General features: G+C 37.0%; 4 protein-coding genes, 1 non-coding gene and 1 pseudogene across 5 annotated transcripts in view; 3 read left to right on the top strand and 3 right to left on the bottom strand.

The window, feature by feature from the left end:
* Positions 1-9,431: 9,431 nt before the first annotated feature.
* LOC113915135 (olfactory receptor 4P4-like) lies at positions 9,432-10,379 on the top strand. Its single transcript, XM_027580931.1, has one exon. The coding sequence runs from the start codon at positions 9,432-9,434 to the stop codon at positions 10,377-10,379; it is 948 nt and encodes a 315-aa protein (XP_027436732.1).
* An 11,537-nt stretch (positions 10,380-21,916) lies between these two features.
* LOC113915621 lies at positions 21,917-22,046 on the top strand. Its single transcript, XR_003517766.1, has one exon. It is a non-coding gene; the product is annotated as a small nucleolar RNA SNORA18 (small nucleolar RNA).
* A 13,702-nt stretch (positions 22,047-35,748) lies between these two features.
* Positions 35,749-36,696, top strand: LOC113915146 (olfactory receptor 4P4-like). Its single transcript, XM_027580943.1, has one exon. It carries the CDS (start codon positions 35,749-35,751, stop codon positions 36,694-36,696), a length of 948 nt encoding a protein of 315 aa, XP_027436744.1.
* Positions 36,697-45,059: 8,363 nt separating this feature from the next.
* Positions 45,060-45,931, bottom strand: LOC113914746 (olfactory receptor 4C11-like). Its single transcript, XM_035722952.1, is given in 2 exon segments — positions 45,060-45,292; positions 45,295-45,931. Coding segments are annotated over 2 exon segments (870 nt in total).
* A 9,804-nt stretch (positions 45,932-55,735) lies between these two features.
* LOC113913583 lies at positions 55,736-59,044 on the bottom strand (annotated as a pseudogene).
* Positions 59,045-71,418: 12,374 nt separating this feature from the next.
* Positions 71,419-72,089, bottom strand: part of LOC113914674 (olfactory receptor 4C11-like) — a 933-nt gene continuing 262 nt past the window's right edge. Inside the window, exon 1 of the mRNA XM_027580101.1 lies at positions 71,419-72,089. This exon is cut by the window's right edge and continues 262 nt beyond it. Within this exon, the coding sequence (XP_027435902.1) occupies positions 71,419-72,089 (671 nt within the window).

Consider the following 72,089-nt stretch of genomic DNA (forward strand, 5'->3'; position numbering starts at 1 on the left):
AAGACAAGGATATCCCTTTCAATATTAATTGGAATTGGCTGATACTAAAAATGTGAGTTCTTATTTTTTTCTTTTCCATCTTTTCTTTATTCTCACCTTTTCTATTTTTGCATGCCTGAACCTATATCATCTCTTTGAGGAGCTATAGAATCATCTATCCTTACTCACTTGTTTTCTAAGGTAATTTTTTTTGCATGAATAATATTCTAGAAATATATCTTCTTGGTAATGATTTCTCTTATAACCTTTTAGGCTTCTAATTCTTGTAACAATTTGACATTTTAATAGTTTACAGAACATCTTTAAAAGGTCTGTTGTAATAAAAAAGGAAAAGTGGGAATAATATTTTGAAATCCTGGTTTCAAACATGGGACTCTTAAATTGCCGGGTCAGGGTGCTAAGAGAAATTGTGGAATGTTGTGTTCTCTACTTTGGATAGAAAAGCAATGATAAAAAACAATAAAAAATTCAACAAAAACAAATATTTGCATAAGTAATAAAGAGAATAAAGATAGTAAGAAAATGATGGAAAATTAATTGATAATTTTGATAAACTGGTAAATGAGTTGGTAAATCATTTGATTAAAAAAATAGTTCTTTGCAGCTGGAAGGATCCATGATCCTTCAATTCCTTATTTTCTTAAGAGGAAATGGATACCCAAAGAAATTGAGGACATTTTTCCTGAATCCCATAATCAAGGAGTGGCAGATTAGGACAAGAATCTCCATTTCTTGCCTCACTGTGGCATAGGTCTGTAATACTGAGCAATAATCCTTGATATTTGAAATGAATAGGGCTAGTATGGAAGAAAATTTCAGTGACCACAGTTAGAGAAGTTTAAATTATATAATTGATAACTATTTTTTTAACAAAGATAGATCAGATATATATTAAAAATTTTAAAAACCTGTAGAAAACTAGAAAATGACCTAAGTGAGATAGAAGAATAAAATTATTTTCTTGAATTGTTTGATTCACTTATTCTAAATAGTAAGAGAGAGACTATCTTTTGTAGGGTATTGAAGGTCTTCATCAATAAATTTTTACTTTGATTTCAGTTCTTCCATCTGTGAAATGGGAAATCCTATGACCTACTGCAAGTCTTGGTCATTAGTTTGGGTTTTTCAGTAGTGGTTAGTTGTCAAAATACTTTTATAACTTCTGTGGAAATCTATATTCAGTAGCATGTTAAATTCATTGAAGAAAATTTATTCCCAGAGTTCCCTTCGTCCTATGAACTGTGAAGCATTTATAGAGTATTAATCATTTTTAAATTAATAATACGAGCTCATGGTTAATTCTTACGATGTATTTTATGCACATATCTGTAGCTAAATGTTTTATATGAATATTTTAATTTGATTCCCACAAGAATCCTTTGTGGCAAGTACTACTACCACTGTTTTACAGATGAAAAAACAAGGCTCAGAGGGTTTACAACTTGCCTAAGATTATTCAGGTTTAGTGGACCATATATTGGAATGCGTTCAGCTAAATTTAAGCGCTCTCTCCCACCATGATAACCTGTATCTCTTGCAAATACAATCGCCAATTTCACTTCAGGAATTGAAGATTAGCCAGTCAGTCTTGTGTCCTAAGAAATATTTTCTGTGAGATTAAGGACACCAAGATGATCCTGAAAATCAGGGGTTATTTGTTTTCCTCCTTTTTAATGCCTTTTTAGAAGTTGTGGTAAGGCAGAGTGAACACCAGTGTCCTGTCAGCCCCTTTTAGGACGCTGTCTGGTGTAGATTTTCTTAGTGACCTTGTTGCAGCAGAGATGAAGATTGCAGGTAATCAGAAGTTTTAAATATGGCGGCATTTCTACTGAGTCCATATATATCGGAGGTTGTTAACCTTTTGCATAGCATATCCTGATATTCAGCAATCTCTGTTGCAAATTTGTTGTTTCCTTCTGTTAAAATAAAAATAAGAGCTACTGTTGGTTCAGCAAAACAAGGAGCCATGAAAGAGAACAAATTATGACCTTGAGTTCTCAGTAATAACAGCTAGAGATTTAACAAATCACTTTGAAATTTCTTTAAATCTTATGAGGATTATACAACTAGATGTGCTAGTGCCGATATAAAGTCCAAATCGAGGCAGAGGTTTTTTTTTTTAATTCCCATTTTATTTTATTTTTTTAAAATTTATTTATTAACATATAACTTATTATTTGTTTCAGGGGTACAGGTCTGTGATTCATCAGTCTTAACACAAATCACAGTGCTCACCATAGTATTTACCCTCTCCAATGTCCATCACCCAGTCACCCCATCCCTCCCACCCCGCTCCACTCCAGATAAGGTTTAAAAGAGGTACAGCTATAGATGCCGTTTTCTTATATCAAATATGTCCTCATGAAGGAGTGTTGGGAGTTGGGTACATATGTACCTGTTTAGTTATATTTACATTTTTATGACAACTGATGATGTATGATGCTTGAGGAAGAGCATCTATGTCTAAACTTACTAAAGTCATTGAAGAAACAATGTAGTAATTAGTGATAAACAACTTATTTAAGTTTACTGAATTCCAGTAAAGGTTTCCTTTTTTCTAGGAAAATATCATATTTTTATTAACTTCCTGTCATACATGTGTCACAATTGTGTCCTGCATTATTTGCCTACATGCCCTTTGATTACAATTTTGTAATGCCATTTGTATAGAGAGATTAGAAAAGTAATTCAGTTTTCCTTCTGACTGATTTCATTTTAATTATTATTAATTTTTTATTATGTTCAGTTAACCACTGTATAGTATGTAATTAGTTTTTGATGTAGTGTTCAACGATTCATTAGTTAAATATAACACCCAGCGCTCATCACAGCATGTGCCTTCCTCAATACCCATCACCCTGTTACCTCCTTCCCTCCCCTTCTCCCCTCTGAAACCCCAGATTGTTTCTTGGGGTCCATAGTCTCTCATGATTCATCTCCTTCTCTGATCCCCCCCTTTGGTTTCCCTCCCTTCCCCTGTGGTCCCCTGTGCTATTGCTTATGTTCCACATATGAGTGAAACCATATGATAATTGTCTTTCTCTGCTTGACTTACTTCACTTACCATAATCACTTCCAGTTCCATCCATGTCGATGCAAATGGTGAGTATTCATCATTTCTGATGGCTGAATAATATTCCATTGTGGATATGTATGACATCGTCTTTATCCATTCACTTATTGAAGGGCATCTTCCACAGTTTGGCTATTGTGAACATTGGTACTATGAACATTGGGGTGCACGGGCCCCTTCTTTTCACTACATCTGTATCTTTGGGGTAAATACCTAGTAGTGCAATTGCTGGGTCGTAGGGTAGCTCTATTCTTAACATCTTGAGGAACTTCCATATTGTTTTCCAGAGTGGCTGTACCAAGTTGCATTCCCATCAACAGTGTAAGGGGGTTCTGCTTTCTCCACATCCTTGCCAACATTTATTGTTTCCTGTTTTGTTAATTTTTGCCATTCTAACTGGTGTAAGGTGGTAGCTCATTGTGGTTTTGATTTATATTTCCCTGATGGTTAGTGATGTTGAGCATTTTTTCATGTGTCTGTTAGCCATTTGTATGCCTTCTTTGGAGAAGTGTTTGTTCATGTCTTCTGCCCATTTTTTGACTTATTTGTTTTTTGGGTGTTGAGTTTGAGAAGTTCTTTATAGATCTTGGATACCAGCCTTTTATCTGTAATGTGATTTGCAAATATCTTCTCCCATTTCGTGGGCTCTTAGTTTTGTTGACTGTTTCCTCTGCTATGCAGAAGCTTTTTATCTTGATGAAGTCCCAAAAGTTCATTTTTGCTTTTGTTTCACTAGCCTTTGGAGATGTATCTTGAAAGAAGTTACTGTGGCCAGTATCGAAGAGGTTACTGCTTAAGTTCTCCTCTAGGATTCTGATGGATTCCTGTCTCACATTGAGGTCTTTCATCCATTTTGAGTTTATCTTTGTGTATGGTGTAAGGGAATGGTCCAGTTTCATTCTTCTGTATGTAGTTGTCCAATTTTCCCAGCACCATTTATTGAAGAGACTGTCTTTTTTCCTTTGGATATTTTTTCCTGCTTTGTCAAAGATTAGTTGACCATAGAGTTGAGGTCCCGTTTCTGGAGTTTCTATTCTGTTTCGTTGGTCTATGTGTCTGTTTTTGTGCCAATACTATGCTGTCTTGGTGATCCCAGCTTTGTAATATAGCTTGAAATCAGGCAACGTGATGTTCCCAGCTGTGTTTTTCTTTTTCAACATTCCTTTGGCAATTAGGGGTCTTTTCTGGTTCCATACAAATTTTAGGATTCTCTTTTTATTCTGCTTCATTTCATTTCTTAGGTATTGTGTTCTTCTTAAACCATATTATAAAATTATGAGTTTAAAAATTAACTTTAATTACAGAAGTAATAATGAAATATAATCTCTTTAATACAGAAATTAAAACATTGAATAACATTACAATCCCCTTTGGCCATCACCTCCTTTATTTTTGAGAAGTAAATCTTTCCTTCCACACTTTTTTTCTATTGATTTATAAGCACAGAGGTTCTCACAGAAACTACATGGTATTCTGTGGCTGTTATTATTATTATTTTTTAATATGCATGTTATCATACTGATTATTTTTGTGCACTTTATTATGTTTTCCACACTAAAGTATTTCTTATTGATTTGTATCATGGTAGATGTCTCCTAGGGATTGAACATTTACATTTATTTAGTTTTCCATGATAAGAACATACCACCCCTTATTTCCATTCTATTGTCAGGTTTTAGATCACTTCTATTTTCCAAATTTGAATGAGTCTGTGAAGAATATCCTTTTGTATGCTTCCCAGGGTAATTTTGCTGGGTCACTCATCAAAATTTTAATGGACAGCCTTTTTATTTTTATTTTTTATTAATATTTTAAATTAATTTTAAAGATATTATTTATTTGAGAGAGAGAGAATGAGCAAGTGAGAGAAAACAGAAGCCAGGGGGACAGGCAGAGGGAAAAGCAGACTTCCCACTGAGCAGGGAGCTGCACATGGGGCTCTATCCCAGGACCCTGGGATCATGACCTGACCTGAAGGTAGACACTTAACTGACTGAGCCACCCAGGCGCCCAAAGGACAGCCTTTTAAATTTTAGTTTTATAAAGTTGATGAGTGGGAATATAGTATCTCATTCTTTTTGAATCTGCATTTCCCTGATTCTAATGAGGTTGAATAGTTTTATATATGCTTTTGAACAGTTGTGATTTCCTTTCTGTGTATTGCCTTGTCAAATACTTTACTTTTTTAGAAAATTGGGCTATTTATCTTTATGTGATCGATTCAAGGGATTTATAAATATTTACTCCCATTTACCACTTTTAAAAATATTTGGTTTATATGAAGTTGTGTCATATAGAAGGTTTTAAAATAGATTTTATTTTTTTAAGATTTATTTATTTTCTTTTTTCTTTTTTTAAATTTTATTTTATTATGTTATGTTAGTGACCATACAATACCATGATTCATTGTTTTCATATAACACCCATTGCTCCATGCAGTACGTGCCCTCCTTAATACCCATCACTGGGCTATCCTATCCCCCCCAAACCCTCAAATTGTTTCTCAAAGTCCATAGACTCTCATGGTTCATCTCTCCCTCTGATTTACACCCCTTCATTTTTCCCTTCCTTCTCCTAATGTCCTCCATGCTATTCCTTATGTTTCACAAATATGACAATTGACCATATGATAATTGACTTTCTGTGCTTGACTTATTTCACTTAGCATAGTCTCCTCCAGTCCCATCCATGTTGATGTAGAAGTTGGGTATTCCTCCTTTTTGATGGCTATTATCCCATTGTATATATGGACCACATCTTCTTTTTAAAATTTTTTATTGTTATGTTAATCACCATATATTACATCATTAGTTTTTGATGTAGTGTTCCATGATTCATTGTTTGTGCATAACACCCAGTGCTCCATGCAGAATGTGCCCTCTTTAATACCCATCACCAGGCTAACCCATCCCCCTACCCTCCTCCCCTATAGAACCCTCAGTTTGTTTTTCAGAGTCCATCATCTCTCTTGGTTCGTCTCCCCCTCTGACTTACTCCCCTTCATTCTTCCCCTCCTGCTATCTTCTTCTTTTTCTTTTTTCTCAACATATGTTGCATTATTCGTTTCAGAAGCACAGATCTGTGATTCAACAGTCTTGCACAATTCACAGCGCTCACCATAGCACATACCCTCCCCAATGTCTATCACCCAGCCACCCCATCCCTCCCACCCCCCACCACTCCAGCAACACTCAGTTTGTTTCCTGATATTAAGAATTCCTCATATCAATGATGGACCACATCTTCTTTATCCATTCATCTGTTGAAGGGCATTTCAGCTCTTTCCACAGTTTGGCTATTGCAGACATTGCTGCTATGAACATTGGGGTGCATATGGCCCTTTTTTTCACTCCATCAGTGTCCTTGGGGTAAATACCCAGTAGTCAATTGCTGGGTCATAGGGTAGTTCTATTTTTAAATTTTTGAGGCACCTCCACACTGTTTTCCAAAGTGGCTGTACCAACTTGCATTCCCACCAACAGTGTAACAGGGTTCCCCTTTCTCCACAACCTTTCCAACATTTGTTGTTTCTTGCCCTGTCCATTTTTGCCATTCTAATTGGTGTAAGGTTGTATCTCAATGTGGTTTTGATTTGAATTTCCCTGATGGCTAATGATAATGAACATTTTTTCATGTATCTGTTAGCCATTTGTATGTCTTCTTTGGAGAGGTGTCTGTTCATATCTTCTGCCCATTTTTTGACTTGATTATTTGTTTTTTGGATGTTGAGTTTGAGAAGTTCTTTATAGATCTTGGATATAAGCCCTTTGTCTGTAGTGTCATTTGCAAATATCTTCTCCCATTCTGTGGGTTGCCTCTTTGTTTTGTTGACTGTTTCCTTTGCTGTGTAGAAGCTTTTTATCTTGATGAAGTCCCAAAAGTTCATTTTTGCTTTTGTTTCACTAGTCTTTGGATATGTATCTTGAAAGAAGTATATTCTATATATATTTCTTGAATTTACTTTTTGTCCTTTGCTTAAAAAAAGTGTTTCTAGTTCTGAATCCCAACTCTGCTATTCCTGGATGTGTGGTCTGGGGCAAGTTTCCCCACCTCCCTCTGAGGTCAATTTTTGCATCTGTAAAATGAGAAAAACAACAGCCACTCCATTGGGGTTGATGGAAGCATGAACTGAGTTATTACCTATATCTATAAAATTTTATATTAACTCAGATGAAATTCCAATAAAGATGAGCTGTTAATATTAAAAATAATGTTCTTATATAAGATATAAATCTTTTGTAATTATTTCTCTTTTTTTTACTTTTGTTGGATACATTTGTATCTTCTGCCCATCTGAATTATAATTTTTTGTGCCTTTTGAGATATATTGTTTTCAGAGAAAGATTCAAATTTTTAACATCAGTTACTAAAATTCACATCAATTTGAATTCCCTGGAGTTCATATCAATATAAAATTTCAACTTAAATATGAAATAAATTCCAATATATATGTGTTTATTGACTGTCTTCAAATCCAGCAATCTGTTTTTACCTACAACTATGCTTTTAATATTTATTTATTTTTGAGAGAGAGAGAGAGTAAGAGTAAGGGGGGCAGAGGGAGAGGGAGAAAGAATCTCAAGCAGACTCTGTGCCGAGCATGAAGCCAAACGTGGGCTCCATCTCACAACCCTGAAATCATGAGATGAGGCGAAACCAAGAGTCAGATGCTTAACCTACTGAGCCAACCAGGCACCCCTACCTACAACCTTTTAATTGCCATAGCTTGATAATATACTTCAATTCTGGAAGATACGTCTATTATCTTTGTTCCTCCTTTGAAAAAGTTAGCTTAACTACTCTGCATTTTAATTCTTTCAGAATTTTGGAATCAGCTTTTCACGAAAAAGTTTGTCAGAATTTTTAATTATTGAATGTATTATTTAATTTGCGTAGAATTGCATCTTTCTTATATATTGATCTTCTCTAACTATAAACATGGTATAATCTTTCAACTTGTTACAATCTTTTTATATCTTTTAATACAATTCTATATTCAATGAGGGAATTTTATTTTTAATGACAGAATAGATAACTCACAGATAAAATAATCTTGAATTGTTTATTTTAAACAAATCACATCATAGCCCAAAATCATTACTACTGGTTTTGCTTATGTGAAACTGATATTTTCAGAGATTTTTGAAAGAAATTAGGCCACAGTTTGTTAACTTGGGGTTCATGGAATGAATTCAACCCAAAAGTCCACAAACTCCCTAAAATCCTATTAAAAACCTCATTGTATGCCTAATGCACATTTTTCTAAAATGGTCTCATAGGAACTCACATTATAAAATAAAAGTAAAAATAAAAAACATTGTTCAGTTGCTGTTAGAACCCTTCAAAATAGGCTGACACATTTTATCAGTGTGTAGAGTTTATGTTTTGTCCAACTGGGCACTGAGTTTAGCAGTTTTGTGATACATTTTTTGCCAAAACGAAGTAAGAGATATAGTTTAATATTTTGCACCAAGGCAATATGTCCTTTTTAATTAAAATATTTCAGGACTGGGACCCATGAGCCTGTAGTGAGCCTGTTAAGGGGAGAAAGTGGCTAAGTCAAAGAAATAGAAGGTGGTGAAAGAGATCTAGTGAAAAAAACTCTCTGGATGCAGTTTGCCCCTCCAAGGATGCTGTCCTACTGGGAAGTGCCAGAAAGTGGGATGAAGGGAGGAAAACTCCTGGGTTAGGCTGGAAAGTGAACTGGGAAATGAGGTCAATACAGGAAGCCACAAATATACTACAATCCCATACAGTGGAGCAAACTTCTTCCCCAAAGATCTGATCATTGCTCAATGTTCATGAAAATGTGCTAAAGGCGCTTTCTGAAATTGGCACCTAGAGATCTAATATTTAAAATTATGAACTCACTGATGTCTAAAGATGTTACTGAACTTTCAGGATTCCACACAGATTTAGTCACTGGGAAGGACTGAGAGTGATAGGACTGTCCTTGAAGAACAGATAACCTCAATGCTGTTTATACATATCAGAGATTAAAAAATCACTCCTAAGGTATACTACTGAAATTATATCTCAAAATTAACCTTAAAAAGAACATTTCATCTTCTAAATCATTCATCCTCTTGTTCATAGTAAGTATGAGACTGGGATTTATTATATTTTCAATTAATTATTTGTGCTATTATTGTTAGTATATGTCTACTCTAATGAACTATATCTACTTGTGGGTAGAGATTTTATGCATTTTGTACACTGCTGTCTGTACCCTTAGCACTAATTATGGTGTTTGTACCATAATAAATAATCAATATGTATTACTGAATAAAAAATGACTTTTAAAATCAATCAATAATTTTAAAAGTTGAGTTTCCAGTCCATTAACTTTCTCCTCTACATGATCAAATCCACAGAAGCAATGGGACATGAAAACATCACAGAATTTATCCTCCTGGGACTCTTTAGTGATGAGGTTGCAGAGGTTGCCTGCTTTGTGGTGTTCTCACTTTGCTACATTGTGATTATCTCAGGAAACCTTTTCATTCTTCTCACCATCAGGGGCAGCCGCCTCAGTGAACAGCCCATGTACTTTTTCCTGAGCTACCTGTCTTTCATGGATGTCTGCTTCACTTCCACAGTGGCCCCCAAACTGATCACAGACCTGCTGGCCCAGGAGAAGACCATCTCCTACAACAGCTGCATGGCCCAGATGTTTTATGCCCACTTCTTTGGTGCCACTGAGATCTTCATCTTGGTGGCCATGGCCTATGACCGTTATGCAGCCATCTGCAGACCCCTTCACTATATGGTCATCATGAGAAGACAGGTGTGCTATGTCCTTGTGATGGCCTCAGTTCTCGGAGCATTTATCCATTCAATCCTGCAGGTACTGATTATTATTGAACTTCCCTTCTGTGGCCCCAATCAGATAGACCACTATTTCTGTGATATTTTCCCCTTGCTGAAGCTGGCCTGCACGGACACTAGTCTGTTGGTTATTGTGATCATTACCACCGCAGGAATGATCTCCATTTTGACCTTTGTTGCCTTGGTAATTTCTTACATCATCATCCTGTCCACCCTGAGGACCCGTTCAGGGGAGGGCTGCCACAAAGCCCTCTCCACCTGTGGCTCACACATCACTGTTGTGTTCATGTTCTTCTTGCCCCTCATCTTCACGTATGTCCCCATGGCTGATTCCGTCAGTAACGACAAAGTTTTTGCCCTATTTTACACGATGTTTGCCCCCATGTTCAACCCTTTCATCTACACGCTGAGAAACTCAGACATGAAGAATGCCATGAGGAAAATGTGGTGCCGGGACACAAGGTTTGAAGGGAAATGAAGTCTCTGGAGCTCAAACCCTTGGTTGGATCTCGTTCTATCCACAGAATCCTAATGTCAACAAATACAGCAAGTACAGAGAGGTGGTGCGCTGTCATCAAAATTGCAAGACTTGAAGGGAGAAGGCCCCTCAGTCACCCTCTTTCTGTTACTTTAGTTTTCTGAACTTGCATAAGAGGAACAAATCACATGAGCTCCAGGTCCCTTCCTGCTTTGACATTTTGTAACTTATGTTTGGTATTCTGGAACATTCTGTCCTTCATGATCCTAGACATAGTAGACATTATAACACTTTTATCAGGACACACTGTAAAGATTGCATGGTTTGAGTTACGCCCTGCTTTAGGAAACAGATTCTTGATTAAGACACCTCTCACAGAGAGATCCTAAGCACTCCATTTTTTGGTGGTGTCCATTGCAGTAAAAGAAGGAAGCAGTGCCTAAAAATTTACAAGTTGTTGTTGTATATCTTAACTCTTTTTATATAAACAATGCTTCTAAAATAATGTAATACAATGTAATTACACTATTCACACTGTCCTTATAGACATTACTGTAATTAATTCTTAGTACCCTACTGATGGTGTATTCCAGGTATTAGAAGTTTCAAATTAGATAATGAACATTACTTTTTAATCCTTTAAATGTAATTGCATGGTGTATTTATAACCTCATTTCAAAATCCCTCATGGGTATACAAATTGATGCTTTTTGTAAATGTGCAACATGGAAAATCTCCCAATCTCTAAAGGGCCCTGAGCTTAAGAAGCCACATAGCTTTGGGTGTCTGGATGGCTCAGTTGGTTAAGGGATTAAGCATCTGACTTTGGCTCAGGTCTGGATCTCAGGGTCCTGTTATTGAGCCTGTGACCTACTCCGCTCAGTGCGAATCTGCTTGTCCCTTTTTCTCTCCCTTTCCCCCTTTCCATGCTCCTGCTCTCTCTTTCCCTTTCTCTCTCTCAAATAAATAAATAAAATCTTAAAAGAAAAGAAAATAGCCACATAGCAGAATAGATATACGTTTAAATACATGGGGTGCATTTTGTTAATCCTCACTGCTCTTTTTGCAAACAGCATATTTTGACATTTTTTCCCACCATTCACGCTATGCAAAACTGTCTCAGTTCTACTGAGGCACACCCTTATTCTAGTGGCACAGACTTGAGAGGCATAGACATGTTGTTTTCTGGTGCTTCATCCTCTTCAACACAGTCCCCAGGAAGAGACTGAATTATATTTACTTGAAGTATTACGGTCCTTTGTGCAACAGGAATCTGTTTTTTTTCTGTTTTGGAATATAGTCGATCGATACACAATGTTGCATTAGTATCAGGTGTACAGCCTAGTGATTCCACAAATCTCTATGTTTTGCTGTGCTCACCACCAGTGTAGCTACCATGTGTCCCCATGCCCTGTTATTATAATACTGTAGACTATATTCACCATGCTATGCCTTTTATTCTCATGACATATTCATTCCCTAACTAAAGGCTGTTTCTTCCACTTCCCTTCACCCATTTTGCCAATTCCCCTAGCCCACCTTCCCTCTGGTAACCATTGGTTTGTTCTCTATATTTATGGGTCTGCAGGAATCTAGGTTTTAAGGTGAGGAGTAGTAATTAGCCATAGTTGATGATGATTTCAGCAATAGTTTTTCTCTTCCCAAAAGACCCTGACATGTGTACTGCTTGAAAATTAGGGAACTTAGAACATAAGGGGAGGCAGAAAAATAATGAATTATATTGAAAAGGAGGTCAGAAATACAATAGCAGATTAAATCAGGATTTTGTTTAGATGTTGATCTGGTAGCGATTATGTCCTGGTGGGATTCTCCAATTCAGAAGGTGAAGGTGAACAGCAATGTCTATAGCTGCATGGGCTGGTGCCTAATTCTGGTTATTTTTAACAAGCCTGTTATTGATGTATATATAAGCTACATTCTCTGATAATGAATTAAATTTGCTTAATGTAACAAATTTGCTGTTTGTTTTTTACCCAAAGAAGTCAGGCCTTTCAGAAGTCCATTCGAACTTGGCTCTTATTTATTTTTGTTAACATTCTTCTTATAATTTATCAACAAAAGAGGGGTGGAAAGGAACCTATCCAAGAATAATAAATATATCTTTCTTTCCTGTGTGTTATCCATGGATGAAATAGTGAAGAGGGAGGTTGGCTGCATGCTTAGGTATTTAGAATTTGTTCTTTATGTATATAACCAAGGTTAGGTGCTGTCCCTCATGCCCCTTCTCTTTCTCTCTTTTTTTTTAAATTTTTATTGTTATGTTAATCACCGTACATTACATCATTAGTTCTTGATGTAGTGTTCCATGATTCGTTGTTTGTGCATAATACCCAGTGCTCTATGCAGAACGTGCCCTCCTTAATACCCATCACCAGGCTAACCCATCCCCCCATCCCCTACCCTCTACTACCCTCAGTTTGTTTTTCAGAGTCCATTGTCTCTCATGGTTCGTCTCCCCCTCCGACTTACTCCCCTTCATTCTTCCCCTCCTGCTATCTTCTTCTTTTTCTTTTTTCCTAACATATCTTGCATTATTTGTTTCAGAAGTACAGATCTGTGATTCAACAGTCTTGCACAATTCACAGCGCTCACCATAGCACATACCCTCCCCAATGTTTATCACCCAGCCACCCCATCCCTCCCACCCCCCACCACTCCAGCAACCCTCAGTTTGTTTCCTGAGATTAAGAATTCCTCATATCAGTGAGGTCATATGATACATGTCTTTCTCTGATTGACTTATGTCACTCAGCATAACACCCTCCAGTTCCATCCACGTCGCTGCAAATGGCAAGATCTCATTCCTTTTGATGGCTGCATAATACTGCATTGTGTATATATACCACTTCTTCTTTATCCATTCATCTGTCGATGGACATCTTGGCTCTTTCCACAGTTTGGCTATTGTGGACATTGCTGCTATAAACATTGGGGTGCATGTACCCCTTCGGATCCCTACATTTGTATCTTTGTGGTAAATACTCAGTAGTGCAATTGCTGGATGGTATGGTAGCTCTATTTTCAACAGTTTGAGGAACCTCCATACTGTTTTCCAGAGTGGTTGCACCAGCTTGCATTCCCACCAACAGTGTAGGAGGGTTCCCCTTTCTCCCATCCCCACCAACATCTGTCATTTCCTGACTTGTTAATTTTAGCCATTCTGACGGGTGTGAGGTGGTATCTCATTGAGGTTTTGATTTGGATTTCCCTGATGCCGAGCGATGTTGAGCACTTTTTCATGTGTCTGTTGGCCATTTGGATGTCTTCTTTGGAAAAATGTCTGTTCATGTCTTCTGTCCGTTTCTTGATTGGATTATTTGTTCTTTGGGTATTGAGTTTGATAAGTTCTTTATAGATTTTGGATACTAGCCCTTTATCTGATATGTCATTTGCAAATATTTTCTCCCATTCTGTCGGTTGTCTTTGGTTTTGTGGACTGTTTCTTTTGCTGTGCAAAAGCTTTTTATCTTGATGAAGTCCCAATAGTTCATTTTTGCCCTGGCTTCCTGTGCCTTTGGTGATGTTTCTAGGAAGAAGTTGCTGCGGCTGAGGTCGAAGAGGTTGCTGCCTATGTTCTCCTTTGGGATTTTGATGGACTCCTGTCTCACGTTTAGGTCTTTCAAGCATTTGGAGTCTATTTTTGTGTGTGGTGTAAGGAAATGGTCCAGTTTCTTTCTTCTGCATGTGGCTGTCCAATTTTCCCAACACCATTTGTTGAAGAGACTGTCTTTTTTCCATTGGACATTCTTTCCTGCTTTGTCAAAGATAAGTTGACCATAGAGTTGAGGGTCCATTTCTAGGCTCTCGATTCTGTTCCATTGATCTATGTGTCTGTTTTTGTGCCAGTACCATACTGTCTTGATGATGACAGCTTTGTAATAGAGCTGGAAGTCCGGAATTGTGATGCCGCCAGCTTTGCTTTTCTTTTTCAAGATTCCTCTGGCTATTTGGGGTCTCTTCTGGTTCCATACAAATTTTAGGATTATTTGTTCCATATTTTTGAAAAGAGTGGATGGTATTTTGATGGGGATTGCATTGAATGTGTAGATTGCTCTAGGTAGCATTGACATCTTCACAATGTTTGTTCTTCCAATCCATAAGCATGGAACGTTTTTTCATTTCTTTGTGTCTTCTTCAATTTCTTTCATGAGTACTTTATAGTTTTCTGAGTACAGATCCTTTGCCTCTTTGGTTAAATTTATTCCTAGGTATCTTATGGTTTTGGGTGCAATTGTATATGGGATCAACTCCTTGATTTGTCTCTCTTCTGTCTTGTTGTTGGTTTATAGGAATGCCACTGATTTCTGTGCATTGATTTTATATCCTGCTACTTTACTGAATTTTGTATGAGTTCTAGCAGTTTTGGGGTGGAGTCTTTTGGGTTTTCCACATACAGTATCATTTCATCTGCAAAGAGTGAGCGTTTGACTTCCTCTTTGCCGATTTGGATACCTTTGATTTCTTTTTGTTGTCTGATTGCTGTGCTAGGACTTCTAATACTATGTTGAATAGCAGTGGTGAGAGTGGACATCCCTGCCACGTTCCTGACCTTAGGGGAAAAGCTCTCAGCTTTTCCCCATTGAGAATGATATTCGCTGTAGGTTTTTCATAGATGGCTTTTATGATATTGAGGTATGTACCCTCTATCCCTATACTCTGAAGAGGTTTGATCAAGAAAGGATGCTGTACATTGTCAAATGCTTTTTCTGCATCTATTGAGAGGATCATATGATTCTTGTTCTTTCTTTTGTTAATGTATTGTATCACGTTGATTGATTTGCAGATGTTGAACCAGCCTTGCAGCCCAGGGATAAATCCCACTTGGTCATGGTGAATAATCCGTTTAATGTACTGTTGGATCCTATTGGCTAGTATTTTGGTGAGAATTTTTGCATCCATGTTCATCAAGGATATTGGTCTGGAATTCTCCTTTTTAATGGGGTCTTTGTCTGGTTTTGGGATCAAGGTAATGCTGGCCTCATAAAATGAGTTTGGAAGTTTTCCTTCCATTTCTATTTTTTGGAACAGTTTCAGGAGAATATGTATTAATTCTTCTTGAAATGTTTGATAGAATTCCATCGGGAAGCCATCTGGCCCTGGGCTTTTGTTTCTTGGGAGATATTTGATGACTGCTTTGATTTCCTTAGTGGTTATAGGTCTGTTCAGGTTTTCTATTTCTTCCAGGTTCAATTTTGGTAGTTGATACATCTCTAAGAATGCACCCATTTCTTCCAGGTTATCTAATTTGCTGGCATAGAGTTGCTCATAACATGTTCTTATGATTGTTTGTATTTCTTTAGTGTTGGTTGTGATCTCTCCTCTTTCATTCATGATTTTGTTGATTTGGGTCATTTCTCTTTTCTTTTTGATAAGTCTGGCCAAGGGTTTATCAATCTTGTTAATTCTTTCAAAGAACCAGCTCCTAGTTTCGTTGATCTGTTCCTCTGTTCTTTTGGTTTCTAGTTCATTGATTTCTGCTCTGATCTTTATTATTTCTCTTCTCCTGCTGGGTTTAGGCTTTCTTTGCTGTTCTTTCTCCAGCTCCTTTAGGTGTAGGGTTAGGTTGTGTATTTGATACCTTTCTTGTTTCTTGAGAAAGGCTGTATTGCTATATACTCTCCTCTCAGGACTACCTTTGCTGTATCTGAAAGATTTTGGACAGTTGTGTTTTCATTTTCATTGGTTTCCATGAATTTTTTTAATTCTTCTTTAATTTCCTGGTTGACCCATTCATTCCTTAGTAGGATGCTCTTTAGCCTCCATGTATTTGAGTTCTTTCCGACTCTCCTCTTGTGATTGAGTTCTAGTTTCAAAGCATTGTGGTCTGAAAATATGCAGGGAATAATCCGAATCTTTTGGTACCGGTTGAGACCTGATTTGTGACCTAAGATGTGATCAGTTCTGGAGAATGTTCCATGGGCACTAGAGAAGAATGTGTATTCTGCTGCTTTGGGATGGAATGTTCTGAAATTGGCTTTGAGGTCCATTTGGTCCAGTGTGTCATTTAAAATCTTTATTTCTTTGTTGAACTTTGGCTTAGATGATCTGTCCATTTCAGTTAAGGGGGTGTTAAAGTCCCCCCCATGATTGTATTTTTGTCATGTGTTTCTTTGCTTTTGTTATTAATTGCCTTATATAATTGGCTGCTCCCATGTTAGGGGCCATGATATTTACAATTGTTAGATCTTCTTGTTGGGTAGACCCTTTAAGTAGGATATAGTGTCCTTCTTCATCTCTTATTACAGTCTTTGTTTTAAAATCTAATTTGTCTGATATAAGGATTGCCACCCCAGTTTTCTTTTGGTGTCCATTAGCATGGTAAATGGTTTTCCACCCCCTCACTTTCAATCTGGGGGTGTCTTTGGGTCTAAAATGAGTCTCTTGCAGACAGCATATTGATGGGTCTTGTTTTTTAATCCAATCTGATAGCCTGTGTCTTTTGATTGGGGCATTGAGCCCATTTACATTCAGGGTAACTATTGAAAGGTATGAATTTAGTGCCATTGTATTGCCTGTAAGGGGACTGTTACTGTATTTTTTTCTGTGTTCCTTTCTGATCTATGCTGCTTTTAGGCTCTCTCTTTGCTTAGAGGACCCCTTTCAATATTTCTTGGAGGGCTGGTTTCGTGTTTGCAAATTTCTTTAGTTTTTGTTTGTCCTGGAAGCTTTTTATCTCTCCTTCTATTTTCAGTGACAGCCTAGCTGGATATAATATTCTTGGCTGCATATTTTTGTTGTTTAGTGCTCTGAAGATATCATGCCAGTCCTTTCTGGCCTGCCAGGTCTCTGTGGATAGGTCTGTTGCCAATCTAATGTTTCTACCGTTGTAGGTTACATATCTCTTCTCCCGAGCTGCTTTCAGGATTTTCTCTTTGTTTCTGAGACTCGTAAGTTTTACTATTAGATGTCGGGGTGTTGACCTATTTTTATTGATTTTGAGAGGGGTTCTCTGTGCCTCCTGGATTTTGATGCCTGTTTCCTTCCCCACATTAGGGAAGTTCTCTGCTATTATTTGCTCCAATATACCTTCTGCCCCTCTCTCTCTTTCTTCTTCTTCTGGGATCTCAATTATTCTAAAATTGTTTCATCTTATCGTGTCACTTATCTCTTGAATTCTGCCCTAGTGATCCTGTAGTTGTTTATCTCTCTTCTCAGCCTCTTTATTTTCCATCATTTGGTCTTCTATATCGCTGATCGTCTCTTCTGCCTCATTTATCCTAGCAGTTAGTGCCCCCATTTTTGATTGCACCTCATTAATAGCCTTTTTGATTTAGACTTGGTTAGATTTTAGTTCTTTTATTTCTCCAGAAAGGGTTTCTCTAATAACTTCCACACTTTTTTCAAGCTCAGCTAGTATCTTTAAAGTCATGATTCTGAACTCTCGGTCCGACATTGTACTAATGTCAGTATTGAGTAGGTCCCTGGCAGACGGTACTACCTCTTGTTCTTTTTGCTGAGGTGATTTTTTTCGTCTTGTCATTTTGTCCAGGGGAAAATAGATGAATGAGAGAATAGAATGCTAACAGGTTAACAGTGACTCCAGCAAATATACTGTATACAAATCAGAAAAGACCTGAAACCATGGGATAAGAAAGGGTAAGAAAGAAAGAGGGGGGAAAAAAGGAAAAAGAAAAAGATAAAAACAAACTAAAACCGAACAAAACAACAACAACAAAAAACAGAATATGATCAAATAGATCAGTGCCACACACTAGATTTTGGGCGTATTTTGGTCTGTTAGCAGAAAGTGCCTGCTAAAATTTTAAAGGAAGAAAGACTTATATATGTACAAAATAAGGGTTGATACAATGAAGGGATGGAAGATGAGTGTAAAAATAAAAATTATAAAAGATTTTATAAAAGGAATTGATAAGAAGTTGTTTTTAAATAGAAAGAAGATTTAAAAAATAAAAAGAGAAAAGAAAAAAAAGAAAAAAAAGGGAGAGAATGTTATCAAGCAGGAGACTAGAACAAAGCTGTACACTAGTGATTTAGGGTATATTTTGATCTGTTAGAAGAAACTGTATATCAAAATTTTAAAGAGAGAACAACTTATATATATACATGCCAAAAAGAAGGGTAACTACTATGAAGGGATAAAAATATGACTCTAAAAATGAAAAATAAAAAATGTTTTTTAAAAAAGGGTTTGATAAGATGTTGTTGAAAAAGGGAAAAAGAAAAATTAAAAAAAAACAGTTAAAAAATTAACTTTGAAAAACTAATGAATATGGTAAAAAAGCCATGAATTCTATGTGCAGTATTCCCCTAGCGCTGGAGTTCTCCCGTTCTCCTTGATCGGTAAACTTGGTCTTGGCTTGCTGGCTGTGTGTGCTGAAATTCTGGGGGAGGGGCCTGTTGCCGTGGTTCCCAGATGTTTTTGCCGGAGGCGGAATTGCCCCACTCTTGTGAGTCCGGGCTAAGCAAGCTGCTCGGGTTTGCTCTCAGGAGCTTTTGTTCCCTGTAAGCTCTCGGTATAGCTTTGGAGGACCAGGGTGAAAATGGTGGCCTCCCAATCTCCACCCGGAGGAGCTGAGAACTTGGGGCCCCGCTCCTCAGTGCACCCCCAGAGAAAAGCAGTCACTCCCGTGTCCCCGGTCTCCGGCCGCACTCCGTGCTCACCCGGCCTGTGACCGAGCGTTTCTATCTCTGGCTCCCGACCCCGTGTGGAGTCTCCAAACCCAGCAGATCCCTGCGGTGCACTCCTGCACCCCTCCTCCCAGGGGAGGAAGGGGAGTCTCCCCGGCTCTGCCGCTTGTTGGGTCCCTGCTGGAGGAGCAGTGTGGCCCGACTGGGCCGCGGATCACAGTTTATGGCCACCCCGAGCTGAGAGCCCGCGCCTCAGCTCCGTCTCTGCAGCTGGCTTCCCCGCTCGATACCTGGGAGCTCTGGCGCACTCAGGCACCCCGGGTCTTTCTGTGACCCCGACGGTCCTGACACCACACTGTCCCACGAGGGTTCCGCCCCCGCTTAGCCACTGGAGCGATGTCCCTCAGCGGAGCCGACTTCTAAAAGTTCTGATTTTGTGCTCCGTGGCTCTAGCACTTGCCAGAAGCGGCCGAGGGAGGCCCCCTCCCCCGCCGTCTATCCTCCCGAATATCGCCTCGGATTCACTTCTCCGCACGTCCTACCTTCCAGAAAGTGGTCGCTTTTCTGTTCAGAGTGCTGTTACTATTTTTATCTTCGATCTCCTGTTGAGTTCGTAGGTGTTCAGAATGGTTTGATCCCTATTCAGCTGAATTCCTGAGACCAGACGAAATCCAGGTCTCCTACTCCTCTGCCATCTTGCTCCGCCCCACTATAGTTATACTTTTATATGCTTATATCCACAGCCTGACAGACTATTCCTTCTTCATATGACTGCCTTTGTATTAGACACTTCAGTCACATCATGTCTGATCATGTAGTTTCAACTTGGTTGTTCTTGGTTGACTGAGCGGAAAACACCAGATCCAAATAATTATAAAATCTTCATGTTTTAAGGGACAATCTATAAGTTAGGTAATCTCCCTACTATTTCTTGGGGTCATACTTCAAATTCTCATATTTATTTAGATCCTCCTAGAACAGTGGCAGAACATAGTGTGACTATTCACCTTTCCGAAGGAATCTTTTTACCCTGGGAAGGTTCTGATAGTGGGGGTGGGTCTCATATTATTCTTTCAGTAAAAACTACTTTTTGCTTCTACAATGATTGCTTCCAATTGAGGGGAAGCATTAGGTTTTTCATTGGTCATACAATTTATAATAATTTGTTTATAATATTATGTTATTATGATTGTAGCATAGATGGCCCAAATTAAGTAGATATATTCATGTGGGCTAGAAGTAAAGTATACAAGCAACAAAAGGTTGAAATAGGGAATTTGAATGTAATAACTCATAAAAAACGTTAAAACTCAGAGGAGTCTTTTTAAGCTTTGAAACAGAAATAGTTACATCACAGATATGAATTATCTTAGTGAGTTTTAATATAATCTAGAAAAGAGGGTAACTTAAGAGAGACCATGAGATTTCGATAAAAACTGTATTTATGCAATAGAGAGGGATATCACCTTTGTCACCATCCATCAACATTGCTGTATTGAGTTACATGATCACCAAGAATCTTTCAATTTCAACATATTTTCTTATTTGCATTTTTCTCCATAGAGAATATTTAACATGAGTATTTTTGTTTTTTTCTGAACATATTTTTACTTACAAATTACTAAATTACATTAAAATTACTAAGTTTGTATGAAGTTTACTGTAATAGGAACATTAAAACCTCTTAGCTTGAGGGGCATCTGGCTGGCTCAGTCAGGAGAACATGGGGTTCTTGATCTCAGGGTCATGAGTTTACGCCCCATGTTGGCTATGGAGCCTACTTAAAATAAAAAATTAGGGCGCCTTAGGGTGGCTCAGTTGGTTAAGCAACTGCCTTCAGCTCAGGTCATGATCCCGGAGTCCTGGGATCGAGTCCCACATCAGGCTCCTGGCTCAGCGGGGACCCTGCTCCTTCCTGACCCTCTCCCCTCTCATGCTGTTTCTCTCTCTCTCTTTTAAATAAATAAATAAATCAAATCTTTAAAAAAATAAAATAAAATAAAAAATTAACAAAAAGAAAAAAGAACTTCTTAGTTTGAAAAAAAATCATCTATTTCTCCATGTGGGAATGGAATCCTGTGAATTCCACAATGAACACTAGTGACATATATACATCACTTTTTTTTCAGATTCAGAATTTATCCATCTCCGTTTATCATTGATCATAGCTGCTGATTTTCCTCTTGCAAGGGTCACACTTTAGTAGATCTTAGTTGACAGAATTTTAGTTGAAGTCCTCTTCTATTTCATGACAAGGCATATACGAAAAGGGGAATATGTTGGATCTAATTTTGGTACCTCCTCAGAGACACTCTATTTAAAATGTCTTCTGGACACGCTTCTGATATGGAGTTCCCGGGGGCTGCTGTTACCGTGTCTCTTGACAACAGAGATTAATGATCTAATGCCAGTTCAGGATTTTGTGATAAAGATAGTAGAACTGAAAAAGTGATGGAATGTGCAACCTCACCAGGATTTTATTTTTTTTTTGATGTCAGTGTTTTGATAGGGAAAGAGTAGGACTCTGACATCTAATGTAGACACATTTGTGTGGGTAAAAGGGAGAACTATGAACTCAGATATGATCTTGCATCCTCTTGGTTGTCATAAGTAGCTCCCTCTCCCTTGAAAGAGGGCAACAACAGTCTTCTGTTGCCTAGACACCTTGTGATTACTTCATTTGAACAAGTTGTCAGACAATGATATTTGGTTTCTTCCCGAGATTCCTCCCACACCCTTCTTTGCTTCCAAACATCTAACCAGGTGCAAGTCACAGGGAAGGCCAAGCAGGAAAGTCCAGTATTGCTCTAGGAGGACATGTCATACATGAGAGAACTGTAGGATTCCGTGACCACTATGTACAAGTGTGACCTATGGGAGCACTTAATGATGGGGGTGTTTTCAGTGTGGTAAAAGAGAAGTTTGGAGTTGAGGTCTATCCTGATTGGCTTTTTCTGCAGATGCATATCATTGGAGATGCCTCATTGAATAACTATGTTGTCTGCTTTTTCTCACGGAACTCTTTGTTAGATCTGTGGAAAGAACTATAAGAGAGAGCTGCCAAAGTATGAAAGACCTGATAGTCCATTTTTTTAAAAATCTTAGGTATTGGTATATCCTCAAAGTCTGTATTATTCTTGGGTGTGCTAGTTTTGGAGTGAATATGATTTAAACTCAGTTCATATTCAGAGAGCCCTAAAGTAAATTGCTTGAAAAAATTAGGTCCCAAAGTTTATAGGTAGAAAAGTATCCCATCAGTAAGTTATCAGTGTGTCCATAATCACATAAAATTTTCAGAGAAAATAAGCCCAACTGAAAGAATTGAAGCTTGACACGACAACTGAGGATTGAGCATGGTGTGTGTGTGTGTGTGTGTGTGTGTGTGTGTGTGTGTGTGTGTGTGTGTGTGTATGTATGCATTTATGTATTATTTTTTATTTTTATGCTTCTTAGCATTCTTTAATACAAGTGATCATAAACACTTCTCCATAGGCATTGTAGAATGTTATAACTCCCATTTACTGATACTACACTGTTCTCAATGCATCTTGCAAGTTCTTATTTTTTTAATGGCAATCATACTACAATATATTAATGTATCAAATGAACATATTGTATACCATAAACTTACACAAGATATTTTAATTAAAAAAAAGATGTTCTTATTAAAAGCGCTATCCTGAAGATAAATTTTGATTCAAACTTTGGAGGAACTAATGCAACATTGGTGAGTAGTGAAAAACAATAACATGTGAGAGTCCCTAAGTAAAATTTTACTGACTTTAAATAATTTGGCTACTATTGCATGTAATAATTAAAACAAACTTTACAGTTAAAAAATGCATATGTCTGAATATAGAATCTTTTGACATGAAACAGGTAGCTAGGACTTGAAATTTGATGTTAGGAGTTGATTTGTGTCCCCAAGAAAAGAATATTTTGGAGTCTTAATCCCCAGGACCTCAAAACATGACCCTATTTGGGCAGGTGTAAGTGCCTGACAATTTTTTTTTTAAGATTTTACTTATTTATGAGAGAGAGAGCTCACAAGCAGGGCAGTGGCAGCAGAGGGAGAGGGAGAAGCAGACTTCCCTCTGAGCAGGGAACCTGATGGGGGGCTGGATTCCAGGACCCTGGGATGATGACCTGAACCAAAGACAGACACTTAACCAAGTGAGACTATCCAGGAGTCCTGGCTCTTTTGATTATAATGTAAAGTAAGTACTAACATTATGCTTTGATGGCTGGGGCATCCATTTCAAAGACATGTCATCTGCATTGAACACAATGCCAACTACACAACTAGGTGAAGGACGAGCCTACTCCACCAGTGAAATCCTCCCTTTGGAAAGCCCTGGGTGACTGCTAAGTGATCATTTGAGTGACTCTGCTTTTCTTCCTATACTTTATGTTTTAAATTCACCAGTAGTGAACCCTCAAAACCTGGATACCCCACTCTTGACCCGTATAAAGACAGAACCTCAGATCGGCAAGCTCTTTCTGTCTCTCTCTGTCTCTCTGAACCTGTGACCAACCTGTGTGGCCCAGGCCTGTGATGTACCCCTCTGTGATTTGGGAATAATAATCCTTGTTTTTTCAAACTCCCCTCATTGGTCTTTCAACTTAGAAAAGGAGGAGAAACAGAAAAAGAACATAGGTCACTATTTAGGGTCTCAGAATTGCAATTGGGGAGCACAGATTTTGGTGTAACCAGGAAAATATCCTGCTCATGTGGGGAAAGCAAGGGTTTTTTTATGAGTAAGAAGAAAGGAGTAATCGTATGATTTAGATAAAGAAGAGGACAGAAAAAAAATTCATTTGGTACTGACAGATGGAGCTGCTTTTTGATTATTAATTTTTCTATCTTTTTTCTTGTCTTTCTTTTTCTTTCTTTCTTTCTCTTTCTTTTTTTTTAAAGATTTTATTTATTTATTTGAGAGAGAAAGAATGAGACAGAGAGAGCATGAGACGGGGGCGGGTCAGAGGGAGAAGCAGACTCCCCGCTGAGCAGGGAGTTTGATGCGGGACTCAATCCCAGGACTCCAGGATCATGACCTGAGCCAAAGGCTTAACCAACTGAGCCACCCGGGTGCCCTCTTTCTTTTTCTTTCTTTCTTTCTTTCTTTCTTTCTTTCTTTCTTTCTTTCTTTGTTTCTTTCTTTCTTTCTTTCTTTCTTTCTTTCTTTCTTTCTTTCTTTCTTTGTTTCTTTCTTTCTTTCTTTCTTTCTTTCTTTCTTTCTTTCTTTCTTTCTTTCTTTCTTCTTTCTTTCTTTCTTTCTTTCTTTCTTTCTTTCTTTCTTTCTTTCTTTCTTTCTTTTTTTTTTTTTTAGAGAGAGAGAAAGGGAGAGTGCATGGAGGTGGGCAGGGTTAGAGAAAGAGGGAGGGGAGAGTCCCAAGCAGGCTACACACCCAACACAGGGCTGGATTGCAGGACCTTGAGATCATGACCTGAGCTGAAATCAAGTCTAACACCTAACCCACTGAGCCACATAGGCACTCCACTTTTAATTACTATCTAATTGATTATTCTACTGATGCTGTCAAACAAAACTATTGCTGGTATGCAGTAATTAACTTTTCTGTCCTCATAAAGTTCTTATCAATAGTTTTTTGTTCCTAATGAAAGTTGTTCTGTTGGATTATATGAGTAATTGCTTATAAAAAGAATTAGTGCTCTGCTCAGTTCAAGAATTTATTCATTAGAAAGGAAAATGGAGCTTTGAGACAGGGTCTTTTGTCTCCAGAAATTTCCTAGCTGGCAGTGATGGGGGAAGAAGGGAGAGAGGGTCGGCTCTCAGCTCCCAGAGGGCTTTGCATGTGGCTCCTCAGTCTTCAAAGCCAGGGATTGTGCATTTTATTCTAATTGTACTTTGAATCTCTCTTACTTACTCTTTTGTTATCAGTCAGGACAAATTCTCTGCTTTTAAAGAGCCTGTGGGATTAGATAGGATTGAAACATATAACTCAAATTCAATATACCAATAACCTTCATTACATTGTTGAAATCCCTTTAGGCATGTAATTCTACATTTAACATGTGCTATATTATCATATTTCCAGTTTCCAGGGCTAGGACAGGAAATCCTGAGGGGCATTTTGGAATTATGTCTACCACAGTGTAAAAGGAGTTTTGGAAAATCATAGCTTTAACCCAAGAACTGGAGAATGCATAACTCAATACTTCTAAAATGTGGGTATTTCTATCTCTATTAAATATGCCACTTTTGCATCTTCTTCCAAATGTTATTTATCCATGTGGAAAAAATGACATTCCCTTAGGTGTGGTTCGAGTCTTGGAAGAAATATAAGTAACATTTTATATTAACCTAATCCTTGAATCCAATTAAATATATGATCTTCATCAAGTATCTTATACAATCAGTTCAGCTCTAACACATTGTCAACATGCGTGAACACATCAATGCCATGGATGAGGGCCTGGAGTGGGGAACTTATATTTCAGTGTCACAGAGTTTTGTGCAGTGAGCTGTTGTCTTATTTTGTTCTTCAGTATCAATGACTTTTGTCTAAAGATTGTGATCTGAATGCTTTGTCCTGGAGATATTTCCAAGTTTCTTTGTAAATTGTGTCAGAAATTTTGCAATAATAATAGTAAATAATAGCAGTAATACTAATTATAATAATAGTGACTACATATTACTGATGTGTGATAAAATAATTATACTTATAGGGGAGAATCTAAATACCAGTGAGATAAGTGTCTTACCCAAAGTCACATAGACTGTGAAAGGTATGCCTGGGATTCAAACTCAGACCCTCTGGTTTCAGCATTTGAGGTGGTACACATGAAATCATCCTGGACATCTGGCAAATGCATCTCACATAAAATTGCCTCTTCTAAATACTTAAGATACATATATAATTAGGTTTTGGCGCTCTTCTTACAGTGCATCCTTCAGCCATCTTCCTGTTTCCATTCGCATGCTCAAATGCATGTGCTTACACAAAAATAATCAGTCCTCCTTGCAGTGTTTCTGTCATAAAAAGAACAAAAATTAAATTGTTTAGACAGGGAACAGAATTGTAAGTGTATTTCAATAAAAAAATGAAAAATAAATCCTTTAAATTTTATGTTACTTTGCCATGATCAAATATTCAAAACTATAGAAATTATCTTAGTAATTTATTTTGTTGGTGCAATTGAGATTCTACTATGAGTGGACTGTATAAGTTGGAAAATAACATTATTTATCCAAAGTACACAATTCAAAATTTAAGTGTAATTTTGGAATATGCAGTACATTATTTTATTATTTTAATAAAAATTCGGATACACTTATTAAGTGCTTCCTCTGTGTAGTACTGGTCACAGTCATTGTCAGGTCAATAAAGCATCTTAGCCAAGGTCAAATCCTATTATAATAGTTACTAGTTGCCTAGTCTTGTCAATTTATCTCTTTGTGCCTCTGTGGAAATATTAATAATATCATCTCATAGGATCATTATGTACATTAAATTTAAAAAATCCCTTTAACATCCTTAGCACAATTACTAGCACACTGTAATGACTTTTCAATTACTGCTATTACACTTTCCATCCCCAAAATTTAAGTTATTAAATACAGTCTGAGGAAGAATAGACCCTATTTTCATTGAGTTAATAGTCTATTGAGAAAATGAGAGAAGAACACCAATATTTAAAGAATATACACAAAAACCCCCAAAACAAAATGAGAAAACATTCAACTATTTATGAAAAGAGGGTCAAATGATCTGGTGAAATTAGGTATTGGGAGTGTAAAGGGCTTGTTGTGCAATTAGGTTTCAGAAAGGTGATATAATGAGGATAAGCTTTGTGGGAATGGGGACATTTAAATGACACCTTAATTATTTCAAGAAAAAGCCGAATACCCTCAATGTTAGTAAAAATTTGCCTTGATAATGGAAGCAGTGGAAGACCCTTAATAAATATAATGGATGCATTAGTGTCTATTCTTTGTGTAGAAAGGAATAAGGCCACCTTAAAAACTTTTTGATCAGTGACCATAGAAACTACATTCGATATTTAACATCATATATTTGAGGCAATCTAAAAAAAAAATCTATTTTAAAAAGCACATTTGAAAAACCAAAGCAATAGCAAAAAAATCACCAGAGTTTATTTTTACTAGCCTTGTCCAAGAATTCCCAAAAGGATTACCATCGACAGGTACAGTTCTCACGTGCATCCAGAGCCTTTAAATACTCTTCCTGACTATTCCCCTGAAGCTTCTCCAAGAGCCCCCAACCCTGTGCATTTAGGGAAGTAGACTTTGAAGCTCATTATTGCACCAAAGGGAAAAAAAGGCAAGACAGAAAGGCCCAGATGCAGTTGACATTTTCCTTCCAGTTTTGTAATATACTTCTCATTCCTGTTCTGAGTATTCATAGTTTTTAAGATATATTTATTTTATTTTATTTTTTTATTTTTTTATTTTTGTAGTTTCGTTTTTATTTATATTCCAGTTAGTTAACATATAGTGTAATATTAGTTTCAGGAGTAGAATTCATTACATTTAAATATAATTTGAAACCTATCTACAAAGTATGAGACTTTTCATTACTTTTTTTGTCCTATAAGATCTATTCACCTTCTGATTTTGAAGTTTTTTTTTCATTTGTTGTCTTGAGTTCAAGAAGACAAAGATATCCCTTCCAATATTAATTGGAATTGGCTGTTACTAAATAAGGGAGTTCTTATATTTTTTTTCCTTTTCTTTCTTTTCTTTATTCTTACACTTTCTATTTTTGCATGTCTGAGTTATGTCATCTCTTAAACAGCTATAGAATCATCTATCTTTATTCACTTGTTTTCTAAGGTAATATTTTTGTATGAATAATATTCTAGAAATATAGCTTCTTGATAATGATTTCTTTTATAACCTTTTAGGTTTCTAATTCATGTAACAATTTGTTTTTAATAATTTAAAGACAACTTTTTTTTGAAAGAATGAAATGTTTTGGAAAATTAAAAAAAATGGGAATGCTATTTTGAAATCCTGGTTTCAAACTTGGGACTGCTTAGCTGCCAGGTCAGGAGGCTAAGAGAAATTGTGGAATGTTTTGTACTCTCCTTTGGATAGAAAATCAATGATAAAAAACAGTTAAAGTTTAGAAAAAATCAAATAATTGAATAAGATAAGAAGTAAGTAATAAAGAAAATAAAGAGTAAGAAAATGATGGAAATTAATTGATAATTTTGATAAACTGGTAAATGAATTAGTAAATCATTTGATTAAAAAAATTAGTTCTTTGCAGCTGGAAGGATCCATGAAAACTACAATTCCTTATTTTCTTTTTTTTTTAGGATTTTATTTATTTATTTGAGAGAGAGAGAATGAGAGATAGAAAGCACGAGAGGGAAGAGGGTCAGAGGGAGAAGCAGACTCCCCGCCGAGCAGGGAGCCCAATGTGGAACTCAATCCCGGGACTCCACGATCATGACCTGAGCCGAAGGCAGTCGCTTAACCAACTGAGCCACCCAGGCGCCTGTCCTTATTTTCTTTTCTTTTTTTTTTTTTTTAAAGATTTTATTTATTCATTTGACAGAGAGATAGAGAGCCCAAGTAGGCAGAGCGGCAGGCAGAGGGAGAGGGAGAAGCAGGCTCTCCGCTGAGCAGGGAGCCGGACATGGGGCTCGATCCCAGGACTCCGGGATCACGACCCGAGCCGAAGGCAGCCGCCCAACCGACTGAGCCACCCAGGCGCCCCCTGTCCTTATTTTCTTAAGAGGAAATAGATATCCAAAGAATCTGAGGAACTTTTTCCTAAATCCATAATCCGGGAGTGGCAGATTCAGGACAAGAACCTCCATTTCTTGCCTCACTGTGCCATAGGTCTGTAATACTGAGCAGTAATCTATGGCATTTGAAATGAATGGGATTATATGGAAGAAAATTTCAGTAACCACAGTTAGAGAATTTCAAATTATATAATTGATGACTATTTCTTTAACAAAAATAAGTCTGATATATATTACAATTTTAAAAAACCTGAGGAAAACTAGAAAATGACCTAAGTAAAATGGATAAAAAAAATTATTTTCTTGAAGTGTTTGATTCATTATTCTAAATAATAAAACAGAGATTATCTTTTGTAGGGTATTGAAGATCTTCATGAATAAATTTTTACTTTGATTTTAGTTCTTCCATCTGTGAAATGGGAGATCCCATGACCTACCCTAGGTCTTGGTCATTAGTTTGGGATTTTCAGTAATGGTTAGTTGTCAAAATACTTTTATAACTTCTGTAGAAATCTATATTCAGTGGCATGTTAAACTCATTAAAGAAAATTTATTCCTAATGTTCCCTTTGTCCTAGAACTGTGAAGCATTTATAGAATATTAGTCATTTTTAAATTAATAATAAGAGTTCATAGTTAATTCTTATGATGTATTATATACACTTATCTGTAGCTAAATGTTTTATATGAATATTTTAATTTGATTCCCACAAGAATCCTATGTGGTAAGTACTACTATCACTGTTTTATAGATGAAAAAACAAGGCTCAGAGGGTTTATAACTTGCCTAAGACTATTTAGGTTTAGTGGACCATATATTGAAACGCATTCAGCCAAATGCAAGCACTCTCTCCCGCCATGATAACCTGTCTCTCTTGCAAATACAATTGCCAATTTCACTTCAGGAATTGAAGATTAGCCAGTCAGTCTTGTGTCCTACAAAATATTTTCTGTGAGAATAAGGACACCAAGATGATCCTGAAAATCAGGGGTTGTTTTCCTCCTTTTTAAAGTTTTTTTAGAAGTTACGGTAAGGCAGAGTGAACACCACTGTCCCAACTGCCCCTTTTAGGATGCTGTCTGGTGTAGACTTTCTTAGTGACCTTGTTGCAGCAGAGATGAAGATTGCAGGTAATCAGAAGTTTTAAATATGGTGACATTTCTACTGAGTCCATATATACTGGAGGTCATTAACCTTTTGCGTAGCATATGCTGATATTCAGCAATCTCTGTTGCAAATTTGTTGTTTCCTTCTGTTAATATGTCCTCATGAAGGAGTGTGGTAGTTGGGTACATATGTACCTGTCTAGTTATATTTACATTTTTTATGACAATTGATGACATATGATGCTTGAGGAAGAGTATCTATGTCTAAACTTGCTAAAGACATTGAGGAAACAATGTAGTAATTAATGATAAACAAGTTATTTAAGTTTACTGATTTCCAGTTCCCTTTTTATTCTGCTTCATTTCATTTCTTATGTATTGTGTTCTTCTCAAAACCATATATAAAATGAGTTTTTAAAATTAACTTTAATTTCAGAAGTAATAATGAAATATAATCTCTTTAATAAAGAAATTAAAACATTGAATAACACCACAATCCCCCTTTGGCCATTACCTCCTTTATTTCTGAGAAGTAAGTCTTTACTTCCACACTTTATTTCTATAATTTATAAGCACAGAAGTTCTCACAGAAACTGCATGGTATTCTGTGGCTGTGATCTTTTTTTTTTTAACATGCATGTTATCATACTGTGATTATTTTTGTCCACTAAGTTTTCCACACTAAAGTATGTCTTAGAGATTTGTATCATGGTAGATGTCTCCTAGGGATTGAACATTTAAATTTGTCTACTTTTCCATAATGAAACATAGCAGCCCTTATTTCCATTCTATTGTCAGGTTTTAGATCACTTCTGTTCTTCCAAATTGAATGAGTCTGTGAAGAAATCCTTTTGTATGCTTTCTCGGGTAGTTTTTCTGGGTCACTCAACAAAATTTTAATGGACAGCCTTTAAATTTTATTTTATAAAGTTGATGAGTGGGAATATAGTATCTCATTCTTGTTGAATCTACATTTCCCTGATTCTAATGAGGTTGAATATTTTGATATACACTTTTTGAGAGTCGTGATTTCCTTTCTGTGTATTGCCTTGTCAAATATTTCTCTTTTTTTAAGAAAATTGGACTATTTATCTTTATGTGATTTATTCTGAGAATTTATAAAATATTTTACTCCCATTGGGCCACTTCTAAATATATTTGATTTATATGAAATTGTGTCATATAGAAGGTTTTAAAAATAGATTTTATTTTTTTTATGAATTTCCTTTTTGTGCTTTGCTTAAAAAATGTTCCTCCATAAGATCGAAACAGATTCTAATTATTTCTCAAATTTTTATTTTAATTTTTGTTACATGCATTTGTATCCTTCTCCCATTTGGATTATGATTTTTTGTGCCTTTGAGGTATATTTTCAGCAAGAGATTCAAAGTCTTAACATCAGTTACTAAAATTCACATCAATTTGAATTCACTGGAGTTCATTATCAATTTGAAAATTCAACTTAAATATGGAAAAAAATTCCAGGATATATGTGTTTATTTATTGACTGTCTTCAAATATAGCAATCTGGGGGCACCTGGGTGGCTCAGTTGGTTAAGCGCCTGTCTTCGGCTCAGGTCATGATCCCAGAGTCCTGAGATCGAGCCCCACATCGGGCTCTCTGCTCAGTGGAGAGCCTGATTCTCCCTTTCCCTCTGCCTGCCTCTCTGCCTACTTGTGCTCTCTCTCTCTGTCATATAAATAAATAAGACCTTTAAAAAATAGCAATCTGTCTTTACCTACAACTTTGTTTTTCAAGATTTATTTTTGAGAGACAGAGCGCACACATAAGAGCAAGAGCAAGAGGGATTAGGGAGAGGGAGAGAGAATCTCAAGCTGCATCTGCTCTGAGCACAGAGCCCAACACTGGGCTTGATCTCACAACCCTGAGATCATGCCCGAGCTGAAACCAAGAGTCAGATGCTTAACCTACTGAGCGACCCAGGCATCCCTACCTACAGCTTTTTAATTGCCATAGCTTTATAATATACTTTAATTCTGGAAGATATGTCTATTCTCTTTGTTCTTCCTTTGAAAAAGTTAGCTTAACTACTCTGCATTTTAATTCTTTCAGAATTTTGGAAGCAGCTTTTCATAAAAAGTTTGTCAGAATTTTTGTTTTAATTATTAAATGTATTGATTAATTTGGGAAGAATTGCATCTGTCTTATATATTGATCCTCCCTAACCATAAATATGGCATAATCTTTTAACTTGTTACAATATTTTCATATCTTTAATACAATTCTATATTCAATGAGGGAATTCCATTTTTAAGGACAGAAGAGATAACAGATAAAATAATCTTGAACCATTTATTTTAAACAAATCACACCGTTGCCCAAGATCATTGCAACTGATTGTGCTTATGTGAGTGTTATTTTCAGAGATTTTTGCAAGAAATTAGGTCACAGGTGGTTAATTTTGGGTTCATGGATGGATTTCAACCCGAAAATCCACAAACTATGTAAAATCCTATTAAAAATCTCATTGTATGCCAATGTGCATTTTTCTAAAATAATCTCATAGGAACTCACATTATAAAAGTATAAGTAAAAGTAAAAAGCATTGTTCAGTTGCTGTTATAACCTTTCAAAATAGACTGTCATATTTTATCAGTTTGTAGAGTTTATGTTTTGTCCAACTCGGCACTGAGTTTAGCAGTTTTGTAATACATTTTTTTTTTTGCTAAAACAAAGTAAGAGATATAGTTTAATATTTTGCACCAAAGCAATATGTCCTTTTTAATTAAAATATTTCAGGACTGGGACCCATGAGCCGTAGTGAGCCTTTTAAGGAGAGAAAATCGTTCAATTCAAAGAAATAGAAGGTGGTAAAACAGATCTAGTGAAAAAGAATCTCTGGATGCAATTTACCCCTCCAAGGATGCTGTCATACTGGGAAGTGCCAGAAAACTCCTGGATTAGGCCTGGGAAATGAAGTCAATTACAGGAAGCCACAAATATATTACAATCCTTTAGCATAATCTCCTCTAGTTTCATCCATGTTGATGTAAATTTGGGTATTTATCCTTTCTGATGGCTGAGTAATATTCCACTGTGTATATGGACCATATCTTCTTTATCCATTCATCTGCTGAAGAGCATCTCAGCTCTTTCCACAGATTGGTTATTGTGGACATTGCTGCTATGAACATCGGGTTGCATGTGCCCTTTCTTTTCACTACATCCGTAACTCTGGAGTAAATGCCCAGTAGTGCAATTGCTGGGTCATAGGGTAGCTCTATTTTTAACTTTCTGAGGTACCTCCACACTGTTTTCCAAAGTGGCTGTACCAACTTGCATTCCCACCAACAGTGTAAGAGGGTTCCCCTTTCTCCACAACCTCTCCAACATTTGTTGTTTCTTGCCTTGTCAATTTTTGCCATTCTAACTGGTGTAAGGTGGTATCTCAGTGTGGTTTTGATTTGAATTTCCCTGATGGCTAATAATGATGAAGATTTTTTCATGTGTCTGTTAGCCATTTGTATGTCTTTGGAGAAGTGTCTGTTCATGTCCTCTGCCCATTTTTTGACTTGATTATTTGTTTTTTGGGTGTTGAGTTTGAGAAGTTCTTTATGGATGTTGGATACCAGCCCTTTATCTGTAGTGTTATTTGCAAATATCTTCTCCCATTCTATGGGTTACCTTTTTGTTTCCCTAACTGTTTCCTTTGCTGTGCAGAAGCTTTTTTTAAAAATTTTTTTATTGTTATGTTAATCACCATACATTACATCATTAGTATTTGTGGTAGTGTTCCATGATTCATTGTTTGTGCATAACACCCAGTGCTCCACGCAGAATGTGCCCTCTTTAATACCCATCACCAGGCTAACCCATCCCCCCACCCTCCTTCCCTCTAGAACCCTCAGTTTGTTTTTCAGAGTCCATCGTCTCTCATGGTTCATCTCCCCCTCCGACTTACTCCCCTTCATTCTTCCCCTCCTGCTATCTTCTTCTTTTTCTTTTTTCTTAACATATGTTGCATTATTTTTTTCAGAAGTACAGATCTGTGATTCAACAGTCTTGCACAATTCACAGCGCTCACCATAGCACATACCCTCCCCAATGTCTATCACCCCGCCACCCCATCCCTCCCACCCTCCACCACTCCAGCAACCCTCAGTTTGTTGCCTGAGATTAAGAATTCCTCATATCAGTGAGGTCATATGATACATGTCTTTCTCTGACTGACTTATTTCACTCAGCATAACACCCTCCAGTTCCATCCACGTCGTTGCAAATGGCAAGATCTCATTCCTTTTGATGGCTGCATAATAGTCCATTGTGTATATATACCACCTCTTCTTTATCCATTCATCTGTCGATGGACATCTTGGCTCTTTCCACAGTTTGGCTATTGTGGACATTGCTGCTATAAACATTGGGGTGCATGTACCCCTTCGGATCCTTACATTTGTATCTTTGGGGTAAATACCCAGTAGTGCAATTGCTGGATCGTATGGTAGCTCTATTTTCAACCTCCATACTGTTTTCCAGAGGGGATGTGCAGAAGCTTTTTATCTTGATGAAGTCACAAAGTACATTTCGCTTTTGTTTCCCTTGCCTTTGGAGACTTGTCTTGAAAGAAATTTGCTGTGGCCGTCGTCAAAGAGGTTACTGCCTATGTTCTCCTCTAAGATTTTGATGGATTACTGTCTCATATTGAGGTCTTTCATCCATTTAGAGTTTATTTTTGTGTATGGTGTAAGAGAATGGTTGAGTTTCATTCTTATGTATATATATAGGGTCCAATTGTCCCATTGAAGAAACTGTCTTTTTTCCACTGGATATTCTTTCCAATCTTCTGTTGAAGATTAGTTGACCATCGAGTTGAGGGTCCATATCTGGTCTCTCTATTCTGTTCCATTGATCTATGTGTCTGTTTTTGTGCCAGTACCATGCTGTCTTGGTGATCACAGCTTTGTAATATAGCTTGAAATCAGGCAACATGATGCCCCCAGCTTTGTTTTCTTTTTCAACATTTCCTTGGTGATTCAGGGTCTTTTCTGGTTCCATACAAATTTTAGGATTGTTTGTTTCAGCACCTCAAAAAACGCCATTGGTCAATTATCATATGGTTTCACTTATTTGTGGAACATAAGGAATAGCATGGAAGACATTAGGAGAAGGAAGGGAAAAATGAAGGAGGGGGAATTCAGAGGGAGAGATGAACCATTAGAGACTAAGGACTCTGGGAAAAAAACAGGGTTTTAGAGGGGAAAGGGGTGGGGAGATGGGCTAGTGCAGTGATGGGTATTAAGGAGCTCACGTAATGCAAGGAGCACTGGGTGTTATATGCAAACAATGAATCATGGAACACTACATCAAAAACTAATGATGTAATGCATGGTGATTAACATAACATATAAAATAAATAAAATAAAATAAGATAAAATAAAATAAAATAAAATAGAAAAGGATGGATGAAGTGTTTGGGTTATAGACATTGGGGAAGGTATGTGCTATGGTGAGCACTGTGAATAGTGTAAGACTGATGAATCACAGACCTGTACCTCTGAAACAAATAATACATTATATGTTTTAAAAAAAAAGAAGGTAGGAAGGGAAAAATGAAGGGGGGGAATCGGAGGAGGAGATCAACCATGAAAGACTATGGACTTTAAATGAATGACTTTTAAAGATTTTATTTATTTATTTATTTGAGAGAGAGAGAACGAGAGAGAGAGAGAGAGATCATGAGAGGGGGGAGGGTCAGATGGAGGAGCAGACTCCCCGATGAGCAGGGAGTCCAATGCGGGAGTCGAAACCGCTACTCCAGGATTATGACCTGAGCTGAAGGCAGTCACTTAACCAACTGAGCCACCCAGGGGCCCCTCAATAAATGACTTTTAAAATCAATCAATAATTTTAAAAGTTGAGTATTTCCAGTACATTAACTTTCTCCTTTACATGATCAAATCCACAGAAGCAATGGGACATGAAAACATCACAGAATTTATCCTCCTGGGACTTTTCAGTGATGAGGATGAAAAGGTTGCCTGCTTTGTGGTGTTCTCACTTTGCTACATTGCAATTCTTTTGGGAAACCTGTTCATTCTTCACACAATCAGGGGCAGCCGCCTCCGTGAACAGCCCATGTACTTTTTCCTGAGCTACCTGTCTTTCATGGATGTCTGCTTCACTTCCACAGTGGCCCCCAAACTGATCACAGACCTACTGGCTCAGCGGAAGACCATCTCCTACAACAGCTGCATAGCCCAGATGTTTTATGCCCACTTCTTTGGTGCCACTGAGATCTTCATCTTGGTGGCCATGGCCTATGACCGTTATGCAGCCATCTGCAGACCCCTTCACTATATGGTCATCATGAGAAGACAGGTGTGCTATGTCCTTGTGATGGCCTCAGTTCTCGGAGCATTTATCCATTCAGTCTTGCAGGTATTGATTATTATTGAACTTCCCTTCTGTGGCCCCAATCAGATAGACCATTATTTCTGTGATATTTTCCCCTTGCTGAAGCTGGCCTGCACAGACACTAGTCTGTTGGTTATTGTGATCATTAGCACCACTGGAGTGCTGTCCATTTTGACTTTTGTTGCCTTGGTAATTTCTTACATCATCATCCTGTCCACCCTGAGGACCCGTTCAGGGGAGGGCTGCCACAAAGCCCTCTCCACCTGTGGCTCACACATCACTGTTGTGTTCATGTTCTTCTTGCCCCTCATCTTCACATATGTCCCCATGGCTGATTCCGTCAGTAACGACAAAGTTTTTGCCCTATTTTACACCATGATTGCCCCCATGTTCAACCCTGTCATCTACACGCTGAGAAACTCAGACATGAAGAATGCCATGAGGAAAATGTGGTGCCGGGACACAAGGTTTGAAGGGAAATGAAGTCTCTGGAGCTCAAACCCTTGGTTGGATCTCGTTCTATCCACAGAATCCTAATGTCAACAAATACAGCAAGTACAGAGAGGTGGTGCACTGTCATCAAAATTGCAAGACTTGAAGGGAGAAGGCCCCTCAGTCACCCTCTTTCTGTTATTTTAGTTTTCTGAACTTGTATAAGAGGAAAAAATCCCATGAGCTCCAGGTTCCTTTCATCTTTGACATTCTGGAACTTAAGTCTGGTATTCTGGAACATTCTGTCCTTCATGATCCTAATCATAGTGGATATTATAACACTTTTATCAGGGCACACTGTAAGGATTGCCTGGTTTGACAGTTATGCCCTGCTTTAGGAAACAGATTCTTGATTAAGACACCTCTCACAGAGAAAGAGAGAGAGGTCATAAGCATTCATTTTTTTGGTAGTATCCATTGCAATAAAAGAAGAGCAATGCCAAAATTTTATAGTGTTATTGTATATTTTAACTCTTTACATAAACAAAAAATGTTTTTAAAATAATGTAATGCAATGTAATTACACTATTCACACTGTCCTTATGGAAGTTATTATAAATTAATTTTAGTACCCTATTGATGGTGTATTCCAGAAATTAGAAGTTTCAAGTTAGATAACAAACATCACTTTTCAGTCCTTTAAATGTAATTCCATGGCATATTTATAACCTCATTTGAAAATCCCTCATGAGTATACAAACTGATTTTTTTTGTAAATGTGCAACATGGAAATTCTCCCATTCTGCAAAGGGCCCTGAGCTTAAGAAGCCACATAGCTTAGTGTGCCTGGGTGGCTCAGTTGGTTAAGGGATTAAGCATCTGACTTTGGCTCAGGTGCTGATCTCAGGGTCCTGGTATTGAGCCTGGGACCTATTCCCTGCTCAGTGGGAGTCTGCTCGTCCCTTTTTCTCTCTCCTTCACCATTTCCATGCTCTTGCTCTCTCTTTCTCTCTCACAAATAACAAAATAAAATCATAAAAGAAAGAAATAAGTAACCACATAGCAGAATAGATGTATGTCTAAATGCATGGGGTGCATTTTGTTAATCCTCACTGCTCTTTTTGCAAACAGTATATTTTGACATTTTTTTTCTAACATGCTATGCAAAACTGTCTCAGTTCTACTCAGGCATACCCTTATTCTAGTGAGAAACAAGGAAGGTCAGACTGAGAAGCAGATGTAACCAGCTGAAACCTGGGGCATAGGCCAAGAACAACTTTGGTGCATTGAGGTGTTTCCTTAGTTTATACAAGAATACTTAAGCTTTGTGAATTGGAATGGGCCTCTGATATCAACCAGGGTCATCCACTAGCATGACATGAGGAACTGAGTCCCACAGGATGGGGTCACCAAGTTCTCAAATATGAGAGGCAAGTACTTGTTATTTTCTGGTGCTCCATTCTCTTCACCACAGTCCCCATGAAGAGACTGAATTATATTTACTTGAAGTATTATTGTCCTTTGTGCAACAGGAATCTGTTTTTGTTTCTGTTTTGGAATATAGTCAATCCATACACAATGTTGTATTAGTATCAGGTGTACAGCCTGGTGATTCCACAAATCTCTATGTTTTGCTGTGCTCACCACCAGTGTAGCTACCATGTGTCCCCATGCCCTGTTATTATAATACTGTAGACTATATTTACTATGCTATGCCTTTTATTCTCATGACATATTCATTCCCTAACTGAAGGCTGTTTCTTCCACTTCCCTTCACCCATTTTGCCAACCCCCCATCCCACCTTCCCTCTGGTAACCACCCATTTGTTCTCTATATTTATGGGTCTGCAGGAATCTGGGTTTTAAGGTGAAGAGTACATTTTCAGAAATTAGCCATAGTTGATGATGATTTCAGCAATAGTTTTCCTCTTCCGAAAAGACCCTGACATGTGTACTGCCTGGAAATTAGGGAACTTAGAACATAAGGGGAGGCAGGGAAATAATGAAGTATATTGAAAAGGAGGTAAGAAAGACAATAGCAGATTAAGTCAGGATTTTGTTTTGATGTTGATCTGGTAGCAGTTATGTCCTGGTGGGATTCTCCAATTCAGAAGGTGAAGGTGAACAGCAATGTCTATAGCTGCATGGGCTGGTGCCTAATTCTGGTGTTTATTTTTAACAAGACTGTTATTGATGTATATATAGGCCACATTCTCTGGTAATGAATTAAATTTGCTTAATGTAACAAATTTGCTGTTTGTTTTTTCCCCTAAGAAGACAGGCCTCTCAGAAGTCCATTTGAACTTGCCTCTTTTCTTTTGTTAACATTCTTCTTATAATTTATCAACAAAGGAGGGGTGGAAAGGAACCTACCCAAAAATAATAAATATGTCCTTCTTTTCCTGTGGTTATGCATGGATGAAATAGTGAAGAGGGAGGTTGGCTGCATGCTTAGGTATTTAGAATTCGTCCTTTATGTATATAACCAAGGTTAGGTGCTGTCCCTCATGCCCATTCTCTCTTGCTCGGCCTTTTATACTGCTCCTTTCAAGGTACACTAAACATTGGACATTTTATTAACTCAAGAGTATGCCTCAGTCCCCACTTCTATAGTTTGACCATGCTATTCCTGGATCAGTCAGCTCAACAATGCTGTGTAACAAGCCACTGTAGTATTTGTATCTTATACAATAAGCATTTCATTTTTGCTCATGTGTCTTTGCAAAAGGTGGGTTTCAGCTGATCTAGGGCAGGTTCAGGTATACTTCAGGTAGCTCTCTTTTTCCTCAGGCATAAAACAGAAATGTTATCTCAGTCTTTCCTGAAATTGAAAGTTTATCTTCTGGACATATGATGTTTGACATTACCATCGACTGTTATGAAAGTTCAGCATTGTCTGTCTCTCTTCATACTGTGGTACACTTTGCTGGTGGATTTTTTAATACTAAAATGTAAAATAAAGACTGTTTTGAAAATTTGAATAAAATGATGAAGTTGCATTACACCTCAAAACAAAAATGGTTTCTATGAAAGATTTGGATACATTGAAACAGTGACAAAATGAGGCATTCCCACTGAATTATTATAAACATGGTGAAATTCTAGAGACTGTGATATGTGACAAATGTTTTTCTCCTGGATATGTTTAAATGAAAGAGGGGATGACATATGGAGGAACGTGAAAACCAGTTTTACATATTAAACTGAGCAGTGCAAGAAAACATGTTTAAAAATGTTTTTGCTCCTCCCAGGGACAGAAGTATAACCACTGATTGGAAGACAGAGGGAGACACATTTTATATTGCTTTCCACTGTGAAATAAACTAATTTATCCATCTGGAAAGTGAGAAGTGTTGCCATTAATTTTCATCAATGAAGGCTCTAGTCAAAATCCTATCTTGTAACATCTTGCAACAGCAATGTTGAAAACTACAAAAACTATAAAACTACAGTGGTTGGCAGCCAATGCTGAGATCATATGTCTATGAAATAAAATGGTATAAACCAGACTCACCCCTACTGAAACTGGGTTCTAATGAAGGAAATGATCTCTTTCTAGGGAACAAAGAGTAGACTCTCTGAGCTCCTCTGATTGGGATTGGCACTGAGGACCTTTTGTGAACAGGAATAAATGTAAAAAGTCATTGGTAGAAACATGAATACTATTTCACATGTCCTGCTTCTTGGTCTTTGAAAGTAATAATCTATCAGCTTTTACCTTCTTAGCGATGTCAGAACTTCAGAACTAACATCTCTTGGTAGTCAAGATTTAAGTGCAAAGATATATAGGAAAGAGTATTGTGGAGGAAAGTTACAAATAGATAATAATATTTATTTATTCTTGTTCATTCTTCAGGAGTGTAGATTGACCTCTACCTCACCATGGTTGTTTCAGGGCAGTAGTTGTTTCACAAAAACAAAAGCTTCAAGGCCTCTCAAGCCAACCTTTAAGGATTATTACAGGATCACTTTTACCACCTCTGTTCATGTTGTTAAAGGTCCCATGCAAGATGTGTCACAAGTTTAGCCCAGATAAAATCATGGAGAGATAGACTACACTTTTTTTTTTTAACTGAGATATAATTAGCATATAACATTGTTAGTGGTTTCAGGTGTACAACCTCATGATTTGAATTGGTATATATTTCAAATTGATCACCTCAATAAATCTAGGTAGCATCCACCACCACACAGTTATAACTTTTTCTTGTGAGGAAAACTCTCACGAGCTACTATTTGCAATTTTCAAATAAATTTTATAGTGTTATTAATACGGACACTATGTTGTATTTTAATCATAATAGAGATCCAAAGTCACTGTTATGCAATAATTTTTAATACATATAGTTGTTTTATGGCCTTTTATTCTGTACAAATAAATAATCTCAAAATTTAACATTTATCTTTTTTTTTAATAGATTTTTATTTATTTATTTGAGAGAGAGAATGGTAGAGAGAGAGCACGAGAGGGAAGAGGGTCAGAGGGAGAAGCAGACTCCCCGCTGAGCAGGGAGCCCAATGCGGGACTCGATCCCAGGACTCCAGGATCATGACCTGAGCCGAAGGCAGCCGCCCAACCAACTGAGCCACCCAGGCACCCCATTTATCTGTTTTTAACAGCTTTATTGAGATATAATCCACATACTAAAAAATCATTTATTTAAAGTATATAATGTAATGGTTTTTAGTATAAAAGACTGTGAAACAATCAAGACTACCTAATTTTAAACATTTTGCCACCTTAAAAAGAAATTCCTTACCCACTCACAGTTACTTATTCCTCTGCATCATCATCACTAGACATCCTAGGTAAATACTAATCTACTTTCTTTTTTTCTTTTTTGAGAGAGAGAGTGAGAGTGTGGAAGTGAGCCAGGGAATGAGGAGTGGAATGGGGATGTGTGGGATGGAGGTTGGGGAGGGGCAGACAGAGAGAGGTAATCTTAAGCAGACTCTACGCTGAGCATAGAGCCTGACATGGGGTTGGATCCCATGAACCTGAAATAATGATCAGACCCGAAATCAAGAGTTGCATTTTTAACCAACTGACCCAACCAGGCACCCCGTAATCTACTTTCTTTCACTGTAGAATATCTTTTCTAGACATTTCATACAGAAGGAATTATGCAGTATGTTATCTTTTCTAAACTGTTGCTTTCATTTAGCATAATGTTCTTGAATAATTTTCATACACATTGTGGCAAGTATCAGTATTTCTTCCCTTTATGTTGATGAATAAAATTCCATTTTATGAATATATAAGTTACCCATTCATCAGTTGATTGACATGTAGATGTTCCCCCATTTTAGCTATTATGAATAATGATGCTATGAACATTGGTGTAAAATTTTCTGTGATAATATATACTTAAATTCCCTTGGGTAGAGCCTAAGATTAGAATTGCTAGGTCATTGATATTATATGATTAACCTTTTGAGGAGCTGCCACATTGTTTTTCAAAGTCATTTTACCAGGGAAGCCTGGGTGACTTAGTAGGTTGAGCACCGGCCTTCAGCTCAGGTCCTGATCCCAGGGTCCTGGGAATCAGTCCTGCATCAAGCTACTTGCTAGGTGGGGAGCCTGCTTCTCCCTCTGCCTGCCCCTTCACCTGCATGTGCTCTCTATCTCTGACAAATAAATAAAATCTAAAAAAAAAATCATTGCACCATGCTACATTACCACGAGCAATTTATGAGAACTCCTATTTCTCCACCTCCTCACTAAAACGTTATTGCCTGTCTTTTTGGATTCTAGACATTCTAGTGGTTGGTAACTATATAGAGAAGACAGATTGTTAATTAGTTATATTGTGGTGAAATTTTCACAATATATGTATATCAAAAAATCAATTTATACAATTGCAATATATATATATATATATAATTTGTGTATGTTAACATGTCAATTTTGGGACACTAGTGCTGTCACTAGCTTCATAATATCCCCAAAAGAAAAAAGTTGTGAGAACACGGAAAACATGATATTTTAATGAATTTAGTTGAAAATAATCTTTGACAGGATGAAACTATTGGTATGAAATGGTTTTCCAGGTAAATAATGGGGAACAGCATTAAAAAATGAAATGGAATCTTGTCATAGTTACTAAGGATGTGGTACACTTGAATACACTGAAATCATTTATTTTTTTTAAAGTTTCTGTTTAAATTCCCATTAGTTAACATACAGTGTGATAGGAGTTCCAGGTGTACAATTTAGTGATTCAACACTTACATACCACAGTCAGTGCTCATCACAAGTGTACTCTTATATCACCATCACCTAATTAACCTGTCCTCCTACCCACCTCCCCTGGTAGCCATTAGTTTGTTCTCTATGTTTAAGAGTCTCTTTCTTGGTTTGCCCCTCTCTCATTTTGTCCCTATACTCATTTGTTTTGTTTCTTAAATTCCACATGAGTGAAATCATACGGTAGTTTTCTTTCTCTGACTTGCTAGTTTTGGTTAGAATAATACTCTCTAGCTCCATCCTTGTTATTGAAAATAACAAGATCTCATTCCTTTTGAGGGCTGAGTAATAGCCCATTTTATATAGATAGATAGATAGATAGATAGATAGATAGATAGATAGATAGATCCCCCACATCTTTATCCATTCATCATTCGATGGACACTTGGACTATTTCCACAGTTTGGCTATTGTAGGTAATGCTGATATAAACATTGGGGAGGGCATGTATCCCTTTGAATAAGTACTTTGTACTCTCTGAAATCAATGAATTTCAAAATTACATGATATAACCCCCGGCATACACATATTGAAGGAATGGCTGCTAATCTCCTGGGCTCACTATCAGCATCAAAATTCTACTGGCAATTCTAACTTGTGAATAGATATTACCCTTTTATTAGGAAAGTGCAAACAGAGAAAGAAAGTGCCTTCCTGCTGCAAAAGTAGGTTCTCTCCAACTCCATTACTAGACACAAGTATCCTGAGTATTTCTGAATGCCTCTGATAGTTTCTCTTATTCCATTGATACAACCCAATGTAAGTGAAATAATGTACATTTTTTTCCTTCAAACTAGGTCCTAACCTTCTGTACTTCAATCTCAGAAAATATGTTGAATTTACAGTGTATTTATTTATTTATTTAAAATTTTATTTATTTTTTGTCAGAGAGAGAGAGAGCACAAGCAGGGGAAGTGGCAGGCAGAGCAGGCAGAGAGAGAAACAGGCTCCCCGCTGAGCAAGGAGCCTGATGCAGGATTCGATCCCAGGACCCTGGGATCATGAGTGGAGCCAAAGTCTGACACTTTACTGGACTGAGCCACCCAGGCATCCTTACAGTGTATTTAAATTCTTATTCAGTCTTGATCCCATACATTACTTTACTTCTTTCCCTCTTACAGTTGTAGAAGTCTCTTGCTGTAGCTCCTATATCCCAATCACACAAATTAGCTGAATATCATGAGTACTTTGTAATACTACATTTAAAAAATCCCATATGTGCTATGGTGAGTGCTGTGAATTGTGTAAGACTGATGAATCACAGACCTGTACCTCTGAAACAAATAATACATTATATGTTAAAAAAAAAAGATAGCAGGAAGGGAAGAATGAAGAGGGGAGATGAACCATGAGAGACTATGGACTCTGACAAGCAAACTGAGGGTTTTAGAGGGGAGGGGGGTGGGGGGATAGGTTAACCCAGTGATGGGTATTAAGAAGGGCATGCATTGCATGGAGCACTGGGTGTTATATGTAAACAATGAATCATGGAACACTACATCAAAAACTAAAGATGTAATGTATGGTGATTAACATAACAAATTAAAATTAATTAAAAAAATAAATAAATAAAATTTAAAAAAATGATGTGCCTTATGGCCCAGAAAAAAAAATCCCCTACCTAATGCCACAGTTATATTAATAGTCAAAGGAAACATTAAAATTATTTAAGACAAAAATTACATATTTTATATATACAGCCTTTTGGCCTTTAGTTCACTAGTATGGAATGTTTTTCAAGATAAACTAATGATAAAATGAAAAGAATTTCTTGACACACAAATTTAGTACCTTTGCTCTGAATGTGGTCAAGAGAAAACAAGATACCTTATTTAAAATGTGCTATAGAGAATTACAAGTCATAGAGAACAGGCTAATCTTTATATGGGTGCTCACTTTTTGAAGTTGTGATTGTATAAATATCGTTCTCCTTATCAACCCTGAGTGTTGACTGAGATGTGAGTAGTATTTCATAATCAACAATGTCAGAATTGAGCTCTCAGGAAAAGTAAGAACCAGGCTGGCATTATGAGGCAAGCTATTGTTTGAGGACAGAAGTACAGAAAAAAATGAGGAAATCAGGTGTTAGAGTGTCTTGTGCAAGTCAGGTTATACACTATCATATTTGATATCTGTACAGATTAAGGAATCAGCCAAAGCCCTCAATTCATCTTTGGCTTTCTGAGGTAATTTTGATATGCCATAGCTTTCTCATGGCATTTTTCACTTCTGCATTCCTCAGTGTGTAGATGAGTGGCTTGAGTAAAGGGGTCCCAATAGTATAAAATACGGACACCATCTTGTCCATGGGGAAAGAGGTTGGGGTGTGTGTATATATGAATATACATGGACAAAAGAATAAGATTACTATGATGATATGAGAAGTACAAGTGGAGAGAGTTTTTTCCTCCCTTCTGCACTGTGGTTTTGCAGGGAAAGCAAGATGACAATGTGCGAGATCATCAGAAACACAAAACTGCTTGTGCAAATGGTCCCGCCATTAGACACCCATTCTAAGTTGATCATATAGGTGTCCATGCAAGCAAGTTTCAGCAAGGGCTGCAAATCACAGCAGTATGCAAGAACAATCAAGATGGTGCAGTATGCAAGAACAATCAAGATGGTGCAGACCTGCCGTCTCATGATGGTTGGGTAATGTAAGGACTTACAGATGGCCACATAGTGATCAGCGGCCATGAGGATGAACACAAAGACCTCCATGCAGCCAAAGAAATGTAGTGCAAAGACTTGAGTCATGCACTCATTATAAGTTATGATTCTTTTTGCAGAGAGTGCATCCACAGTTAATCTGGGGGCTGTGGATGTTGAAAAGCAGGAATCAGCAAGAGACAAATAAAATAGGAAAAAGTACATGGGGCTCCCAAGTGTCCGGCTGAACTTGATGGTCACTATAATAAGTAAATTCCCTAACATCGTTCCCATATATAAAATGAAGATTACAAACACCATTTTCTTTTTCACAGGATCTTGTGTCAATCCTAACAGTATGAACTCAGTTATGCTGTTATTTTGCTGCATTATTTCAGGCATAGTGGAGAAAACACAGGTTAGAAATAACTAATCTTCAAAGAAAGAAATATTATGAAATGAATACTCCATTTTGAGATCAAATCCATATGCTTGATCATGGATATGCCACTTACGTGTGTGTAATCCCTTACCTTTCGTGTTTTTTTCTTCTGAATAAAGTGGAAATCATAATATTTACTCACAATCTATTCACCTGATTGCTTATGGAAACAATCAAATATATCAATAATTAAAGAGTACATGATTCTTCAGGGAAAAAAAACATTAATTTAGGGGATTTGGATTGGGAAGGTATCTTTCTGAGCTAAATGTCTTTCTTTAGTTTACAGCAAGGACCCCTTAGGTAAGAATGTTGAAAAATGGATAAAACTCATGCATGATTAACATAATGCCCTTTCACACCACTTGAAACTGGTAGTTCAGTTATAAAGTATCTTCTGGTAAATATTCTGAACATTCAAGGAATGATGTACAAACTTTTGATAGTGTTCCCCTTAATGTAACCTGAGAGAGAGAGAGAGAGAGAGAGAGAGAAGGGAGAAACAATATTTTAGCAGTGAACTTTCCTTAATTAATCCAGTCCATCCTGAAATTTATTTTAATCTGTTAGTTTGACTGTTTATTTCCTGTTACTTTAACTCAACAATTTCTAGTTGTTTGTAGTTTTAAATTCAGCTTCTATCATAAAGCTTTGTACTTTTGAAATTATACTATGTTGTCCAAAGTTAAATCTTTGCTCTTTTTTTATTACATTATGTTAGTCACAATACAGCACATCATTAGTTTTTGAGGTAGTGTTTTATGATACATTGTTTGCATATAACACCCAGTGCTCCATGCAATACATGTCCTCCTTAATACCCATTCTTTGCCTCTTTCAGTATTTTAATGGGTCTTTCAGCATATTTTCTTAAGAAACAAGGAGAAACTCAGACTAAATAAATATAAATAGAGAACATTTGGCACAAAGCAAAATTTTTTTTCAAATTTCATGTTATTTTAAGCACCAGGGATTTAGAAAATGAGCTAAGGAAGTTCCAAGTCATAGCTGAAACTTTTCAATAGAATTCCTGGAATCTATATTCTTGAGTGTCCCATACCCTAGCATCATTAAGAGAAAATAGAAAGAGGAAGGGAACTAATATTTATTTATATATGCCAAACAGTGGAATAATGTTCTCTGTCCTCATCACATATATTTTTCAAATAGTAACACAATTAAAAGCATTGGTGACGTCATTTAAGTATATTTACCTCAGGTATTCCAGACAAAAGCAAAAGTTTCTCAAATATAATTAGATTTCAAGGATCAATCTTTAAAAACTTAGTGCTTAGGGTACCTGGGTGGCTCAGGCACTTATGCATCCAACTCTGGATCAGGTCATGATCTCAGGGTTATGGGATTGAGCCCCATGCCAGGCTCTGGGTCTGGTGCGGAACCTGCTTAAGATTCTCTCTCTCCCTCTCCCACTGCCCCTTCCCCTGCTCACACACACACTCTCCCTCTCTCTAAATAAGTAAAATCTTAAAAAAAAGTGCAAATGAAAATGGGCCAAATAATTGATTTCAAAAAAACTCTTCTTATTAAAAATGTGAATAGATAAGCAATTTCAGTCATATCTAAATACATTCAAATTTAAATTCCAACTCTATATCTTTTCACTTACCAGATTAATAAAGTGAACTTTTTGAAAAACGTGTTGTTTTTTTTAAAGATTTTATTTATTTGATAGAGAGAGAATACAAGCAAGGGGAACAGATGGCAGAGGGAGAGGGAGAAGCAGATTCCCCGCTGAGCAGGGATTCCGATGCGGGGCTCAATCCCAGGACCCTGAGATCATGCATGACCTGAGCCAAAGGCAGATGCTTAACCAACTGAGCCACTCAAGTGTCCCACTGACAAATATATCTTAACAAACACTACTGAAAATAATGTGGGAAACAATTGATCCCACACATTGGAAAAGATTTGAGCAACAAAATAAATGACACTGAGTTGAAATATAACCCATTGTGTAAAAAATCCACAAGTTCATAATGATATAAATCACTTAAATAAAAGACTAATAAATAGGGGATAATAGATAAAGCTCCCATAAAAAAGAATTCATAACGATTTTGTAGGTACTCTGCCCTCAAAGGTTATAGGATAACACTCAATCTCTTATTTGTAGGCTGCACACAAGTGAATTCCTTCTAAAAGACACATTGCGGAGTGGGGCAGGGGGGAGTAAATTTAAAGAGAAATATGGAAGACACTACCTCAAACAGGTGATCAAGGTTAACATCAATGGTGATGAGTCACATTGAAAATATGTACCCACTGGCCGGATGTGATGCAAATGGCACTTTGCCTCTGTGACCTTTCTCCCAATAACCCATAACCCCAGTCCAATCTTGAGTAAAATATCAGACAAACCCCAAATGAAGGTTTTTATATAAAATGTTTGTCTAGTTCTGCTCAAAACTGTCAAGTTCATCAGAAACAAGAAAAGTTCAGGGGTGCCTGCTTTGTTCAGTTGATTAAGCCTCTGACTCTTGTTCTGGCTCAAGTCATGATCTCAGGGTCCTGGGATAGAGCCCTTCATAGCGCTCCACACTAAGCTGGGAGTATATTTCTCTGCCTCTCTCTCCCTCTGTCCTCCTCCTGCTTGAGCTCTGTCTCTCAAATAAATAAATAAATAAATAAATAAATAACCAACAACAAGAAAATTTAAGAGTATACTTACCATGACAGGCACTGAGTAAACTATATAATTTTTTTAAGATTTTATTTATTTATTTATTTATTTATTTATTTATTTATTTATTTATTAGAGAGAGAGGGAGAGAAAGAGCACAAGCAGGGGGAGCATAGGCATAGGGAGAAGCAGGCTCCCTTCTAACCAGAAAGCTCCATGCAGGGCTCATCCCAGGACCCTGGGATCATGACATGAACTGAAGGCACATGCTTAACCTACTGAGCCAACCAAGTGTCCTTAGAATTGTTGAATCATTATTTTATCCACTTGAAACTGATCTAATGCTCTATGTTACTCATACTTGAAATAAATAAATAAAAGAACATTCAGAGAAACTGTCACTGTCTGGAGTTACTGAAGAACACATGACAACTGAATCGAATGTGGTATGCTGGATGACATTCTGGAGAAGAAAAACGGCATTAGTTAAAATCAAAGTAATCTGAAAAAAGTATAGATATTTGTTAAAAATAACATGTTCATGTGAAGTGAATTAGTTGTGACAAATGTACCATAATATGTAAGATGGTAACAAGGGAAAAACTGAGTGCAGAGCATATTGGAACTCTATATCATTTCCACAATTTCCCTATAAATATAAACCTTTATAAAATACAAAGTTTATTAAAAAGAAACAGCTTATTTCATTTAATGTGTCATCAAAGTTTATCTGTCTTGTAGCATGGGTCAGAAATATATTCCACTGTAGGTATACCACAAAATCTGCACAGTCTACGTCCCATTTTGAGTCTAAAGACCAGAAACTGCTATAAACTGATAAGAGCTGATGTCCCTGTTCAGGTCCATAGGCAGGAGGCTAGTGCAGAATCAGGAAAGTGTTAATGTGTCAGTGTGCAAGCCATCAGAAAGGAAAAGCTAATGTTTGAAGGCACTCAGGCAGGAGATTTCCCTCTTACTCAGGGGAGGTTAGCCTTTTGTAATTTGCAGGCCTTCCTTTGTTTGGATGAGGACCCTACTTTAGTGAAAACAATCTTCTTTATTCAGTCTATCAATTCAAAAATTAATATCACCCAAAAAAATCTCATAGTCACAACCTAAAACAATAGTCAAAAAAATATCTGAGCACCCTGTGGTCTAGGCAAGTTAACCCATAAAATTAGTCAGTACAAGTTCATTGCTTAACTACCTAGCACCTATACACATCTCCTCAAACCATAAAGTCCAAGTAAAGAAAACATGGGGAGTGTGGGTGGCTCAGTCAGTTAAGCGTCTGCCTTTGGCTCAGGTCATAATCCCAGAGTCCTGGGATTAAGCCAAGCTTTGGGCTCTCTGCTCAGCAGGGAGCTTGTGTCTCCCTCTCCCTCTGCCTGCCTCTCTGCCTACTTATGCTCTCTGTCCCTCTGTACAGAGGTTCCTCATTATGTGGGGAGAGCGATGTGTTTCATGACCCCATTAATGCCTGAAATTATGGAGGGTACTGAACCCTATATATACTATATTTTTTTCTATACATATATACCTGTGATAAAAGTTAATTTATAAATTAGGCACAGTAAGAAATTAATAACAATAATAATAAAATAGAAAAATTATAACAATAAACTGTAACAAAAGTTATCTGAATATATTCCCTCTCTTTCTTTCAAAATGCCTGAGTGTACTGTACTCACCCTTCTTCCTGTCATGATATGAGATGGTATGATGTGAATGACATGGCATTTTGATGTAGCAATAGGATACTGCTGACCTTGTGATAATATGTCAGAAGGAAGATCATCTGCTTCTGAACCTCAGGTAACTGAAACCTTGGAAAGCAAAACTGTAGATAACAGGTGACTTTTCTATTTCATAAAGGAGTGCTACTTTGCACACTCACCTGTATGGTTCTATGAATCAGAAAACACGCACTTCATGATAAGCAGTTCTGGTTTCATAGAAACTTGATGGCCCATGGTTAAGTGTTTAGTCTCTGCTAAGGCCCAGTTGCAGGCCAAGAGCCATTTCTAAAAAAGAGAGTAATTATCTGTAGAGGATGGCAGGACTTTGCTCCAAAATCCTGAGGGCCTGCACTGCAATTCATATATAGACACCAGCCAAAGACTCCAACGGCATCCTTTTATTTTTTTTAATTTTATTTTTTTATGTTATGTTAGTCACCATACATCATTAGTTTTTGATGTAGTGATCCATGATTCATTGTTTGTGCATAACACCCAGTGCTTCATGAATCCTTTACTTCCATTGACACATGAAGCACATTAGGACTTGCTGAATCCCAACACTCATGTGGAATAGAAGCTTGCACTACAGCCTGGACCCGTAGTAGGACCTTTTCTTTTTTCTGAGCTCAATGCAAACTAGCAACTTTTGAGTCACTTGATAAATAGGCCAGAGTAAAATACCCAAATGAAGAACACATTGGTTTCCCAATCCAAAGGGGCCTAATGAGTATTGTGCATCTTTTTGGTGTTGGAGGGGATGGAGGGACCAAGATGCCTTTCACCTTAAAAGGGATATCTTTTGCTTATTTATTTATTATTATTTTTACATTTTATTTATTTTATTATTATTATTGATTGACATATAATGTATTATTTGTTTCAGGGGTACAGGTCTGAGATTCATCAGTCTTACACAATTCACAGCGCTCACCATAGCGCATACCCTCCCCAATGTCTATCACCCAGCCACCCCATCCTTCCCACCCTCCACCACTCCAGCAACCCTCAGTTTGTTCCCTGAGATTAAGAGTCTCTTACAGTTTGTCTCCCTCTCTGGTTTCGTCTTGTTCCATTTTCCCTTCCCTTCCCCTATGATCCTCTGTCTTGTTTTATTTAAGTTCAAGTTAGTTCACATATAGTGTATTATTAATTTTGTGGTAGAATTTAGTGATTCATCAGTCTCATATAACACCCAGTGCTCATTACATCAAGTGTCCTCCTTAATGTCCATCCTCTAATTACCTCATCACCCTACCTACCTCCCTTTCAGCAACCCTCAGTTTGTTTTCTATAGTTAGGTGTGTCTTATGGTTTGTCTCCTTCTCTGTCTTTATTCTATTGTATTTTTCCTTCAAAAGCGTTATCTTGATATGCTCTATACTCTGGGCCACTGGAAAATTCACTGAGTTTCAGTCCCTTGAATTTTAATTGTATTTATTTTCCATCCTCTGACCCAGAAGTGTCTTCCTAATAAATCTAAAGTAGTTAAGTCTTGATCACTAGATCCATTCAGCATAATGTCATCAATATGACAGACCAGTATGGATATCTTGTAGAATGAAAGACAATAGAGTTCCCTATGAAATAAAATATGACATAGTCCTGGAGAGTTGACAGAACCCTGAGGTAGGGCAGGGAAGGCATATTGTTGGCCTTATAAGCTGAAATCAAACTGCTTCTGATGGTCCTTACTGACAGGGTGATAAGAGGCAGTTGCCAAATCAGGTGCTGCATACCAGGTATCAGAGAATCTGTTAATTTGTTCAAGCAAGGAGACCACATCTGGTACAGCAGGTATAATTTAGTGGAGTCTCCACCTGGTTAAGCTTATAAGTGTCTACTCTCATTCTCCAAGATCCATCTAACTCCTGCATAGGCCAAATAAGTGAGGTAAATGTGTATGTTGTAGGAATCACCATCTCTGTATCTTTCAAGTCCTTGATGGTGGCACTAATCTCTATGATTCCTCCAGGGATGTGGTATCACTTTTGGTTTACTCTTACCTAAGTAGAGGCAGTTCTAGAGGCTTCCACTTGGCTTTTCACCATAATAGCCCTCAGTCCACATGCCAGGGAACCAATGTGGGGATTCTGCTAGTTGCAAATTATGTCTATTCAAATTATGCATTCTGGAACTGGGGATGTAACCATAGGATGAGTTCAGTGACCTATTGGTCCCAGTGCAAAGTAGGCTTGACCTAAAACTCCAGTGACAACCTGTCCTCTGTAAACTGATGCTCTGCCTGGTGAATCACACTGTTGTTGAGGGTTTTCTGGAATCAAATTTCAGGTCAAAGCCAGCGTCCAGGATTTCCTGAAATGTCTGCTTATTTTCTTTTCTCCAACATACACTTTGACTGATAAAAGGCCATAGCCCTCTTTTGGGGAAGGCTGAGGGGAAGATTATTATAAGATTTTTTTTAGCAATGTCCCAGAGTCCTTCCTCAGGAGGATCCAATCTCCCCTTTATTCAAGGAATTTTTACTCTATAAACTGGTTTGAGTCTGGGAATTGATTGTGAGGTCATGAATCTCTGCTGTTATGATTAAGTTAGACTTCTGTTTACTTAACCTAGACCTTTTTTACTACCCAGATCAAGTAAGACTTGAATAGAGAGGCTTCCTCTCTATTTGACTTCTAGGAACAATGTTATAAACTAGCCAACAATCTGATTATGCTTGTATTGATTATTCTGATTGCTGTTTTGAATCTTCTTTCCTTTATGGGAAGTATGCTCACCTTGCCTTTAAGGTTGTTGAGTGCTACCACTTGGCCACTATTATCTAGGATCAAATACCTCCCATTGCATTAGGATTTCCCAGTTTACTGATACTAAAGGTCTTGTTTATAGAAAATAGTGATCACAGAGGTTTTCAAGGATGCTGGGACTAGCCTGACAAATTTATTTCTCAGGGTCATATGAGAGGTATGTCTTCTGGATCCTCCCAGGGGGGTTAAGTAAATCTTAAATGACAAATCCATTCTAACATTCCAATCTCTCCGTACCTTTAAATCACTCCCTTTCCATTAAACCAAGGAGGTTTTGCGATTCTAATTAGCCTAATGTGGTCCACCTTTTCATTCATGCTTTAGCGACCGAACAGAAAAACTTAGTTTTCCTCAGTTCCAGCTACAATATTAAATGAAGAATCTCTTCTTAGTGACCCATATCAAGAAATTTGACTTTATTGAATTTTATGTTTCTTCAATGATTACTCTATATCTAACTTTATAAATGAGAAAACTCACATAATTATTCTGGAGTGTAGTGTGTTTCTCATGGATCACATTTAGTACCTCACCTTTAGGGGTCTTCTGGGAATCATGTCTAGTTATAGGTCTAGGAGCAAAGAGGGTGGTGGGGGTGGGTCCTGAGGAGAATGAGCCCTTTTTGTAGGGCAACTTCCTGGGGTGGGGGCTATCACAGTTTCCATAGGAAATGCAGAGTTAATACTTCAGGCTAAGAGGGAGAAGCCACATCAACTGCCAAAATGTCTCATCTCTGTTCCCTCATCCTTACATTAATCTAAGGAAGAATCTGGTTTTCATCAATGACTTCTTTCTTAAATCATCATCCCATGTCAAGTTCTTCTGTTTATACTTTTAAGTATTTCTTAATCTCTTCTATGTCTCTGTGTTAAGTTGGGTTCTCTAGATGTAAATTCTGAGATGAGGATTTTACTAAAAATGATTTGTAACGACAAGGGTTGAGGGAAGCTGACTACAGTACAGGAAGAAGGTTGTGGTCCCAACTGGGGATTAGCATCAGCTTAAAACGAAGGGAACTCTGGGGTATCCATTGTAATACAGGACTGCTTCCACCTTGAGTCAAAGGATCAGCCTGTTGTTTATTGGTTTCTGCTGGGTCTGGGATGGTGGGCATAGCTTATAATATTGTTCTGGAGCAAATGTACTGAGAAGATGGGGCACTGAGCTCTGAGCTGTTAATAGCCCAGAGACACAGCAGCTGGGGCATTGGAGGATTGAAGGGATGTGGAACTGGACACAGCAGTGCCCATCATGTTCTGCATCCTCACTGGCAACACCAGACTTCAGGCCTCCATCCTTTAACACCCAAGTCATTTCAGTAGCATCCTGCTGCCACTCTTGTTCCCTTTGTTACATTTCCCACAGTGATAACCCATATAGTTACAATGTCAAACTCAAATCAAACTTGATCCCTCACTTGTTCAAAAGGTCTTTCAATGTTTGCCTCATGGTGTTTAGCAGTAAGCTTTAACAGGATTATGAGACTCTTCTTCATCTTCTCTGCTCCTGTCTCTTCAGGTTCATATCCTGCTATTTACCCTTTATAAACTCATTGTTTAGCACACTGCCTGGCACATGGTCAGAGTTCATTAAATAATTGTTGATTAAATAGATTAATTAACAACCATAGCCACACTGAATTCATAGGGTTTTCTGCATACTGATTTTCACCCCCTGGCCTTTGTTATATATTCTCTCTTGTAGGAATCCTCCTACTCAACTGATGTGAACATAGTCACTCTGCTTACTCCATTTTAAGTTTCAGGTTCCATGTTGTTTATCTTTTCATCTTGGAAGCTTTCCCGACCCGTGTTTCTTTGGTGTGTATCCCTCAAACATGCTTTCATAGCACGCTGTGTTGCCACTACCTTACCATTTATAACGCTGTGCTGTCATTTTCTGCTCCCCTTGGGGTATCTCTCAGTGGATCTGAAGCTCTGTGAAGGCAAGGCCCAGGTTCCTCTCTATTCACCTTTGAAGCCCCAGCAGCATATTCTTTGGGCTCAAAAAATTTCTGTTGATTAATGAGTGAATGTTGGAAGGAATAAATGGAACATATTTATCCTGAAGTGTTTTGTGTGTAGATAGAGACACATATTTTTTTAAATACCTTTTCATAATGAAATGTTACCAAAAAGTAAACTAATTTACAGAGAAAAAGAACATGAAGACCTCACATTAATATGTTGAAATCTTGCTGAGAGCAGGTAGAGTATCAAGGTAAGCTATTTGCTCCTTCATTGAGAATCTCAGTTTCAATTTCTGTTTCATTACACAATTTAAGCAGAAGTTAAGATAAATTGTGTTTTTTCAAAGAGACCTAGCTAGAATTCTGAGTCCCGATCAAGTAAATATAGGAAAAATATTCCCTACAACCCAGTTTTTTTTGTTCTACATTTTATTGACTTTATTCACCTTCTTTTATACTTTTATTTTTTATTTTCCTTTCTCTTGCATTCATTTCTGTTACTTTCAATGAAAAATCTATGATACATAGTTGTCGCTTTTTTTCATTTCATAGGTGTTCCTTGTAGAGATCATCCAAAATGTCCTTTTGACCTTTGCTTGAGTTGAATCAATAGGGAGGTCCAGGCACATTTTTTAGTCACCTAAAATAGCTTTCATACTACATAATTTCCTGATAGCATTTTTCATCTGGTCATTTCTCAAGGTATATATTAAATGATTTAACATGGGCATTATTATAGTATAGAATAATGCAACTGCTTTATCAATAGATAAAGTAGCTGCTGGTCTCATACACACAAATATGCAGGGAACAAAGAATAGGACGACCACTGTGATGCGGGAGACACAGGTGGAGAGGGCTTTGCGCCTCGCCTCCAAGTTGTAGTTCCTTAGTGAGCATAGAATGACCACCAGGAGACCATCAAGAGGAGGAAGTTTGACAGATGAAACCACTGTTGGCAGCAATGAAGAGCTTGAGTGTGAGTATCAGTGCAGGCAAGATTGAGCAAACGGTTCAGATCACACATAAAGTGACCTATGATGTTAGGGCCGCAGAAGGGTAATTGAAGATGAAGAGGATCTGTATGGTGGCATGAAGAAAGCCTCCCACCCACACCACTCCCATTAACAGGCCACACACCTGCCGATTCATGATGGTCATGTAGTGCAATGGCTTGCAGATGGCCACATAGTGGTCATAGGCCATCACAGTAAACAGAATGACATCAGCACCTCCAAAAAAATGTTCTCCAAATATTTGGGTAATACAGGCGTATTGAATGGGATGGTCTTCTTTTCACAGAGTGAGTCTAAGGTCAGTGTAGGGGTATTGACAGAAGAATACCAGGCATCAATGAAGGAGAGATTGGAAAAAGTACATGGGGACCCTGATATGGGCTGGCAGTGATAGTGACCACAGTGAGCACATTCCCTACCACAGAGATGATGCAGATGACCAGAAACACAACAAATATTGATATTCTGCATCTTTGGATTCCTGTAAGCCCCAGTAGAAAAAACTCTGTCATGTTGTTCCTATTCCCTATTATTTCATATTATGATTAATTACATTACCTGAAAAAAAATCCCTGTTGATTAATGTAACCTTGAATTTATTAAGTTTTTAATCTAGAAAAAAATGAATGTCTAGATTCTACTAAGTTGTGGATTTTCATGAGGTTTTTTGAGATAGAAAGCAAGTTCTGAGTCTTGAAGATCGTCTGTGCACACTTCATTGTCAGAGATGACTAAGAGCCTATCTTGAAGGAGTGGCAGATATAATAAAAGGCTTCAGGAGCTAATATAAAAGAATTGATAATACATGTTATCAAATCTAATAACATTATAATGTCTGATAAATATATTTTTAATGATTGATTGCTATGTGCTTGCTGTATCAGTAACCTGTGTGGTTATTATTTCATCTCTTTTGCAAATGAAGAAACAATTGCATAGACTGATGTTAATAGTGATAATAATGATAATATCAACTAAAACTTAGTAGACACTTGTTTGTGCTCTGTTTTTGCAAAAATGTGGTTGTTTAATCCTCACTATGAACCTGTGAGATTATTACCACTATTATTTTATACTTCTTTTACACAGTAGGTGATACAAACATAGAGAAATTAAGGATCCTGTTGAAGATCAAGAAGATAATAAAGGGTAGAGCCATGATTAGATCAAATTATACTTGTTAACTCTTTTTCCACCAAATTTTTAAAACTTTCTCTACATTGTTATGTTATAATAAACAATGTTGAACTAGTAATATCCTTTTGACATGACATAATAATTATAATGACTTTAATTCTTCAGAGGCAAGTGTACATGAAGCAATTTCATCAACAGACACATACACATTGGAATCCGTAAATATTAATAAAGATGTGGTGGTCTTTTCATTGAAGAGCACTTTTACCTTGGCCTCTTATGGAGCCCCATTTCCTCCCTTCTCAGTCCCCTTACAAGCACAGGTCCCCAGATTTTTCTGCAATACAGGTTAACTGTCCTGTATTGGTTTGAAAACCAGAGAGACTAGATTGGAATCTTGCCTTTTGCACTTTCAACTTTCTTTTTCCAGGGTATATTTCTTGGCAACTTACATGTTTCCTCTTCTATAAAGTGAGAATTTTTATATCCGTATCCCAGGTGTTATGAGAATTGATTGAGGGAACATATATGAACATACCCACTACATTACTGTGGGCACACAAAGAACCTTTACTAATTTTTGTTACTGTATATGCACCAAGGAGATAAGAAGAACTGGTATTTTGAGTGAGATACAGGAAAAAACATTAAACCATAAAATAAGGTGAGGAAGAGTAATCTCCCAATTTTAATTTTCAAAAAGCCACAGAGACTCACATTATCCATAACAGTTAACCTCAGGAAGAAATGTGCCTGGTCATGCTTGGATTAAATGACTGATGATTTATGTCATTTATTACTCATATTTATGTCTCTTCTGTGTGTGGAGTGTATTTACATTTGATTTTCATGCTCATGATTAGTCTTCAATGTTAATGGTTTCTCATGGCAAAAGAAAGTGGATGGTGTCAGAGAGCTGGGTCCTGCAGATCGTGTAATCATTATGAGCCTCAAATTTTTCATTTGCCAAATTAGGTTAAAGACATTTACCAACTATCTTTTGAAGAACTGCTGTGAGGATAAAATATTACTGTATTTGACAAGTGTTGAAAAATAATGATTACTACATATAGAAAGTACCAATCTTTAAGATGCTTCATCGCTACTGAAAAACTTACCTTATAATCTTAGATGATGTAAATGATGTTTAGGGCTTATGAGATATAATTCCATCTTCAAACTGACCTCTTCTTGTATAGGAAACTTCTGATATGAAATATATGACACACTCAAGACACTATTTTGGTAATTCAATAACCAATGAACAGTTCTTGAGGAAGTGTTTCTATTAATCTGAAACTTCCCTTCTAGCCTAAAGCCTCAAAATATTTCATAGAAAATCTGAGATATGAATTTAGAATGAATTCTTTTGAAACACTACAGAGAAATGATCTACAGATGTCTCTGGTCCCATAGGCAAGAGGCAAGAAATGTGGAGGAAACACTTTCAAATGGGTCATTCCTACCATAATGAATGTTGCTCTGGAAATGTAAACTCCCCCACAACATTCTCATCTGGTACTACATGGATATTTAAAGAGGTTTCCAAAAATATTCAAGGACCTTGGCCTATAGCTGCTTTCTCTCTCTGAAATTATCTCCTTTGATGGAAAGGTTTTGACTTAGAAGCAAGTATGCTGAAGAGACATGTTTGAGAAACATCCAAATTTGAATAGGGAATTGCATTCCCTGTACTTGTAACCCACACCTGCAAGAATCCTCTTTCTCTTTTGAACTTTCTCTTTTTGAACTTTTTGAACTTTCTCTTTTAATCTCTACATGTGGCATTGTGAATCTGTGGGGAGATATCAGAAGATAAACAGAAAGGTGAGGGGGCATCCATAAGCTGGCTTCTGGAAAGTGATATAGCACCAGAGCAGAAAATCAAAACCCTTAGAAATCTGCTATAGTGAGAGTCATCCCTCTCTGAAAGGGGCTCTGGAAATGAAAAGGCAGAATTCTAGGTAGGGCATTGTATTCTCAGAATATGAGGAACCACAGAGCTTAAGGGGTTGCTTGAACTGATAGAGAGTGAGGAGTGGAGCCAGAAAGCAGGTTATGGTCAGTGGGCCCAGGAAAGGACTCTCAGCTCGGATTGCCATAAACCACATGCTGGACCTGCTGGTAACTGCTTTTTTCCTGAGCAACCTGAAAAAATATGGAACCTGGGCCCAACCAAGCAAAAGCTCAAAGGGCGGTAGTGGCCCAGAAAGGACATTAGAGCAGCACCTTGACATGATCCAGGAGTTTTGGGTGTGTGTGTGAGCCTGTGACCACTTGTGGTTTTAGAATCACAAATGGCAGTGGCACTTCCGGACCCTGGAACTACCTCTGAGAGGGTTGCACTGGGCACGCACCCCGGGTTGCTGTGGTTTTTGGTGGCACATACAGAAGTGGAGACTATTTGTTCTGGAGCATTTATTAAAGAGAGCAGGTTGCGATTTTTCTCTGGGCCAGAGGTTAAAGTGCAGCCATTTTTGCTCTGATCCTTGGAAGAGGTTCAGAAAGTCTCCAGGGAACAAAAGCCACATTGAGGACCAGTTTCCACTGAGCCCACCCCCCTGACAGGGGATGGGGCAACTCCACACAGTCAGGGTTACCAGAGAAGTAGCACAGCAGGCCTCTCCCCTGGAAAACAGGCTGGAAGAACAGGTGGACAACAACCCTATGGATCCCATAAGACTGTAAAATCCCAATGACAGGGGACAATATTATATTGTGCTCCAGGTGTTGCCTCATGACTTGTTTATTTTTCAGATAAAATTCTCCTTTTCTTTTTTTCCTTTTCTTATGCCTTTTCTGTTTTTTTTCTTTTTACCTTTTCCTCATTTCAACTAGATGTTTATTATATCAACTTATATTTCATATATAAGTGCGTATTTCATAGTGCCTATTTCATAGGCACTTCTTAACTTGTATTTTTTCATACCTGTGTTTTTTTATAGATACTTGCTTCATTGTAGTCCTTTTTTTCTACTCTATTCAATTTTACTTTTTTTTAAGTTTTAAGTAAAGTTTAAGTTATAAGTAAAACATATATAAGTTTTAAGTACTTATATATATATATATTTTACTTTCCTTGTAATTTGAGATGTAGTGTCCTCAAACACACAGACCAAAATAACCCAGGAACAACTGGAACACCCTGCGTTGTCCACACTGAGAGATTATAGTCCCTCTTCCCCTCCCCCCTTTTTTCTTTTTTCTTTTCTTTTTTTTAAATTTTATTCTCGTGTTTCAATTTAGCTTTGTTTTTCAGTGGTAGCTTCTGACCACTCAGGATTTCACTGGAATCCATCTTGCTTGGATTGTGTTTGATATTTTGGATTCTGCTCATTCACTCAACTATCCCTCAACAGAATGACTAGAAGAAAGAGGCTAAACAAAGAAAAGAACGAGAGACAATGTCCTCTGCCACGGAACTAATGGATATGGATATAAGCAAAATGTGAGAGATAGAATTCAGGATAGCAATCATAAAGTCAATAGCTAGGCTTGAGAAAAAGCATTAGTGACAATATAGAATCACTAAGGGCAGAAATGAGATCTAATCAGGCTGAACTAAAAAATACTATGAATGAGTTGTAGTCTAACCTGGATACTCTAACAGCCAGGTAAAAGAGGCAGAAGAGCGAATCTGTGATCTAGAAGATAAGCTGATAGAAAGGAAGGAAGCTGAGGAAAATAGGGATAAGCAGCTAGTAGCCCATGAAAATAGACTTAGATAAATGATTCCATGAAAGTTCCAAAGTCAGAATTATTGGGATCCCCGAGGGGGTCGAGAGAAAAAGAGAGAGGACTTGAAGGTATATTTGAGCAAATCATAGATGAGAACTTCCCTAATCTGGGGAAGGAAACAAGCATTTGAGTCCAAGAGGGAGAGACGACCCCTCCTAAAAATCAATAAAAATATATCAATGTCCTGACATATAATAGTGAAGCTTGCAAATTTTACAGCCAAAGAAACTCTCCTGAGAGTAGCTAGGGAGAGGAGGTTCTTTACATATGGAGCAAGGAACATCAGAATAACATCAGACCTAGCCACAGAAACCTGGCAAACCTGAAAGGGCTGGCAAAACATATGCAGGGTACTAAATGAGAACAATATGCAGCCAAGAATACTTTATCCAACAAGGCTGTCATTCAGAATAGATGGAGACAAAGAGCTTCCAGGACAGGCAGAAACTGAAAGAATATGTGACAACCAAGCCAGCCCTGCAAGAAATATTAATGGGGGAGTCTATAAAAGAAGAAAGATCCCCCAACAGTAATATAGACTAGAAAGAAACAGAGAAAATCTAAAGAAACAGGGACTTGCAGGCAATTCAATGGCACTAAATTCATATCTTTCAATAATTACTCTGACTGTAAATGGGCTGAATCCTCCCATGAAAAGACATAGGGTTTCAGATTGGATAAAAAAGCAGGACCCATCCATATGCTGTTTAAGACTCAAGAGACTCATTTTGAACCTAAAGACACCTTCAGATTGAAAGTGACAGGATGGAGAACCATTTGTCATGCCAAAGGACCTCAAAAGACCCTGAGAAGCAAGCTGAGGGTTTTAGAGGGGAGGAAGGTGGGGGAATGGGTTAACCCTGTTTTGGGTATTAAGGAGAGCATGTACTGCATGGAGCACTGGGTGTTATATGAGAACAATGAATCATGGATCACTACATCAAAAACTAATGATGTATTGTGTGGTGACTAACGTAACATAATAAAATAAAATTAAATTAAAAAAAAAAGCTGGGGTAGCAATTCTCATATCAGACAAATTCGATTTTAACCCAAAGACTGTAGTAAGAGATGTAGAGGGACACTATATCATACTTAAAGGGTCTAACCAACAAGAAAATGTAAAAATTGTAAATATCTATGCACCCAACATGGGAGCAGTCAACTACATAAGCCAGCTGTTAACCAAAATAGAGAATCATATTGATACCAATACATTAATAGTAGGAGATCTCAACACCCCACCCCACTCACAACAACGCACAGATCATCTAAGCAGAAGATCAACAAAGAAACAAGAGCTTTGAAGGACACCTTGAACCAGAGGGACTTCGTAGATATATATATAGAACATTCCATCTTAAAACAACAGAACACTCAATCTTCTCAAGTGCGCATGGAACTTTCTCCAGAATAGACCACATACTGGGTCACAAATCAGGTCTCAACAGTTACCGACAGTTGGAGATGATTCCCTGCATATTTTTAGACCACAGTGCTTTGAAATGGGAACTCAACCACAAGAAGAAATTTGAAAGGAACTCAAAGACTTGGAAGTAAAGAGCATCTTGGTAAAGAATGATTGGGTTTACCGGGAAATTAAAGAACTTAAACAATTCATGGAAAATAATGAGAATGAAAACACATCAGTCCAAAAACAATGGGCTACTGCAAAGGTGGTCCTAAGAGGGAAAAACATAGCCATCCAAGTCTCTCTCAAAAAATTACAAAAATCCCAAGTGCACAAGCTAACCTTACACCTAAAAACCTGGAGAAAGAACAGCAAATAAAACCTAAACCAATCAGGAGAAGAGAAATAATAATGATTAAAGCAGAGATCAATGAAATAAAACCCAGAAAAACAGTAAAACAGATCAACAAAACTAGAAGCTGGTTCTCTGAAAGAATTAATAAGATCGATAAAATTCTGACCAGACTTTTCCAAAAGAAAAGGGAAAGGACCCAAATTAATAAAATCATGAATGAAAGGAGAGAGATCACTACTAATACCAAGGAAATAGAAACAATTATTATAAATTATAACCAGCAACTATATGCCAAAAAATTAAGCAACCTGGAAGAAATGGATGCTTTCCTAGAAACTTATAAACTACCAAGACTGAAACAGGAAGAAATAGAAAATCTGAATAGAGAAAGAACCAGTAATGAAATTGAATCAGTAATCAAAAACCTCCCCCCAAAAAATAAAATTCCAGAGCCAGATGACTTCTCTGGGGAATTCTACCAAACTTTTAAAGAAGAAATAATACCTATTCTACAGAAGCTGTTTCAAAAAAAAGAAAAGAAAAGAAAAGAAAAGAAATGCAAGGAAAACTTCCAAACTCATTCTACGAGGCCAGCATAACCCTGATCCCGAAACCAGACAAAGACCTCATCAAAAAGGAGAATTACAGACCAATATCCTTGATGAACATGGATGCCAAAATACTCAACAAGGATCCAACAGTACATTAATAGGATTATTCACCATAATCAGGTGGGATTTATTCCTGGGATGCAAGGGTGGTTCAACATTCAGAAATCAATCAAGATGATAGACACATTAATAAAAGAAGAGACAAGAACCCTATGATCTTAATTGTTGCAGAAAAAGCATTTGACAAAATACAACATACTTTTTTGATTAAAACTCTTCAGAGTGTAGGGATAGAGGGAACATACCTCAATATCATAAAAACCACCTATGAAAAGCCCACGGTGAATATCATTTTCAATGGGGAAAAGCCAAGACGTTTTCCCTTAAGGTCAGGAACACGGCAGGGATGCCCAATCTCATCACTATTGTTCAACATAGTGCTAGAAGTCCTAGCCTGAGCAATCAGACAACAACAACAAAAAATTAAAAGGCATCCAAATTGGCAAAGAAGAAGTAGAACTCTCTCTCTTCACAGATGACATGATTATTTATGTGGAAAACCCAAAAGACTCCACTCCCAAATTACTAGAACTCATACGGCAATTAAGCGATGTGGTAGGATACAAAATCAATGCACAGAAATCAGTTGCTTTTCTATACACTAACAATGTAACTGTAGAAAGAGAAATTAAGGAATCGATTCCATTTACAATAGCACCAAAAACTATAAGATACCTAGGGATAAACCTAACCAAAGAGGTAAAGGATCTATACTCTAGAAACTTTAGAACACTTATGAAAAAAACTGAGGAAGACACAAATATGGAAAACATTTAATGCTCATGGATTGGAAGAATAAATATTGTTAAAATGACTTTGCTGCCCAGATCAGTTTGCACTTTCAATGCCATTCCTATTAAAATACCATTGGCATTTTTAAGAAGCTGGAACAAACAATCCTAAAATTTGTATGGAAACAGAGAGGATCCAGAATCGCCAAGGGCATGTTGAAAAAGAAAAACAAAGCTGGGGGCATCACTTTGCCTGATTTCAGGCTATATTACAAATCTGTGATCACCGAGACAGCATGGTACTGGCACAAAAAGAGGACATAGACCAATGGAACAGAATAGAGAGCCCAGATATGGACCCTCAACTCTATGGTCAACTACTCTTTGACAAATCAGGAAAAAAATATCCAATGGAAAAAAAGACAGTCTCTTCAATAAATGGTGCTGGGAAAATTGGACAGCTACATACAGAAGAATGAAACTGGACCATTCTCTTACACCATACACAAAGATAAACTCAAAAATGGATGAAAGACCTCAATGTGAGACAGGAATCCATCAAAATCCTAGAGAAGAACATAGGCAGTAATCTCTTCAACGTCAGCCACAGAAAGTTCTTTCAAAACACATCTCCAAGGGCAAGGGAAATAAAAGCAAAAATAAACTTTTGAGATTTCATCAAGATAAAAAGCTTCTGCACAGCAAAGTAAACAGTTAACAAAACAAAAAGACAACCCATGGAATGGGAGAAGATATTTACAAATGATGTTACAACTGGTATCCAAGATCTATAAAGAACTTCTCAAACTCAATACCCAAAAACAAATAATCAAGTCAAGAAATGGGCAGAAGACATGAACAGACACTTCTCTAAAGAAGACATACAAATGGCTAACAGACACATGAAAAAATGCTTCACATCACTTGCCATCAGGGAAATGCAAATCAAAACCCCAATAAGATACCATCTTACAGCAATTAGAATGGCAAAAATTAACAAGGTAAGAAACAAGTCTTGGTGAGGATGTGGAGAAACGGGAACCCTCTTACACTGTTGGTGGGAATCAAGCTGATACAGACAGTTTGGAAAATAGTATGGAGCTTCCTCAAGACATTAAAAATAGAGCTACCCTATGACCCAGCAATTGCACTCTGAGGTATTTACATCAAAGATACAGATGCAGTGAAAAGAAGGGGCACATGCACCCTAATGTTTATAGCTGCAATGTTCACAATAGCCAAATTGTGGAAGCAGCCAAGATGCCCTTTAACAGATGAATGGATAAAGAAGATGTGGTCCATATATACAATGGAATATTGCTCAGCCATCAGAAAGGATGAATACACACCATTTGAATCAACATGGATGGGACTGGAGGGGATCATGCTAAGTGAAATAAGTTAAGTAGAGAAAGACAATTATCACATGGTTTCACTCATATAAGGAACATAAGGAATAGCATGGAGGACCACAGGGAAGGGAGGGAAAACTGAATAGGAAGAAATCATAGAAGGAGACAAACCAAGAGAGACTCTGGACTCCAGGAATCAAACTGAGGGTTACCAAAGGGAGGGGAGTGGGGGAATGTGGTAGCTGGGTGATGGGTATTAAGGAGGGCAGGTGTGGTGATGAGCACTGGGTGTTATATGCAACTAATGAATTGTTGAACATTACAGCCAAACTAATGATGTATTATTTGCTGGCTAATTGAACAAAATAATAAAAAATAAAGTATATAATTTAATGTTTTTTTGTATAGAGGCTGTGAAAAAAATCAACAATATCTAATTTTATATCATTGCCACTCTAAAAAGAAACTCCATAACCACTTAGGTCACTTCTTATTCCTCTAAATCACCATCACCAGCAGTCCTAGTCAAATACTAATCTTTCTTTTTCTTTCTTTCTTTCTTTCTTTCTTTCTTTCTTTCTTTCTTTCTTTCTTTCTTTCTTTCTTTCTTTCTTTCTTTCTTTCTTTCTTTCTTTCTTTCTTTCTTTCTTTCTTCCTTCCTTCCTTCCTTCCTTCCTTCCTTCCTTCCTTCCTTCCTTCCTTCCTTCTTCTTCCTTCTTCTTTCTTTCTTTCTTTCTTTCTTTCTTTTTCTTTCTTTCTTTCTTTCTTTCTTTCTTTCTTTCTTTCTTTCTTTCTTTCTTTTTTTCTTTCTTTCTTTCTTTCTTTCTTTCTTCTTTCTAGATTTTATTTATTTATGTTTCTTTCTTTTCTTTCTTTCTTTCTTTCTTTCTTTCTTTCTTTCTTTCTTTCTTTCTTTCTTTCTTTCTTTCTTTCTTTCTTTCTTTCTTTCTTTCTTTCTTTCTTTCTTTCTTTCTTTCTTTCTTTCTTTCTTTCTTCTTTCTTTCTTTCTTTCTTTCTCCGTCCTTCCTTCCTTGCTTCCTTCCTCTCTGTCTCAAATGAATAAATAACCAAAAAATTCTTTAAAAAAAAAAGAGTCAGAAGCTGAAACGACTGAGCTATCAGGGCCCCAAACTCTTCTTTCACTATAGATTAGGTTTTCTAGACATTTCATATAAAAGGAATTATATAGTATATTTTCTTTCTTAGCCTGTTTCTTTCATTTAGTATAATGTTCTCAGCATAAGTTTCATCCATGTTGTGGCAAGTATCACTATTTCTATCCTTTTTGTTGATGAATAAAATTTCATTTTATGAATATATAAGTTACCCATTCATCAGTTGATTGACATATAGATTGTTTCCCCATTTCAGCTATTATGAATAATGCTACTATGAACAATGGTGTATACGTTTGTGTGAATATATATTTAATTTCCTTTGGGTAGATGCCTAAGATTAGAATTGCTAGGTCATTGTTATTATATGATTAACCTTTTGAGGAGCTGCCACATTGTTCTCCAAGGTGGTTGCACCTTTCCACATTACCACCAACAATTTATGAGAACTCTAATTTCTCCACCTCCTCACTAAAAGTTGTTATTGCCTGTCTTTTTTGATTCTAGACATCCTAGTGGGTGGAATGTGGTATCTCATTATGGCTGAGTTTTGCATATCCTATTATCGAAAGGTGTTAAACATGTTTTCATGTTCTTTTGGCCATTTGTATATTTTTGTGGAGATATGTTTATTCATATATTTTGCCAATTTTTGAATTGGATTTTTTTTTTTAATTATTAAGGGGCAGGTAGGACTTTATAGAGTCTGAAGTCAAGTACCTTATCAGATACATGATTTGCAAGTATTTCCTCTCAATCTGTGGTTTGGCTTTTCACTTTGGGATGACATAGTTTTCAGTAGAAATGTTTTTCATTGTGGGTAAGTCTAAGGCAGCTACACAAAGTCACTATGATGTACTCATTTCCAATAAAATATTTGGACATCTTCTATTCATGGGAATGAAATTCTTAATGACAGTCACTGTTTTGCTTTTTTTCTATGGAAATGCTCACTAGATTTGAAAGGGATTGTTTTTGGAGGGGGGCTTAGATATATTGGTAAGGTGTTTTTTTGGCAATACAATTCTTTTTCTGAGATAAATTTTACATATAATCAAATGCAACTTTTAAGTATATGATTTGATGAGTTTTGATAAATGTATATACTCACATAGCCATTAATAAATTCAAAATCTAGAATCCTTTCATTAACCCAGAAAGATCTGTCATGCTCCTTTTAAGTTAATTTCCTCAGATGCAACTATTGTCTTGATTTGTATCACTCAGTTTTAGTGTTGTCTATGCTTTAACTTCATGTAAATTGAATCACAGCATTTACTAATAGTATATGGTCTCTTTGTTCGGGATTTATCATTTTGATGTACGTATCATTAGTACATTTCTTTTCTTTGCTGAAGATTATTCTGTCTCTCCTGCTAACTTCTGACTTTTAAGTGCAGTGTATTTGCCTTTAATGTGATTGTTCCATTTTGGGGAATAAGTTTATCTTATTGTCGTTTACTTTTTTGTCCCCTTTATAACTTACATATTTTTTTCTATATACTTTTAAGCCAAAAGAGTAGATTTTTTTTGTCTATAATTCAATTATCTCTTCTTCTTAACATCTTTTTAAATAATAGATTCTATTTTTTCGAACAGTTTCAGGTTCACAGGAAAATTGAGCAGAAGCTATGGAGATTTCCTTCATCTCCTCTGATTAACAAATAGGTAGAGGGACTGAATAAAATTTTCCAAAGACATAAAAATGGCCAACAGGTACATCAAAAGTGCTCAACATCACTCATCATGTGGGAAATGCAAATCAACATTGTAATGAGATATCACTTCACCTCTGTTAGAATGACTATTATTGAGAAGACAAGAGATAAGAAATGTTGGTGAGGATGTGGAGGAAAGGGCTCCCATATATACTATTGATGGGTATGTAAACTGGTATAGTCATTATGGAGAAGAGTATAGAGGGTCCTCAAAAATTTAAAATAGTACTGCCATCCATCAATCCTACTGTTTTATATATCCAAATGATCTGAAATAATGATTGTGTAGGTCTATCTGCATTCCTAGGTTCATTGTATCATATTTATAATAACCAAAGTATGGATATAACTTCATCCTTGACTGATGAATCAATATAGAATATGTGAGGTATATATTATTCAGACTTTAGTATATGTGCTGCCAAAGCAAGCACAATATTATTCAGACTTTAAAAAGTGGAAAATTCTGCCATTTGTAAGAACATGATTGGAGCTGGAGGACACTTGATGTTAAGTGAAACAAGCAGGGCATAGGAAGAGAAATACTGCATGATCTCACTTATATGTGGAAATGATAGAGTTCAACTCACAGAAGCAGGGAGTAGAATGGTGGTTACCAGGGGCAGGGATTAGGGAAAATGGAGAGATTTTGGCTCAAGTGTGCAGTTTCAGTAACGTAGAATGAATAAGTTCTAGATATTTGATATATAGCGTGGTCACTATACTTAACAATACCATAACCTATACTTAAAATTGCAAAAAGACAGATCTAAATTAAAACTTCTCTCTCTCTCTCTCACACGCACACACACACACACGCACATACACACACTAGTAACTATATAGAGAAGACAGATATGTTAATTAGTTAGATTGTGGTGATCTTTTCACATTATATGTATATCAAAAAATCAAGTTGTACAACAATAATATCTGTATAATTTTTGTACATAAACATGCCAACATTGGGACACTAGTGCAGTCACTAAGTTTCATAATGTCCTCAAAAGCAAAGAGTAGTGAGAACACTGAAAACATGATATTTTAATGAATTTATTATAAAATAATCTTTGACAGGAGGAAACTATTGGTATTGAAAAGGTTTTCCAGGGGAACAGCATTAAAAATGAAATAGAATCTTGTCACAGTTACTGAGGATGTGGTACCCTTGAATACCCTGAAATCAATGATTTTATTTATTTATTTTTAGTTTTCATTTAAATTCTTGTTAGTTAACATACATTGTAATAAGAGTTCTGGGTATACAAATGAGTCATTCAACACATAACGCACCCAGTGCTCATCACAACAAGTGTACTCTTATATCCCCATCATGTATTTAACCCATCCTCCTACCCACTTCCCTCTGGTAACAATCAGGTTGTTCCCTATAGTTAAGAATCTGTTTCTTAATTTGCCCCCCTTTCTCTGTTTTTCCCTATACTCATTTGTTTAGTTTTATTTTAAATGAGTGAAATCATATTGCATTTGTCTTTCTCTGACTGACTTGTTTCACTTAGCATAATACTCTCTAGCTCTATCCTTGTCATTGCAAATGGCAAGATCTTTGTTCTCATTTTTTTATTGAATACTATTCCATTATATGTGTGCATATATATATTTATGCATATATACATAACACATCTTTATCCAATTCATCATTCAGTGGACTCTGGGGCTGTTTCCATAATTTAGCTATTATAGATAATGCTGCTATAAACATTGGGCTGCATGTATCCTCTTTAGTTCGTATTTTTGTACTCTCTGAAATCCATGAATTTTAATAGTTCATGATACAACCCCTGGCATGCACAAATTCAAAGCACGGCTGCTAATCTGCTCTGCTCACTATGACCATCAAAATTCTATTGGTAATTCTACCATGACAATACACATTACACCTTTACTAAGAAAGAGAGAGAAAGAAAAGCAACTTCCTGCTGCAAAAGTAGGGTCTCTCTAACTCCATTAACTAGAGACAATTATAGTGAGTAGTTCTGAATGCCTGTCATATTTTCTTTTATTCCACTGATACAACCAAAATTAATTAATTAATTTATTTTTATTTTTTAAATATTCTATTTATTTGACAGAGAGAGATATAACAATGGAGGGAACATGAGCAGGAGGAGTAGGAGAGGGAGAAGCAGACTTCCCGCAGTGCAGGGAACCCAATGCGAGGCTCGATTCCAGGATACTGGGATCATGACCTGAGCCGAAGACAGACATTTAATGACTGAGCCACCCAGGCGCCCTGATACAACCCAAATTTATATGAAATAATATATACTTTTTTTCCCTTTAAAATAAGTTCTACATTTCTGTACTTTAATCTCAGAAAATATGTTGTATTTATGGTGTATTGCAAATTCTTCTTCAGTCTTGACAACATATATTATTTTACCTCTTTCCCTCTTAGTTTGTAGAAGTTTCTCGTTGTAGCTCCTATTTACCAATCATAGAAATTAGCTGAATATCTCCAGGCCTTTGTAATACTACATTTAAAAATCCCATACATAATGCCTCAGTTATCTTAATAATCAAAAGAAACAACAAGAAAAAATATTAAGAAAAATTACATATATTTATATATATAGCTTTTTGGCCTTTTATTCACCAGAATGGACTTTTTAAAGATAAACTAATGATATAATGAAAATAATTTCTTGACACACAAAGTTAATTCCTTTGCTCTGAATATGTTCAAGAGAAAGCAGGATACCTTATTTTAAATGTGCTATAGAGAGAATTACAAGTCATAGAGAACAGGCTATTATTTATGGATGCTCACTGTTTGAACAGTTGTGATTATATAAATATCTTTCTCCTTATCAAACTAGAGTGTAGAGTGAGATTGAGGAGGATTTCATAACCAGCAATATCAGAATTGAGCTCTCAGGAAAAGTAAGAACCAGGCTGGCATTATGAGGGAAGCTACTAGTTTGAGGGCAGAGGTACAGAAAAAAGTAAGGAAATTAGGTGTACTATATTTGAATGCATTGAGCAAGTCAAGATATACACTATCAAATTTGATATCTGCACAGAATAAGTAATCAACCAAAGTCTTCAATTCATCTTTTGCCTTTAGAGGTAATTTTGGTATGCCATATCATTCTCATGGCATTTTTCACTTCTGCATTCCTCAGTGTGTAGATGAATGGGTTGAGAAAAGGGGTCCCAATAGTATAAAATATGGTCACCATCTTGTCCATGGGGAAAGTGGTTGGGGGGCGTGTATATATGAATATACATGGAACAAAGAATAACACTACTACAATGATGTGAGAAGTACAAGTAGAGAGAGCTTTTTTCCTCCCTTCTGCACTGTGGTTTCGCAGGGAATGCAAGATGACAATGTATGAGATCATCAGAATCACAAAACCAGTTGTGGTGATGGCCCCACTGTTAGACACCATCAGTAGGTTGATCACATATGTGTCCATGCAAGCAAGTTCCATCAAGGGCTGCAGGTCACAGCAGTAATGATCAATCAAATTGGGTCCACAGAAAGGCAATCTCAAAGCCAGGATAATCTGGGTTATAGAATGGATAAAAGCCCCTATCCATGCAAGAACAATCAAGATGTTGCAGACCTGCTGACTCATGATGTTTGGGTAACGTAAGGGCTTACAGATGGCCACATAGCGATCAGCGGCCATGAGGATGAGGACAAAGACCTCCATGGAGCCAAAGAAATGTAGTGCAAAGACTTGAGTCATGCACTCATTGTAAGATATGATTC

This window comes from Zalophus californianus, chromosome 11, assembly GCF_009762305.2.
Source record: "Zalophus californianus isolate mZalCal1 chromosome 11, mZalCal1.pri.v2, whole genome shotgun sequence".
Classification (NCBI taxonomy): Eukaryota; Metazoa; Chordata; class Mammalia; order Carnivora; family Otariidae; genus Zalophus; species Zalophus californianus.

Bases quoted from the DNA above. Each gene is read 5' to 3' on its own strand.
- LOC113915146 (XM_027580943.1), top strand. From the start codon at position 35,749: ATGATCAAATCCACAGAAGCAATGGGACATGAAAACATCACAGAATTT.
- LOC113915135 (XM_027580931.1), top strand. From the start codon at position 9,432: ATGATCAAATCCACAGAAGCAATGGGACATGAAAACATCACAGAATTT.